Source organism: Malaclemys terrapin, chromosome 9 (assembly GCF_027887155.1).
Source record: "Malaclemys terrapin pileata isolate rMalTer1 chromosome 9, rMalTer1.hap1, whole genome shotgun sequence".
In the NCBI taxonomy this organism is placed as follows: Eukaryota; Metazoa; Chordata; order Testudines; family Emydidae; genus Malaclemys; species Malaclemys terrapin.
In genome coordinates, this window is record NC_071513.1 from 4,788,758 (window position 1) to 4,839,396 (window position 50,639).

Sequence of the window (50,639 nt, forward strand, 5' to 3'; positions counted from 1 at the left end):
TTGTCTGCACTAGGAAATAGAACCATTTCAGCTGTTGGGGTAGCTATCCATTCCTACGGTTCACTCGGTGGATATCCCTGCAGATAGTGTGTAGCCAGATACCATTCTTTCTATTCTTACTTGATTAAATGGAATCTAGGGGATGTTGCAGTTGAGTATACTACTGAGAGCAGAGAGTGCCAGAATAAGGGGATCCACTTTTTCCTCCCTCTCCGTTCTTGTGCTTTGTGGAACTTGGATGGGACAGCAATTTAAGGTTCCTGTTTCTAGCCCTGCAGGGCTCATTTTTAAGCTGTTACTAGTCCATAACTGGATCTCGCTCATGTTGGGCCTCTGGGATGGGGTAATTTTTGGGAAATCCACATTTGGGGAAGAAGGAGGAAACATTTATCTGGCAGATTAATTAAAAGAGAGCTGCTGAGGACAGAGTTTGGAGTGATGGAATAAGGAAATAGTTTAGCAGTCAGAGAGCATGTAAGGCAGGCAGAAATGTAAGAAAATATATTAATCACAGTTATAATTTATTATAACTTAATGTGAGATGTATGTATGCATGGTTGTGTCTGTGTATTGAGCAACTGAAAGGAGACATTTTTTCACACCATTTGAAGTTTTTTACTTGGTTAATTTTTAGTTAATACTGTACCTGTTTAACTTCAGTTTCTAATGAATATTTGAGAGAAAGGATGGCTTTGTTAAGGATTCAGTACTCCAACCCCGTCACTTAAGAGGCTAGAACTTACCTTTTTGAGAAACACCTGTCTCTCCCAAAATAGGGAGAAATGGACAGCCTGCTTATTTGTCACCTTTGACTTTCCAGCCTGTAGGACCAGTGCTGTTGAGGGTTATATCAGCATATATCCTATGCTCCAGGTACATAGCTCACACAAAACTACTGTTACGGGGGAGAGAAATCACACTAACTGCACTGCATTAATGCCACTGTACACAGAAGTGTTTTAGATCCCACTGACTGACTGCCGTTGTGTTGGCTGGTGGAATCATCTTGAGTTTTGAAGCCGCAGAACTTATGAAATATTGTGGTGTTTTGACAAGTTTCAGAGTAACAGCCGTGTTAGTCTGTATCCGCAAAAAGAAGAACATGCTCTAATAAATTTGTTAGTCTCTAAGGTGCCACAAGTACTCCTGTTCTTCTTTTTGTGGTGTTTTGGTGTACAGTGGAACCTCAGCGTTACAAACACCAGAGTTAGGAACTGACCAGTCAACCACACACCTCACTTGGAACAGGAAGTAGGCAATCAGGCAGCAGTAGAGACCCCCAAAAGAACACAGAATGGTAGTGTGTTAAACATAAACTACCAAAAAAATAAAGGGAAAGTGGCATTTTTCTTCTGCATAGTAAAGTTTCAAAGTTGTATTAAGTCAATGTTCAATTGTAAACTTTTGAAGGAGCCCTGTTTTGTTCAGAGTTAGGAACAGGTCAGAATTAGGAACAACCTCCATTCCCGAGGGGTTTGTAACTGACTGTTTTACCCGGTGGCAGGCTGATGTGCTGCTCTCTGCTGCGAAGTATCAGGGGGTAGCCGTGTTAGTCTGTATCTACAAAAACAACAAGGAGTCTGGTGGCACCTTAAAGACTAACAGATATTTAAGACTATCAGCTCTGTTAGTCTTTAAGGTGCCACCAGCCTCCTTGTTGGTCTCCGATGCGAGGCAAGTCTAGAAGAGTGGGGTGCCAAGGACAGGCGGTGGCTAGCTAGGAAACGGCGGGTGCTCTTTCTTCCTGGCCATTACTTAGCTACAGACAGTCCCACTCGGCAGGGGGGCTCCCGCGAGCCCTGGGAACACCTCCTCCGGCGTGATCCCGCCTGTGGGCCCCACCCAGGGCCCCTGACTCTGTCGCCTCGGGGGGCCCCTCTGCGCAGAGGGGGTCGGGGGAGCAGCAGGCCCCGGTGCACAGCCAGGCCCTGCGCCCCCTCCCCCACCCGCACGGCCTTCCCGGGCCTGCCCCGCCCCGCTGGCCCCGCCCCGGCGCCTGCGCCGAGCCCCGCTCGCCGCTCCGCTCGCCAGCCGGGCCCTGCGGACGGAGCCGGAGCCGGAGCCGGAGCCATGGCGCTGCGCGGCGGGGCTGAGCGCCGGCCCGGGCGGGGGCTGCTGCTGCTGCTGCTGGCGGCGGGGCTGGGCGCGGCGCGGGGGGAGGCCGCGGCCCGGCCCGTGGCGCTGGAGGAGGAGATCGTGTCCGAGAAGGCGGCGGAGGAGAGTCACCGGCAGGACAGCGCCAACCTCCTCATCTTCATCCTGCTGCTCACCCTCACCATCCTCACCATCTGGCTCTTCAAGCACCGCCGCGCGCGCTTCCTGCACGAGACCGGCCTGGCCATGATCTACGGTGAGGGGCGCCCGGCCCCGGCTGCTGCCTAGCAACCGGCCCGCAGCTCCTACCCCCTGAGCTGCCATCCAGCCCCCCCAATAACCAACCCCCAGCACCTACCCCCTGAGCTGCCATCCAGCCCCCCCAATAACCAACCCCCAGCACCTACCCCCTGAGCTGCCATCCAGCCCCCCCCAATAACCAACCCCCAGCTCCTACCCCCAGAGCTGCCATCCAGCCCCCCCCAATAACCAACCCCCAGCTCCTACCCCCAGAGCTGCCATCCAGCCCCCCCAATAACCAACCCCCAGCTCCTACCCCCTGAGCTGCCATCCAGCCCCCCCAATAACCAACCCCCAGCTCCTACCCCCTGAGCTGCCATCCAGCCCCCCCAATAACCAACCCCCAGCACCTACCCCCTGAGCTGCCATCCAGCCCCCCCAATAACCAACCCCCAGCACCTACCCCCTGAGCTGCCATCCAGCCCCCCCAATAACCAACCCCCAGCACCTACCCCCTGAGCTGCCATCCAGCACCCCCCAATAACCAACCCCCAGCTCCTACCCCCTGAGCTGCCATCCAGCCCCCCCAATAACCAACCCCCAGCTCCTACCCCCAGAGCTGCCATCCAGCCCCCCCAATAACCAACCCCCAGCACCTACCCCCTGAGCTGCCATCCAGCCCCCCCAATAACCAACCCCCAGCTCCTACCCCCAGAGCTGCCATCCAGCCCCCCCCAATAACCAACCCCCAGCTCCTACCCCCTGAGCTGCCATCCAGCCCCCCCAATAACCAACCCCCAGCTCCTACCCCCTGAGCTGCCATCCAGCCCCCCCAATAACCAACCCCCAGCTCCTACCCCCTGAGCTGCCATCCAGCCCCCCCCAATAACCAACCCCCAGCTCCTACCCCCTGAGCTGCCATCCAGCCCCCCCCAATAACCAACCCCCAGCTCCTACCCCCAGAGCTGCCATCCAGCCCCCCCCAATAACCAACCCCCAGCATCTACCCCCTGAGCTGCCATCCAGCCCCCCCAATAACCAACCCCCAGCATCTACCCCCTGAGCTGCCATCTAGCCCCCCCCAATAACCAACCCCCAGCATCTACCCCCTGAGCTGCCATCCAGCCCCCCTATCTAGCAACTAGCCCCCACCCAGCAACCAGTCCCCCTCATCTAGCCCCCCAATAACCAACCCCCAGCACCTACCCCCTGAGCTGCCATCCAGCCCCCCTATCTAGCAACTAGCCCCCACCCAGCAACCAGTCCCCCTCATCTAGCCCCCCAATAACCAACCCCCAGCATCTACCCCCTGAGCTGCCATCCAGCCCCCCCAATAACCAACCCCCAGCATCTACCCCCTGAGCTGCCATCTAGCCCCCCCCAATAACCAACCCCCAGCATCTACCCCCTGAGCTGCCATCCAGCCCCCCTATCTAGCAACTAGCCCCCACCCAGCAACCAGTCCCCCTCATCTAGCCCCCCCAATAACCAACCCCCAGCACCTACCCCCTGAGCTGCCATCCAGCACCCCCCAATAACCAACCCCCAGCACCTACCCCCTGAGCTGCCATCTAGCCCCCCCCAATAACCAACCCCCAGCACCTACCCCCTGAGCTGCCATCCAGCACCCCTATCTAGCCGCCACCCATCAACCAGCCCCCAGCCCCCCCATCTAGCCCCCCCAATAACCAATCCCCAGCTCCCACCCCCTGAGCTTCCATCCAGCACCTCTTATCTAGCAACCAGCCCCCAGCACCCCCATCTAGCCCCCACCCAGCACCCCCCATCTAGCCCGCACCCAGCAACCAGCCCCTAGCACCCCTCATCTAGCCCACAACCAACCCCCAGAACCCATCCCCAAGCTGTCACACGACTCTCAGCTGCCACCCAGCAACCAACCCCCAGCACCCATCTCTGAGCTGTCACACGACTCTCAGCTGCCACCCAGTAACCAGTTGATAGCAGCCATCCTCCAGGCACACTTCCTGCATGAGGCCTGCCTGACCATGTCTTCAGTGAGAGACTTCCCCCCTCCCCCCAGCCATCCAGACCCACCCACTGAACTGCCACACAACACCCAACACTTACCCACCCATCTGGCACCCACTGCTGGGGCATGTTGACTGCACAAGATCTGCCTGGCAACAATCTATAGTGAGATACCCTCCCCAGGACCCAACTGTCCTCTGAGCCACCCAGCAAACAGTCCCATCTCCCACCCACTGAGTCAGACCCATTCCTGTGCACACTGCCTGCATGAGACCAGCCAGGACATGAACCCCACCATGCACCCAGCACCCCTCATCTAGCACCCACCCACTTGCTGCATGGGACTGACCTGGTTGTTATCTACAATGATGTACTTTCTGCGTGAGACGGGACCATGATCTATCATGAGACTGAACAGGAAAATGCCCATCTGGGATCTCCCTCACTGAGCCACCAGCTTAGCACCCACTGCTGGGCACAATTTCTGCATAAGAAAGGTTTGACCATGAGGGGTTGAACTAACTCTAACCCAAGGATTCATGAAAGGCCTATATAATAGCAGAGGTGTGTCTTTAAAGGTTGCAAGAAAATGTATTTTAGCTAAGAGGTCTTGGGAATATTGAAAGTGGTCTTTTCAGATGAGGGCAGCCTGTTAAAAATGTTCCGGAGTGCAGGTGTCACTCTGTGACAACTGATGTCCCATGGTTCTGACTACTGAGTAAGGAAGGTGCAGTAGGCTAAGAGGATGACAGAGACTTGCTCAGATCCTAGGCTGTGTTCTTTGCCTGGGAGGTATGTGTATAGCATGTCACTTACTGGGTGTTAATAAGCCTTTTTGAAATAAGTAAATTATATATTGCATCATATCAAGACTAGAGATCTTACATCTAATGTCCAAAAGGGAGCACGCTGGAGTATTTATATAATTCCTGACCAACTGACGCTTGTTGAAAGAGGTTGCACGTAGAGGCCCTAATCCTGCAACTTGTTTCATGGAGGTGGACCTCAATGCGGCCCTGTGCAGAGCTGTGCCTGTAGAATCTCGGAGGTCATAGAGCTTGTCATCAATGAAAGTGTGAGTCTGTGGAGCCAAGATTTTACAAAAGTGATTAGTGATTCTAGGTGCCCAACTTGGGTCCTGACTGTCAGGAAGTGCTGAGCACTCTCCTGCTGAAAATTAGCTTCCTTTAAGGTTTCTCAAGTTGGGCACCCAAAATAACTAGTCACGTTTTCAAATCTTGGCCTGGGGCATCAGTGCTATTTCTAACACAGAACTGAACTGTACAAAGGGCAGGAGGACCGGAGTTCTTTACCACTGCCTTCACTACAACCTGTGATGCAGCTTGATGAGACCAGGGAAATCCTAGGTGGCAGTGGATTTGTTACAACATAAGAATGGCTCATCAGGCAATGAAATTCCAGGGTTCTAATCCTGGTTCTCTGGCTGGTTTATACTCAGACTGTAATCCAATCACAGCCTCTGTCAGTTTCCCCTTTTGTACTATGGAGATAATACTTACCATGGTAGGGGGAGTATTTGCACTGCACCCGGAAGACGTAAAGTACTCAGTTTGTTAAATAGTGTTGTTAAACCATTATCGTCCTCATCATTCTTCCCGCATATCAGATGCATGAGGCAGAAGTCACACAGCACCAGTCATCCCTATCCTAGACTCATTTTTCCATGTCTTTTATATTCCAGTGTAATAATGCTATTTCAGCTGTTATCAGATATGGAGCGTGCATCTCGGTTGGCTGCTCCATCTCTTGCCCTGGGATTGCCAAAGAAATGCTTGTTTAGGTAGCCTGTTACCGGGCCTTCTTAAAATATGTCCCAAATATGGCTCGCTCTTCTTTCGTCCTGCTTGTATTGTTGTAGATAGTTTTGCTGTGCTAGGACCTCTTCATTACTTATTCTATCAATCCATTTTACTTTCAATATTCTATGTGAACACCTACATTGAAAGCTGTTCAATTTGTTGTTAAATGCCATTGAAAGGAAACCAGTTAACGAGTAGCCTTGCAGAATGATTACCCCATAACAAATGGGTTGTCAAGAAGATACGATACAGTTAATCCCTTGTAAGTAACCAGAACTTAAATAATAGAAAGGAGGTCCTGTTCTGTGTGTGAGGTGATGTAGGAATTGACCTACATTGGGGGTTCAGAAATCCCAAATGCAGACAAATACTTGAAGTGGTGTTTTCAAAAGCACCTGAGGAATTCAGGAGCACAAATCCCATTGATTTAAGGATGGGTGCTTGGCAGTTTGAGGGACATGCTCCTAAATCTCTTGAGTCATTTTGGAAATCTGCCCCATAGTGTTTGTCTTTGAGCAGATGAAACTGTTCTAGTTCACCTGTTAAGAGCACTTACCATCCAGGTTGTAGTTCCAACAATGAAGCGATCAAGTGGGAAATAGGTATAATTATTTGAGGTGTGAGGTGGCCTGTATAGAAGCAGTTCTGTGCAGGAAAATATCCTTTGCAGCCCTTTATAATATAGTTGGATGGGTTCCAAAAAGGGTAATTTCTACAAAGATGTATAACATTCTCTCTCTGATCAGGTTATTTTTTTTTACTGGAGTGCTGCTAAGAACTGAACATTTCTAATCAATAACTGATTAGACTTTGTGATCTCTGCAAAGTATTAACTGTATTTTGGGGTTGTAATGGATAGGTAGGGTAAGGCCAGTGGGTTACAGGTGATTTAAACTGTGCCATTCCAAGCCTTGTCTAGATTAGGGTTAACTCATTTGTTCTTAACTCGAGTTTTATATCCCCATTAAAACTAATCTGATGGATTGCATCCATGTTCTATTCATACGCATGTATCTTGGATTTGTTCAGCCTCCTTGCGTTTACATTGTCCCAGCATTCAACCATGTTAGATGCAGTGATTTGTGGCAAGCATCCCCGAGTTCCTGGATCCAGCTGATTTTGAAGGGCTTTGTGGTAGAGCTTGTCTGTTTATGTGGGGATTGTGCATGGAAAAGTCACTTGAATGAAAATTCCCACACCATCCTTTCACCAGTTCCAGAAATCCCTGGGGCCAGAAGGCAGCACTCCATCTCTCTGTTGTCTGCTTGTTAGTTTCCTTCCCTGTGTGTTGCTTAGCTGTGTGTGAGCCTGGATTCCTGGGCTGAGCTATAGTGAGAGGTGATACCATACTGAGAATTGTCGTTAGCTGGAGGAAGTGAGTGATCTGAGGAAGGTGCTCTGTGTAGTTGCAGGTATTTCAGGACCTACGAGCTGACTGACGCAGTGGAGAGAGGGGAGATGGGCAGATAGAGGACCTTGTCATGCATTGTGTAGTGGCACTGGAGGACTGATTCGGATCAGCACTGGAATCTTGCCTTACTGTGGAGCTTCATGGGTATTAACATGATTGAGATGACATGACTGAAACCAGCAGTGGGATTGAGATGACATGATGAAATCAACACATTGAGGCGTTTAGAAGTATGGGCAGAGAGAGTTAGAATTGAGCTAGAAGGAACAGTCAGGTTATAACTTGACCACAAAGCTTAGCCCTTACTAAGTATATGTTTAGGATTGAAAAGTAGCCTCCAGTATTTAAAATTGTAGCTAGTATTAAATGTCTTTTATTTCAGTTTTCCTGTTGGTTGTTAGTTCTAATTGGCGTTGCATGATTAGGTGCTTGTGATTGAGTTCGTCAAGCTGGTAGCTATTGTACTGCAAACGTCCTCAGCAAAAACATTGTCCAAAAGTTGTGATTTTTATCCATTCAGCTTCTTGAGTGTTGGTGCCCTGTTTTCTCATTCATTTTAAAACCAAGGGAAGAAGGTTGTTTCCATCGATGTGCAAAAAATTGTGTAACCCACTGATGAGTATGTTACAGGACCCCCGATTCTCAGAGGATGAGAGTTGGTACAGCCCCAGCTAGAGAAACTTAGTTCTTTAGCTCAAGCTGTAGTAGTTCATGCTTTTATTTCTGGAGATCCGTGGTGTGTCAGCCAACATGGCAATTACAGAGTTTTTTCAGACTTCCTTTTGACTCCACTTGTCTCTTGAGGTTGTCTTCTTTGTGCTACCATTACCCCTTATCCCATCCCAGGGTTGTTCTCCCTTCGTTTCTAGAGGATGTCATGTAATTTGGATCCTAGACTAATCTGTACTGTGCTTTTTTTCCATCTTCACTTTCCTAAACTGAATTTAGAGACTCCGTAGCAGAATGAATGACACCAAATACATACTTTTTCAGTGGTTGCATAGGAGAAGCTGGACCATTCTCTGCCTCTATGGCTTTGGGGGAAATATTGGAAATTTGCCTCTTTTGAAGACTGATCACAAGTGAGGAATTAGGAAAAATGAAGGCTAATCTCTTGAAGTGCTGTAGAAGCTGTTTGGACCCTGGATTCTCAGCAACAGCTAGCTAAAAACTGCACAGAGTAAACTACTTAAGCTTCATCTTTGCCTGTAAGTCCTCAGACTCAGGTAACTTGGACTCAGGATTTCCGATCCATCGGGATTTGAGTTTGGGTACTGTAAAGCTGCTAACTAAGCCCAGAGGATGCCAGCACAGGTGTAGCATATGTTGGGTTGGATGGTATTTTGAAGAATTAGCTGATTCTGGGCTGAAAACCTATCCGCTGATTCCATTAGAAAGCACTGATATTTGATCTCTTTCAGCTGCGTCTCGTGCCAGTAAAACACAATGCTAGGGTTCAGCTTGTTCATATTTTCACTGTAAATGATAACACCTCTCTCTCTCTCTGTTTGTATCTCTCTCATAAATTGTGCTGGAGGCTAAAGTCTGCCTGCAATAAAAGACATAAGCATAGCAGTGAATTATTTCAGCACATTGGAAAATAGCATTTTGATGGTCTTTGTGCTTCACACAGATGTTTAAAACGAAGCTCTCCCAACCCAGGCATCACAAAATGTAAGATCATTAAAGCTGTGTTCATAGACAGCACATGATCTTAATTCTAAACCCTAGCTCAGAAATATTCAGAAACACCTAAAAAGCCTATGGGCCTCCACTGTTCGTTGGAAAGGTAAATGTGATGAAAACAGTTAGCTTTAGCATCTTGTTTCAAAATGATCCAATTAATCTACCATCCTCGCCTTTAAACGTTCCATGCCCTTGCTTCTCTGCATCAGCAGGCTCGCCACCATCAACCTCCAGGCCAGGTTCAGGGAGAGGTTTTTATAAGTGTTACCAAACTAAAACATTAAACCCTCTCCGATTGTGGCATCACCAGAGTGGAGCTCCAAGCCAGCAATCTTTGCCTGAGATTTTATACTATTCCCCAGCAGCGGTAAGAAGTAGTAACACATATACATGGTACAGAGAGTGAGAGCTGACTGTGTGGCTCGAAAGCTTGTCTCTTTCACCAGCAGGAGTTGGACCAATAAAAATTATTACTTCGCCCACTTTGTCGCTCTGAAGTTCATTGCCATCTAGGGATTTATCCCTGGCACTTCAAACTAATGCTATCTTGTAGCCACGAGATTTCTGTTGAGAGGGTCAGTTACACCTAAAACCAATGCAGGGCAGGCGAGATTTTGCCTAGGTGTGTCCCATGTTTCAGTATTCATCTTCAGCGTAACACTGGACCATTGTCAAAACAGATCTGGTTTGGGCATAGCAACATTGTCCCTCCCTAATAGGTAAGTCTGAATGACAAATCTGCATTTAGAAGTGAGGATGTGTCACCCAATGGGTCAGACCCAGGGTGCTTGAGCTCTCATTTTTGTGTGTGTATATTTTTTTTGCATACTATTTAGTGATTCTGTTTATAGTAAGGGTACTTATTTTTGTTCTTTAACATGCTGTCTTTCAGGCTCTTCACTCTGTTAACAAACACAAGATACAGTATCTTTAAGGCTTGGATGGTCTTCTTAGAAAACATTATAGGTTTATCCAGTGCTTTCCCTCACCTGCTTTCCATGGAACCGGAAATTTATTTGGCAGGATATTGCAAGGAGCAACAGGTGTTGAGGAATTTTAACTTAGAAGCCAGTATTGTTAAGGTGCCCCTAAATTGTTCAGATGTGCACAGAGTCATGTACAGATCTGTTTGAGTTGGTCTGAAAGCTGGACTGCAATGTGCAGAAAGGCACCTGTTAGCAAACCAACTTGATCAAATGAAGCACTGCTTTGCAAAGATTAAAAGATGTGGAGAAGCAATGAAGAAAGACGAGATCACTTAGAAATTCCTGTGGAAGGTCTTATCAAGTCCTACCAGCTTCGAAATGTTAAAAATGATCACTGAATGAACTGCCTGGGTTGTATTAAGGAGACTCAGACAAGGTTGACAGTTATTCTTACAGTTTCAAATATTCATGAGAGTCCTAAAATCATCTCTTTCCAAGAAAATACATCCATTGTGCATACCAAGAGGGGCTTAACATCCCATACATCAGTCCAGTCAGATTTCTCTTTGGGTACTAGCTGTCGTGTACACTTGAAAAATCTGGAGTAAGGCAAAAACCTAACAAGAACTTCTTTATTCTGGGATCAAGTATCAGAGGGGTAGCCGTGTTAGTCTGAATCTGTAAAAAGCAACAGAGGGTCCAGTGGCACCTTTAAGACTAACAGAAGTATTGGGAGCATAAGCTTTCGTGGGTAAGTCTTGCATCTGAAGAAGTGAGGTTCTTACCCACGAAAGCTTATGCTCCCAATACTTCTGTTAGTCTTAAAGGTGCCACAGGACCCTCTGTTGCTTTATTCTGGGAGCCCCTCTCGTTAATTCTCAGTCCCTTTGCTTTTGTGGCCTTTCAGTATAACTTTAATACTGGTGAGTTTGTGCAATGAGTAGCGCTTTAAGATTGTCCTTATGCCAATGAAAAAAGTTGAAGACTCTTGTGTTCTTTGAGTGTTACATAAAAGATGAGTGTTTTCTATATGAAAGGAATGCACAGCACTGTCCTTATTGTATGGCAAATGTATCCCCCCTGCCCCTATGAATCAGCTGAGTCAATCACAACTCATTAGCTGGCAGCAGTAATATACTAGGTGCTTTCTGATCAGCCGGTTTGCAGTATTGTGGTTTTAGTGCACCGGCCTGCAACTTGTATAGTGCCCTTTATTTGCAATACAGTTGACTGGCCAAGCAACAGGAGTCTTAAACTCAGCTCCACAGCATCCCTCTTCCTGATTTCCAGGTGCTACGCTGCACTAAACACCTTCCACGTTGGCAGGACTGATTTCCACCTAGGACTCTAGTAGTGATACTGCTCCTTTTTTATCAACCTGGAAGAGATCTTTTATCCTGGTTAGAAATCTTTCAATCCTCTAAAGCTGTTATGGTGCCCTAACACACTAATACGTATGTGTTCCTCAATTCTAAAAAGAATGCACAACCATCTCTGTGTATTTCCCCTCAGCAGTGCAAGTATTTTATTCTCTTCTTTTATATAAATGTTTATAGTTTGGGAAGGCGTCATGGGAAACGGGGCAGTTTCTGTGTGTGAAAGTTTCCAGTCAGTGGGATGTATATGGTTTATCTGCCCACATCTCAGGTGTGTTTCCTGGATGTAGTAGCTGCATCCTAGGAAATGCTAATTCTGTCCACCCTCAAGAAGCAGTGTGCTACCAATATGGGCATTCTGCAGGTCAGTATGCTAGGAAGAAGTTCTGATTTTTTTTTTTAAACAGGTTTGGGGTTTTACAGCTCTGAGAAGCTGGCGAGGAGCTAGTACAAATTCAGAGTTTATCTACCACATCTCTTGGTGGAATTTAGATGGTTAATATTTACAGATGTTGCATAGCTAACGTTGTGTCTTTATTTCCAGGTGTTCTGATGGGCGTCATCCTTCGATATGGAATTCACGTTCCCAGCGATGTTAATAATGTGACCTTAAGTTGCCAAGTGCAAACCAGTCCAGCTACTTTGTTAGTAAATGTTAGTGGGAAATATTATGAGTATACCCTGAAGGGGGAAATCAGCCCTCATGAACTTAATAACGTTCAAGATAACGAAATGCTGAGAAAGGTGAGCTGCTTAGCGTCTGGAAACTTTGCACGGCATAGCTCTTGGCAAATGTCCAAGACAGGATTTGTTAAATCGGGGGGAGGGATAGCTCAGTGGTTTGAGCATTGGCCTGCTAAACCCAGGGTTGTGAGTTCAATTCTTGAGGGGGCCACTTAGGGAGCCGGGGCAAAATTGGTCCTGCTAGTGAAGGCAGGGGGCTGGGCTGGGCTCAGCTCGATGACCTTTCAAGGTCCCTTCCAGTTCTATGAGCTAGATAGGAGTTTTGTTCTCAGCTGCAGCAGGGGCAGGATTGGGCCCAAACTGTAAACCAGAACAATAAATATATTCTTACTACAGTAGCTAATTATATTGTAAAAAGTACAAATTAAAGGATTGCATATCATATTAGTCTTGTAGCTTTCATGCCAAACTGTCTTGTCTGATTATATATAAAATATGCAGCATATTCTGATTACTGTGATTTATTTTGTCTCTTGAAATCTTAACTTCAACAGATTTTATTTTTTTTAAACAGGTGACTTTTGATCCTGAAGTGTTTTTCAATATCTTACTCCCTCCAATTATATTTTATGCAGGATACAGCTTAAAAAGGGTATGTCTCATTGCATTTCATTTTATTTGAAGGTCGTAGGTGTTTAAAATGCTTGTAGCTCTGGAGTACGGTAATACAGAACAAAGGTCAGCAGGCCTCATTTGTAGTGCACAGTCCTACGTTCTTAGGGTACGTCTATACTTACCTGCTGGTTTGGCGGCAAGCAATCGATCTTCTGGGATCGATTTATCATGTCTTGTCTAGACGCGATAAATCGATCCCGGAAGTGCTCGCTGTCGGCGCCGGTAATCCTGCTCCGCGAGAGGAGTAGGCGGAGTCGACGGGGGAGCCTGCCTGCCGCCTGTGGACCCGCGGTAAGGACCTTTAAGTTCAAACTAAGATACTTCAACTTCAGCTACGTTATTCACGTAGCTGAAGTTGCGTATCTTAGTTCGAACTGGGGGTTTAGTGGGGACCAGCCCCAAGTTATTTCTAGAGTGGTCATCACCAGAGTGACTAAGCACAAAGGTTCTCATGCCATCCTATACTGTGGTGTATGTATACAAAAAAAGGAGAAAAGCTTAAAAAATATAATTGTGACTTTTATAATCTTTGTCTGAAATCTCCAGGTTTTGTTCAAATTTGCACTCAGATGTGAGGCTGCTTGTCTGCCTGATCCCTTGTAAAATTTCTGTCTGTATCCCTCCCCAAAATACACAAGCATAAAGGATCAGGTATGGGAGTTCCCGTAAAAAAACAACGAAGACTGGGGACATGGAAACTATAGCCATGTCCGAGACTTGGGTCCAGTACGTGTTAGAATATTGTGTATGGGTCAGAGCTGTCTCTTGGGATCCCGAAGTTATTGAGGCAGTTGTTACCAAGGCTTACGAAAAGCAGAGGTAGGGGCACTCGGCTTTTGGCCTGGGTCACCGAGGAGAACATAAGCTTCCTCAGGAGTTCCCCAGGAGGCAGCTGTTACAAACCATTTACAAGCACTTTAATCAAATTAGGTCACGTGAAGCTTTTTTTGCAGGTTTGAAATGAGCGACAGGTTCCTTGTCCTATCCAAATCTATGAAGAGTTAATATGTAAGGAAGGAAACATGAGCCTGTTTGGCTCATGTAAAAGGAAACAATCCTTCCAGGCTTGGAAATCCCCCAGTCCTCAGCAGCAGCAATCTGCTAAACAAGCTTCTGAAAGCAAACAGTTTGTTCCTTAGTATTATTTATTAGTAGTAGTATTGTGGTAGCACCTAGGGGCCAGATCATGGATCAAGGCCCCACTTTGCTAGGTGCTGTACAAACACACTTTGATTGCCCCAAAGAATTTACAATCAAAGTATAAGACGAGATGCTGACAACACTTCCTTAATGTGTATGGTCTGAGGAGCGTACCAACAGTTTGAATACAAAGCATCCGTACAGCTGTAATGCAGTGTGTTTCTTCTCTTCTAGAGGCATTTCTTCAGAAACTTGGGGTCAATCCTAGCGTATGCCTTTCTTGGAACGGCTATCTCCTGTTTTGTGATAGGGTGAGTATTTGAAGTCCATCCACAGGTTTTGGCAATATGGAGGGTTTGTACTCTGGTTGCTAGCTTGTGCCAACACATCTGTGGTGCTGTTACCTATGCTGGCTAGATTAAAGGTAGTATGGAGATGCCTACCCATTCTGTAATCCTATCTTCACTTGCCGTATAGACATATCCTTAATGTGGAGTAAGATGGAGTGATATGATTTGAGCACAGGACTTAGAGCTAGAACTCCTGGGTTCTAATCCCAGCTCTGACAAGATACTCAACCTCCCCTTCTCAGTTTCTTTAAAGGAGGAATTAATACTATTTGCCTACCTTTCAGAGGTGTTGAAGATCAATTAGGGTCTCACAAATATCATACAGTATTTCTTGGTTTCTAGTTACTACTACAATAAATAGAATATTGATATAAAAATATTAAATTGGGTTTAAAAGGTTTCCAGAGATTTTCACAGGTCTTTAAATACCAGGTATTACTTGCGAGACTGGATCAGTGAAAGAATCGGTAGATATAAGTAACTAGTGAGGCACTGGTATGAAATATAGAGCGTCACACAAACTGCATAGTGGTTTAAAAAAAAAAAACCCTAAACACCTGAACTGTAATAGTGTCTAAACTGAAAACTTGGCCTAAGAGTAGCGGTTTCTACAAATGTCATTTTAGTGTTAGCAGTAAAAAAAATCTCCCAGAGGGATTAAGGGCTTTAGGAGTTGCTTCAGGAGAAGTATGGAACGCTGCTGTGCTGTGATCCATTCTTTTGGTCTGTGGTAGGGCACAGTGCTACTAGACTGGAGAAATGCAGCAGAAACGTAGAAGATGATGTAAACTTAAAAACCCCGAAGTTACCTATTTTAATTTTCTTTGCCTAAAAGATATGGAAGTACGTCGGGGTAGAAGGAGTTACTCTAAGTAACACACGATAAGGCAATTGAAGTAATCTGTAGATTTTTCCCTTCTTTCTTCTTTCCAGGAAGCCAACTATTTCATACCTTCCCTTTCCCCCACACATGCTGTGTTTGATCTAACCTGTGATTAGTGATGTGATGCCCTTTAGCTACTAGGATACAATATGTGCATACGTAACAGTAGCTGAAGCAAATTTGTGTTTGAAAATGTCCCTTACTATTGCAAGAGAGCAGGAGAATTACTGTGATGTGTTAAATTGGCAAGTTAATGGGGCTTGAGTTTGCTCCCGGATATTGTTGGTTATGCCGTGCTGTGATTCTATTTAGTATTATTCATCCATACAGACAAAGGGGAACTAATTCTTATTCTAAGTAGTAAAAATGTGAGAATTACATAGGATGTTCTCAAGAGGAGATTGTGGAAGATCAAAGCAACCTCAGCCTCCATATAGACTTGTCTTAAACAAATTGAGAGAAAAAGAGACATATTCCAAAGTCAGTGAAAGGTCATTACATTGACCAGTCATATAAAACATTGTGGAAATTAAACCACTTGTGAGATGGGGGAGGTGCGATGGTCTGTGTTACACATTCCACAAGCTGCTGACATATTTATCCTGTCAAACTGCGTGTATTAAGTAGCTTTATGCACGGAGTAGTTCAGATGTTAAATCCATTTGCTGCTAACCACATATACGGCACTGTGTATTGATTAAATGGGAGTTGAGGGCTCTTAGCGCTTTGCAGACTTGCCCCCATCTTTGATCACAGCCCAACCTGTCAAACTCTGCAGTTCTTGTTTAATATAAATATTAAATAAAATATTGTGTATTGAGGTAACTTTACGGGTTAAACTTGCAAATTCAAGCAAATTGCATTATTAAAACAATATTCACATGCTTTTCAAATATCCAGCCATGTCTCTGCTTATTCAACAGGTCGATCATGTACGGCTGCGTAGCACTGATGAAAGTAACTGGGCAACTTGGAGGAGATTTTTACTTTACAGACTGTCTGTTGTTTGGTGCCATAGTATCAGCTACTGACCCAGGTATATTGTGATCCTTGTTTCCCCTCTCATGTTACCAAAGTATTGTTCTGTTTTGGGTTGGGGGAAGAGAGATGTGTGGCTTATGGCGTCTTTCCCTGAGTTTTGAAGTTTAAGCAAATTATGACTCATTTTTAGGGGTAAAATTGATCTCCATCAAGAAAAATAATACTTGGATTATATATAAAGGCTGCCCCCTCCAAAGCCTTGTCCTCACATTAACGTCATTGGGAGGTAGGGTGACCAGATACCCCGATTTTAGAGGGACAGTCCCGATTTTTTGGACTTTTTCTTATATCGGCTCCTATTTACCCCCGTCCCGATTTTTCACATTTGCTGTCTGGTCACCCTATTGGGAGGCTGTCTGTCGATTTTACTGGGGTTTAGTTCAGGCCCACAGTGAGTGTGGCAGATGTAAGCCTCTAGCACCCTGTGCAAGCAATCAGCACTGCTCAAAGTGTGTGAATTCAGGGTGTTTTCGGGTATGTGCTAGACAATCTCTAGCCTCAAAGTTTTGCATGGATAGATTTTTTTTGGTCTTAATCTAAAATATGAACTGACTCTATCTAACCATAACAAGAACAATGGTGATTATTTTTAAAAATAAAATTTATTCCAGTCTGCTGAGCTCTTTGTAAATCTAAAGAGCTATACAAACGCTAAATGTTGTTATATTTGAATGCAACAAGGTTTTTTTGCTTGTTAACTGTCTTCATCACATTTGTACTCATCAGTATAATCTAATCTAAGAACACAGAGCAAAAATTTGCCTTTTTTTTTCTGGATGAGTAGAACTTGAATTTCTTCCATTGGTGCCTTACTTCGCAGCAAATTTGAGTAAATCCTTCAGGGGTCTGAGACACTGCAGCCTAGCTCTGCCTCCTAAGTTATAGCCATTCTTATGGTGTGTCTACATAGCATCTGGGTATGTCTACTCTGCGAAGTTGTCAACAAAACGTTTGTCTTTCACGGATACTTAAAAAGCCCCCCCTCCCGCGAAAGACAAAAGTTTTGCCGACGAAAGTAGCAGTGTGAACGTGGCTTCGTCCTGCCGACAAAGCGAACGCCGCTCGTGGGGCTGGAAGTATTGCCGACAAAGTACCAACAAAGAGCGTCGACACAGCCTTGTTGTTAAAAGCTGCGTGGTGTAAACAAGCCCTCAGTGCGGGTAGACAGACATGCATTGGCTCTGCTCTAGTGCTCTATGCTAAAAATTGCAATGTGGTCACTGCGGCACAGGTGGGCTTGCTCGGGCCAGCCACCTGATTATGTGCCCGGAGAGCAGGCGGAATTGCATTCAGGTGTGTAGCCTGTGGCATTGTGGCCATGCTGCTCTTTTTAGCAAGCCGGCTGGAGCTCGTGTCTACCTGTGCTGAGAAGCATCCTCCGAGATGCCACGCAGACATACCCGCGTAGATCTGTTTAAAAGCTGCTATTGACATCTTGTGTTGTACAGACTGGGCAGATTTTGTGTATGTGCAATGCCTGTGTCTTTTTCTCAATCTGGACAATAACATGAATGCCTATGGTTATTCTTGCTAGATGGAGTTTAACTCCTACCTCCTCATCTCACCCATCAATTACTTTCCATTTTAAAAAAATAAAATAAAAAAACCACCGCGGCATCCTAAAATAAAGGTCCAAAACATAACCTCTTAGCATAGAGTCACTGCCTTGTTTTGGATCGTTACTGTACGGTATCCTAGTATTATTCAATTTACTGTAAAAATTGTGCCTGTACACTTAATACAGTCAAGTGACACTGACAGTTACCCCTTAATAGAACATTTTAAAAGATGAACTCAAATCCTGTCCCGGCTTCTCCCAGTGTGTTTTGTGTTGTCCATTTGTTGAGACTGTTAATTCTTCTGGGCAGGAATTGTCTATTCTGTCTCTTCTGCAGCGCCAAGCACACCGTTAGTGCTTAACAAATGATTCTCTTTATGGCCCCTGTTCAGGAAAGCAGTTAAGTACATGCGTATGTCTCACTGACTTCAGTGGGACTTAAACACATGCTTAAAATGAAGTATCTGCATTAGCGGCTTTCTGCAATGGGCATGTTTTCTTGAATCGACCTGGTTTTGGTCATTGGGTCCTATGCGGCTTCAGCCTGAATAAAGTATTACGTGGATTTTAATCTCCTGTCAATCAATGAATGCCTTTGTTTGTGTGTAAATGGGTTAAAGCTCCTTAAATATGCATATCTGAGTTTCTTGCCTTTCATATGGTAATTGTTTTAAAAGGGTTTTTAGGGCAGTCACATTGCATTAGTCCAAGCCTATGTGAGAAATGCCTCCGTGTGACTTTGCATGACACAAGAGCAAGGACTGCAGTGTATTACATCTTGCTTATTCTAGACATTCTTACGGTTCCCATGAAACTGACCGTAAAACTTGGTTTATTTTCATTACCAACTCGGAGTCAAACAGTTGCAGAAACAATAGATCAAATTCCAATCTCCATTACACTGCTGTAAAACCAGAGTAACTGGAGGCGGAATTTGGCCCGTTGTTTTGTTGTTTCCAGATAACCCCAAAATTCTAACATGTACTGGCACTTTCCTTGATATTGGTTCATATTGATATTAACCAGCACTTCTAGGATCTTATGATAAAATCAAGACTACTCCGAGATTAAGATAGAATTAAAAAAGGCCTCCAATGGGGGATAACTCTGTGTTATACGGGGGCAGAAACAGATCTTCGTTCTGTATGTAAAAAACAACATAAACTGTAAAAAACACAAAGTTGAGTGGGCACAGGGAAGAGTAGCAAAGACTGCACGAAGCATTGCTACACTGAGAAGCAGACTAGTAAAATACGAAGGAAGGTAGAATTCTAGAAAGGCCAAGTTTGCTTTATATATATCTACATAAAAAAAGTAATGGCATCTTTTAAATGTCTCTCTATTTTTCTGTTTGTCAGTGACTGTTCTTGCCATATTCCATGAGCTTCAGGTTGATGTTGAGCTGTATGCCCTTCTCTTTGGTGAAAGCGTCCTCAACGATGCCGTTGCCATAGTCCTGTCTTCGTAAGTGTGTTCTGTTTTTTTAATTGTTGTGTATGTCACATGTGAGACACTAAAAATCACCTGGTCTTGCATCAGAGAAAATAGAAATATCAATATTTATAATAATCAGAATTCATTACTAATCCACCTAATACAATCCTCTGTATTAATCACCCTCGAATTAGCCTATCAATGAAAGACTGCTGCTGGGAATTGAAAACAACACTGAGGCCATAATTACAGCTATTACAGTGCATGTTTTCTTATTTATTTTTTTTTGCCTACTGAATGAGTCAATAGGAAATCTTAACACCCACCTGTAATGTGAAAAAGGAACAACACGTCTGCTCTTTTGCTGTGGCATCCTGCTAATGCTACTCACGGGTGAGATCACTCTCAAATAATTCTCCACCCACACACTTGCTTTTCCTCTAGTGGAAATACTTGGGAAAGCAGCTGCTTCCTTTCACCTTCCACATGCCATTGCATTGAGAAGAAGACTGTTGTTGCAACTGTAGTTAATATCTGGACTGAGAGCACCAGTGCCAGAAATTCAGTATCTCCTTAAATCAAGTGGATGCTTTCAAACTTTTCTGCATCTGTAACATATTTTTCCTGCATATTCATTGTATTTGTTATCATGAAAGTTTTGTTTTGAAATATATAGTATTTGTGATCATGGCAGATTCATTTATGGTTAAGATGAATGCAGAAAATAATTTAGATCTTCTGAAACATTTGAGAACCCAGACTGGTAATTGTCCACATTTTAATTACAATGTGTGGACCAGTCCTGCACCTCGTATCTGAGCAGTACTTACTAAATTGAATAGCCTATTGATGTCTCTTCGACTATTTGTATTAATCTCTTTTTGTTTTTATATTGGGTCCATCACCAGAGTATATAAGTGTTGCATGATCCACCCATATTTAAGATGTGTCCCAGCATAAAACTGAACATGAAGGGTGTGTGTTGCAAGGTTCTGGGTGAGAGTAGGTGAATATGTTGCACATCACAATGATGAAATTCAGGGCTGGTCTACACACCTACTTGCCTGTGTGAACCTAAATAAAGAAATCAATTGTAATTCATCCCTTTTGTTGCAAGTTCTGTATGTGGAGGCTCATATTTCAGATTATGAGCATCCTCTTCTGATTAAATTAAATCGAAATAAAACACTCTTATTCAGAAATCAGAGCATTCACTTGTACAACTTGTACAATAAAAATGGTGTGAGCTACAATCCATTGAGTTATTTTGGTGCAAGTTTGTGTGTAGCCCTCCCCTCGAAATGGGGAGGAGTGACAAAGGTCGAAGTGTTATCATGACCTAATACACATCCCTTTAGCAATGATGTCTAACAGATAGAAACATACTTTTTAAATATACCCTAGGTTTGTAAGTATAGAGTGCATTACTGTAACTAGTTGATTACATTGAAGACCTAAATATATAATCTACAAGGATTTCTCTTTATGTGGATTTGATGCATACCAATTGCTCAGAGCATACTGACCAGGCTTACCTACCTTTAGTAAGTTAGCTACAGAAATCTCTTCCTTGACACAGAAAAAAGAACTCATTTTTAAGTGTAACAGGAGAGTCAACTCAGTCTTGCTTGCAGTTGGAGATGATTACTGTGCTAGGAGTCCAAAGCTCTGATTTGTTGTCTCCCATTTACTGGGGTAGTTTTTGAATATTTAACAAAAAAAGGCAAGACTTTGGAGACTGCTTAGGTAAAATTCTGGAATTGTATGTAGGCTTAGATCCTGCCTGCCCCAGCATCTCCAGGACAGCTTTCCTCCTCTTAGGGTTTGTCTGTACTACAAGCGCTACACCTACAGCGCTGCAGTTGTGCTGCTTGTAGCATCTTGTGGATGCTTCCTACAGCGATGGAAGAGGTTTTCCCATTGCTTTACTTAATCCAGCTCTCTGAGGGGCAGTGGCTATACGTTGATGGAAGAATTCTTTAGTTGACTTAGCAGCTTCTACACTGCGGGGTTGGTTGGCTTAACTTTGTCACTCAGGAGTGTGAATTTTCCAGACCCATGAGTGATGTAGCTAAGTCAACCTAAATTTTAAGTGTAGTAAAACCATCTCCAATCTCCCCTCAGGGTTGAAAGGAGGGGAATGAGTTGAATAGTTAGCTGTGTTGTGGTGCATTTGCATTACCTACTTCTATTTCAGTCACGAAAGGTGCTTTGTAAATGCAAATTCTATTCTGCTCCCCCTTTCCTACTATAAAAAGGGGAAAACTGCATGCATAGTTGTTGGGTTTTTTTAAATATTTAAGTTTTTTGCTGCTGTTGCTTAGGAAAGAACTAAGAAAAGATTAACATTAGAATAGGGTGCTGCAGCATGCATTTAAAAAGCCTTAAATTGGATAGTTTACCGTTAAAATTCAATCTAGTAATAATGTGAATCTGTTGAAATGGTGGGTCAGGAGAAAACCACAAACTGCAGTTTAACTAAAGTTTTAATGTGGACAGAAGCTATGTGGGGCATTCAAATCGCCAAAGCCTCTGTTGTTATACTTGTTGCTAAAGCCTGAAGCTGTTTATCACCGTAGTATCTGAGCACCTTCCATAGAAAATCAATAGAGAAGTCCCTATTGGGCGTCTCTGGCACTTCTCCCTTTACGGGGCAGGTTTTGGAGTCTGGTGGGCTTTTGTGGGGTGGGGTTGGGAAGGCTTTAGGAATAAAAGTTGTGATTGAATTGTTGCTTATGGTGGAAAGGCTTTCTCAAAGAGAGAGGCTTTGCAGGGTTTCCTAAAGATGGTCAGAGTCTGGTTTTGCTTGATCTCCTCTGGAAGACTGTTCCATAGGCAGATCACCTGAGCATTGTGATCTGCATTGTCCCCAAGGAGCACGGCTATCACAGATTCATGGATCAAAACTTGGTCTTTGATGTAACTGGGGCTTGATCCACGAATTACTTTGAAAATTAGGACCAAGGACATAAACTGGCATCAGGAGCTGACCGGGAGCCAGTGGAGAGACTTGAGCACAGGCCTGGTGGGCTCACGGCAGCCTGAGCATGGAGAAGGGAGCAGCTGCAGTCTGTACCACCTGGATCCTGTGCATCGTCTTCATGTTCAGCTTCCAGTACCATGAACTGTAGTGATGCAGCCTGCAGAGGACACATGCGAGGGTCATTATGGCCAGGTTCTCATCTGGGAGGAAGGGGTGACGTTTCCTAGCAAGCTGCAGGTGAAACTGAGGCCACCTGACCATCCAAGCTTAGCGGGGAGTCACACAGGGCCTTGAGCCTTCACACCACTTTAACGAATGGGGCTGTGTGCCTTCAGTGGAAGGTGGTGACAATGTCTTGGCCGCCTCTTCAAAGCTTTTCTTCTTTTCAACCCGCATCACTTCGATCTCACCAGGGTTCAGTGTGAGCCACTTGGTCTTCGTCCAAGAGCCAGTTTCCTGTAGGCCTCCTGGCATTTTAGTAGTGGGGGTGGCTGTATCATTTGAGAATGAGAGAGAGAGTTGAGTGCCACCAGCATACTGTTGGTAGCTAAGCCCATGGCATCCCAGTGGTGTCATGGAGATGTTGAAGACAGGATGGATCCTGGCAGGTGAGGGCCTTTAGAGAGGAGGAGCAGTTACCATCATTACTCTCTGAGTGCTGGAAAAGAGCAACTTCTGCTGCTGCGTCATGTAGAGTGTTAGCAGTCCCTTATTGTCCACTGTGTCACAGGCTGCAGAGAAGGCCGTCAATGTGAGTCTGGAAATCTTACCTGTGTCCACAACTGTGAGGAAATCATCTTTTAATGCCACTAGAGCTGTGTCCTGGTGCAAACCCTTATTGTGAGCGGTCCAGGAGGTTGGCTGATATCACGCATTGTTGGAGTTTAGTGGTTTCTACTTTCTCAGTGATTATGCCCAGGAATGAGGGGTTGCAGATGTGACGGTAGTTAGGGAGATCTTCAGGGTCACGCATCGGCTACTTGAGGATTGGTGAACTATTGAATTTTTCAAGGAGTTTGGTTGGTGTGCTTCTCAGAAGGAGGCACTGACTGTTCCCATTCACTTTTACCAGCCAGGAGGAACATGGATCTTTCACAGTTGTGGCTCTAATATTTTTCAGGGCTTCTTGAGCTTTGGCATGGGTGATGGGACGCAAGGGTTCATTCTGGAGTCTGTCTTGGCTTGCGACATACAGAGTATCCTCTGGGGATTAGCTGTGCCAGGGTAGGATCGGAGGTTGCATTGAGCCATGTCCCAGTGGTATAAGCAAAGCCAGGTGTTTCATCCAAAAGGAGATCAGGGATGGTGCTGGTTTTCTTGATGACTGACCTTGCATTTGGCAGCAGGAGCTTCAAGTTATTTTTTTTCTCCTCCATTGAACAATGTTATTGATCAAGAATTTGGCTTTAGGTGCCTAGGATGTATCCTAGTGGGTGGTGTTCTAAGGAGTTGTTTCCTCAACCCAGTGACAGTGAGGGCTTGGGAAGGAGTGGGGTAATGGGGTTCGAGGCCCTTTCAGGGGCTGGTTTTCCATGTCTCCACATCCCTAGAGTCTGGCCGTGTTGTGCTGTAGTCCAGAAGATTTGCATTATGGTCCTTAAACAGGCACCATAGACAAAGGATGGTGGTGTACTGCTGGGTTGTGGTGGGAAGGGAGGCATTTTACCCTCTTCTTTGTCATCACCACTTCCCATTTCTGGACAAGCTGCTGTTGTGGGGAGGATATGGAGCTGAGAGGGTTTGGTGCCAGTAGGGGACTGGGTAGCCAACAAGGTGGAAACAAGCCCTTTCAATTCTCTAGATGCTGGGGGAGGGAGAGAGTGAGACACAGAATCAGACAACAAAATAAAAAAATCTAGTAAAATTGTGAAGATGTTTGTAAAGGCTCCCAGCTCAGCTTGTGGCCATCGCAGAGCCCCCATTCTGCTAGAGTAGATCTAACTCTGTATCAAACCTAATCTTGACCAATAATGAGGAGTTCACAGAACTGAAATTAGTGGTTGTTTAGGTGCACGTGGTCATGACTTGATTACGTTTGTTGTGTGTAAATAGAATAACATCCAAACCAGTAATATATGGTGCTATAAAGGGTCAAATCCACAAAGCTGAAAACAATTTGAGCCAAATCAGCTTGGAGAAAGAATTTAAGCAGAAAAATGTGAATGATAATTGGGAACTATTGAAGAATATTTTACTAGATGTCACAAGTGAGATAGAAAGTTAAAAAATCAGCCTGGCTTAGAGGGGAAGTGAAAGCTGCTATAAATATATATAAAACAATTGGTAAAAAAGGGGAAGTTGATTTAATGAATACAAATTAGAAACTAGGAATTGTAGAAAATTAATAAGGGAAGCAAGAGGACACAAGGTGAAATGTATGGCCAGCAGAATTAAGGACAATAAGGAGTTTAAGTATATTAGGAGGGAAAAGAATCCTATTAATAATATTGGTTCATTACTAGATGGAAATGGTAAAATTGTCAGTAATAATGCAGGAAAAAATATATATTCTACATTTGGTAAAAAGCCAGGTGATATATTCCTATCATACGATATTGATGAAATACTTTCCATTCCAACAGTAACTCAGGAGCAGCAGCCACTGAAGTTAGACATTTTAAAATCCTCCAGTTTGCATACCTTGCATCCAAGGGTTTTGAAAGAGCCGACGAGGAAGCTCTCAGACCATTAATACTCATTTTCAAACAGTCTTGGAGCACTGGGGAAGTTCCAAAGGACTAGAAGGCAGCTAATGTTGTGCCAATATTTAAAAAGGGTAAACAGGCTGACCTGGGTAATTACAGGCCTGTCAGCCTGATATTGATCCCAGGCAAAATAATGGAATGGCTGCTATGGGACTTGATTAATAAAGAATTAAAGGGGAGGGTAATATTGAATGCCAGTCAACATAGGTTTATGGGTTTTATCTTTTTTTGATGGGAGCGTAAGTTTGGTTGCTAAAGGTAATAGTGTTGACGTAATATACATAGACTTCTGCATGGCATTTGACTTGGGACTGCATAACATTTTGATTCAGGAACTAGAACACATCAACACACCACCCATTAATGGATTAAAAGCTGGCTAACTGATGGGGCTCAAAGTGTAATTGTAAAGGGAAAATCATACCAAGCAGTTGTGTCTGTAGTGGGGTTCCGCAGGGATCAGTTCTTGGCCATGCTCCATTTAGCATTCCAATGACCTGGAAGAAGACATAAAATCACTACTGGTAAAGTTTGCAGGTAACACAAAGGTCGGGAGGTGGTAAATAATGAAGAGGGCAGGTCATTGATACAGAGCGATCTGGGTGTAAGCAAACAATACATGTTTCAATATAGCCAAATGTAAGGTCATATATCTAGGAACAAAGAATGCAGGCCATGCTTACAGAATGAAACACACTATCCTGGGAAGCAGTGGCTCTGAAAAAGATTTGGGTGTCGTGGGGGATAATCAGCTGAACACGAGCTCCCAGTGTGATGCTGTGACTAAAGAGGCTAACGCAGTCCTTGGATGCATAAACAGGGAACATTGAGTAGAAGGAGAGAAGTTATATTCTCTATTTGTTTGGTACTGGTGCGATCACTGCTGGAATACTGGGTCCAGTTGTGTTCCCAAATCGAGAGGGATGTTCAAAAATTGGAGAGGACTCAGAGAAGACCCATGAGAATGATTAAAGGATTGGAGAACACTTTACAGCGAGAGACTTACAGAACTCAGCCTGCTTAGCTTGTGAAAGAGAAGGTTAAGGAGTGACTTGATCAGTCTATAAGTAACTACAAGGGGAACAAAATTTTGGTAATTGAGGGCTCTTCAGTCTAGTAGACAAACAAGATCCAGTGGCTGGAAGCTGAAACTAGACAAATTCAGACTAGAAATGAGCAAATTTTTAACAGTGAAAGAAATTAACCACTGGCACAACTTAGCAGGAGTGGTGGTGGATTCTCCAACTCTGGATGTTTTTTTGAAAAGCTCTGCTTTAGTCCTACCACAGCTATGGGATTTGAAGCAGGAATTAATTCAGGAAAGTCCTATGACCAATGTTATGCATGAGGTCAGACTAGATACAATCTGGCCTTAAAATCTATGCCTTCAGAGACAGCAAACGACAATAGGAATAGTATATTTGACTTGTATGTGCCCATGTCCGTGTTGTCTGGACATCATAGATAGCTGCAGCATCCTGTTAACTTAAATGTCACACAGTGGGCATCACAAACAGCCCTTCTCAATGTACTCCTCCCATGCCGCCAGACAACTGTAAATGAACTAGCAATTGTGCACAGCTTAGTGTCCAAAAAGGTGTCTTGCGCCAGGATGCGAGGGTCACTAAATTTGGGGTATTGCATATCATCAGGAGGAGCAAGTTTCACAGTTGGGGAGCCTCCCTGGAAACGTCTCATGGCCAGTGAGAACATCTGGGCTTGTTGGTAAATGGGCCTTGGCTGTTCCCAGGCATCATGCTGCTCTTTAGGGAGATAGGGTCCAAGAGAAGGTGAGTCACATGGGGCACTATAGTTTGAGCCAGCATAGTTCACAGAGCACAGGTGTAATATGCTCTCACTACCCACTCTGGGAAACAGGTGGGCTGCTACATTCTGGACTATGCTGAACATGGGCTTTAAGGGTAGCCCCAAGTAGAGCATATTTTAGCAGAGCGGCATGGAAATGGCAAAGGCATGGATGACCGTGGTGAGGGGTCAGTATCCTCATGGAATGGCTCCTGCCTCCTGGCTACCTGCGGGTGACCAACAGTAGAATAAACCTCCTCAAAACCCAATAGTATAGGTGGCTCCAAAAGTACAGAGAGAGCTTGATTTGGTTCCTCGAGCTGGTGCGATGTGTGCTGAGAAGTCAGGTGCAGTCGCAGCGTGGCTTCAGCACGCTACTTGAAGTCCCCTTTTTGCCTTTCATCCCATGTTTCTCCATCTTTTCGAGATCGTCATCAGTAGAAGCCAGGGCAACAGCCAGTAGATTAGCATGCAGCTCCACACACCTTTCTTCCTTCCAAACTAAGGAGTGTTCATTTCTTCCAGTTCAATCGTAGCATACCAGCCGGCGGGCGACAACAGCCACACGTTCGATGTCACAGCAATGTTTAAGTCCATTGGCATCTTCCTTGGGATATTCAGTGGCTCTTTTGCAATGGGAGCTGCTACTGGAGTGGTCACAGCTTTAATATCCTTTTCATTGGTATTTCAGAAAGCGTATTCCATGCTATTAGAATGTGTTTCATCTAATCATAAGCGTTTATGATTTTCTGTTCTAGTTTAATGAAAGCTACTAAAGTTGTGGGATCAGAGGGAAGCCGTGTAATGTTACCCATTGTACAGAACATGGTCTGATTTCCTTGCAGTGCACAGTTTCTTTCTGCATCACAAACATTATATCATTGGGACAGTTAATATAGACCACTTCATTTTATTTGAAGGCGATTTCAGATACTACCCATTGTTCATAAGTTGCAGCTTAGTTTATCTAAGTCCTGCACTTGTTAGATAGCTCTACAAAAGGTATATTGGGAGTTAAATTCAGTGTGACTTCTTGTGTGAGTCAGGCAAGCAGGATCTGGCCTGATATATATACAGTAACTCCTCACTTGAAGTCGTCCTGGTTAACGTTGCGTTGCTGATCAGTTAGGGAAGATGCTCGTTTAAAGTTGCGCAATGCTCCCTTATAACGTTGTTTGGCAGCCGCCTGCTTTGTCCACTGCTTGCAGGAAGAGCAGCCCGTTGGAACTAGCTGGTGGGGGATTGGAACCAGGGTGGACCAGCAGCCCTCTATCAGCTCCCCACGCCCCTAAAATTCACTTTGACAGAAGAGCATGCTTAATTTTGCTTATTCTGATTTCTCTGCATACACAGTACTTCAGCACTCAAAATAACATTTGTCCCTTTAGACTAAAAATAATCAGTTGTGCAATACTGTACATATATAGTCTTTTGTCTGATGAAAAACATTTCCCTGGAGCCTAACACCCCCCCCCCCCATTTACATTAATTCTTATGGGGAAATTGGATTCGCTTAACATCATTTTGCTTAAAGTTGCATTTTTCAGGAACATAACTACAGTGTTAAGCGAGGAGTTACTCTGTACCTGGCACAATCAACATTTTAAAGGGAAGATAAATACTTCTGTAGTGATTTTAGGTACACCTGAAATATGAATGCCCATGTATATTACCAAATTGGGGACAGTAATTCATCAAGAAAGTTTTCTGTAATTCTTTAAATCAAAAGTTTACATTACATCTCAATTCTTGGATTATGTGAAGTTAATTGCCATAGGACTGATCCAACAGTTATTAAAGTCAATAAATATACTCCCACCCTAACTCAGTGTAAAAAAAAAAAAAAAAAAAAGGGCTTATCACCATGTCCTTACTCTGCCTCTGTCCTGCTGTTAGTATGGGCTCTCTCTGCCTCTCACCTTGCTGTTTGCAGGAAATTTGTCTTGATAGGTTTGGGCTCTACCATAATATAAATGTCTGATACTCAGAAAATAAGTTATAGCGTGAGTCTTCCTGTTTATTTGTTGTATGTAGTGTAGCTACAATCTGCTGTGTTAATATATTGTCCTTAACAGTCTGCAACGTCACCAAGTTTACCAAACTCCGTGAGTTCCCCTTGCTGGAAACTGGTTTGTTTTTCTTGATGTCTTGGAGCACATTCTTGCTGGCTGAAGCATGTGGTTTCACAGGTAAGATACAGCGTGTTAGCTGCTGCAAATGGGTAGGAGAGCTAGGGATTCGTATAGCTGAGAGACACATTAACACATATGTGTTGAACTACTAAATGGCTTCCCTATGCTCAAATGTATTTATTGCAGCCAATAATCTCACTCAGCATCAAGTAACTTACATTACAACACAAAACGTATCATGTAGCCTAAAGGGAAAAAAATCTAGTGATTCACTTCCCCTCACCCCCCCACCAACTGCCCCAAATTTAAATTGTGTACATTTCATGAGTCTCTTGGGAGAGAAGACTAGAAGAAAGGAATGCAAAAGTTATAATTATTTCAATATTTTAGTGTTGCATAAAAATCAGGAAATATAAATAAGTAACTCTTGTTTCCCATTTTACGTACAAAAGTTTGACTGTGGCGTTCTGATCCCCAGGTGTGGTTGCAGTATTGTTCTGTGGAATCACCCAGGCCCATTATACCTATAACAACTTGTCTACAGAGTCTCAGCATAGAACTAAACAGGTAAGAACTGTTCAACCTCTGTGAATATCAAATTCACTTTTCTCTCTCCTTTGCAAGAGCTAGTTGGGTTTTCTGAATATGCCTGGCTTTTATTAAAAATCACTTTTGTGGACATATTTTACAGGCAGGAGAGCACCTTTGTCTTATTGCAAGATAACTAACTACGTTTATTTTTTCTTTAGTTGTTTGAGCTTCTGAATTTCTTGGCAGAAAATTTCATCTTCTCCTACATGGGACTCACATTGTTCACCTTCCAGAATCACGACTTCAACCCTACTTTTATAGTGGGAGCCTTTGTATCCTTTGGAGCAACCTAGTTTAGTGGGCATTTCAGGCAGGAGTAGGTCAGGGTGTAGTAGGGAGCATTTGATGCACAGTAACATGGTTTACACAGCCAGTTGGTGCATAGTGCGTGAGTGTGCTGTAGATATACACCGCAGCTTACTGCACACTACCTGTCTGTATAGACAAGCCCTTATGCATTTTTGTCTCGGTTGATGATTTTTATAGATGTCAATTTCTGCTTTTGCCAAGCTTTTATGTCTGTTACTTGAGTCCATGTCAGTGGATATTATAACCACCTCAGCCTGAAACTCTGCATTGAATTGTAAATGTGCTGTTGAGGAACTAAGGGTTCTCACGTGTTCCTGTGGTACTAAATAAAACTGTAGTGGTTTTGCAAGATGGAACGCTTCCTGTAGAAAAAGCCATTTACATCCGACGTTCTCTGTTGATCAGGATCGACTGTTAAGTTTGGCTAATATCTGAAAAATTCCTCTCAAATCAGCAGCATGAAAGCGTGAGCTGGTGCCTACAAATAATGCACTAAAGGCTTTGCTGTTCTGCATGTGCTTGTGCTAATGCAGACCGGGGGCTTGTCCTCAGACAAATAAAAGGGAATCTGGATGTCTCAGAACAAAGAGTGAGGGTTGTGAGGCGTTCAGTTTGGGATTGTTGGGAAACCAGGACAGCCTTGTAAAATTGTCTTCTCCCGTTTGCCTGGGTTGAGTCACTTGCTTTGGATGGATGAGTAAAATATCATGAGCTTTTTCTTTGTCAGGATTGGAGAAGAGATATTGTGGCGGGTGTGGTAAATGGTCGTGATTTTTTGCAAGGTTGTGCCAAGTGCCAAGGGGATGGAGAGCAAAGAAGTCCTGCCTGGGGAAATAGACAAGAGGAGTATATTGCGCTTCTGCAGTGGAAACTGGCTTAGGGAATGGGGACGTTCATGAGCACTATGATGAAAATGTATCTCATGCAATTCATGACATTCGGGAAAGAAAATAAAAGCGGGAATGGTTTTTGCATGTTATTGTAGGCAGAACTGGAACCTGGCTACAAGGTTATTGTTACCGTGGGGGGCGTCAGTATTAAAAGGTACAGTTTAAAAGGGAAAGGCAAAAATGTGAAGGGGTTGGATCTCCAAGGCTGTGAAAACGGTGTGAGAATATTCCCTGCTGGCTGGACTCTTACAGCTTTCATTTCACAGGATAATCTGTAGGGACTGGCCCTTCCCTAGAGCATGTGTCCTTCAAACTCCAGCAAAGTTTGGAAATCTGGTACCCTTGGGAGAGTGACTTGAGCAGAAGGATGGACGTAGTCGGGATACCTTGAACTCCAGAACGGTCCCTGAGGTTGATAAAGTTGCTGTAAACTGTTGCTAGTTGACACATATGCAGCTAATAGTTTTTGAGGTTGAACAAGAGCTGGAGGGGAGGGTATGGAATGGAGAACTAGTGATTTTTTTTTTTCTTTTTCCTCTTCCCTGCTATGTAATTTGCACTGTATTCTTTGTCTCATTTCTTTTGTTTATACTGGTCTCTTTATGAAGATCTTGAACTGCAGTCCTGGATTCTGCTTAGATAAGATTGTAGTTTGCCCCGAACCAGGATATCGGAGCACCTGAAGCAGGGTTACTATCCATTAATTGCAATGGACGGGACACTTTTCAAGTTTCTTAAGAATCCTGGTATACAGTAGAAATTGACTTTGAATGCAGATGTAGGGTATATTGGGAAATGAACTGAAGAAAAAATGTCCTTAACGTGTGTACAAATGTAGCTTGCCATCTTCCTGGGAAGAGCTGCTAATATTTATCCCCTGTCCTTTTTACTTAATCTGGGGAGAAGAAACAAGATTGGAACAAATCTCCAGCACATGATGATGTTTGCCGGTACGTTACCCCAGTCCCTGTGTCTCTTCCCTGCCACTCCCTCTCATGAATGCACGAGTAACCACCCTGTGTCAACAGCCTGAAACATTCTTCCTCCAACTTTAAACTCAGCTGGGCTATGTGTGAAACCAGGGCCGCACGTCAGATATCCACATCCTAACTAGTTAATATAAATGTATCAGTTTTGAGTACAGTTCTTCTCTGACATACAAAATGGCGTAGTGCTTAAGGGGCCAGGATACATTCTCAGCTCTGCCATGATCAGCTGTGACCTCGGGCAAAACACTTGACCTCTCACTGCTTGTTTTCCTCATCTTTAAAATGGGGATTGTAATGCCAGCTTCACTCAACTCATCAGGGCACTTTGAGCTCTCCAGTGGCAGGTGCTCTGGAAATGCAAAGGATGATGAGAACTTGATTGCAGCCAAGAGTAACCTGGCAGGCAGAATGGGTGCGGTTAGTCTAGGGAGAGGATTGTAGGATGCCAAGGGTACACATCTTAGATTAAATAAGCCCCTGTTTGGGGCTTATAGAAACTTGGAGATGGACAGTGGGAACCAGCATGGGCTGCAGATTTCATGAGGCTACTGGAGTTCACCACTTTGCCTTTCCTCTCAGGATTGCGAGGCGCCATGGCTTTTGCCTTGGCTATTCGAGACACTGCCACTTACGCTAGACAGATGATGTTCAGCACAACACTCCTCATTGTGTTTTTCACCGTCTGGGTTTTTGGCGGTGGCACTACAGCCATGTTATCTTGCTTGCATATCAGGTGAGTGAGCCCTTTGTCCCCCATCCTTTCTTTTCCTAGAATGCAGTGATCCCCCTGGAATCCGGTGCAGTATTGTAGCAGGACTCAGTATTATTTGGTTCCTTCCAAGGTGCAAGTCTCTGTGATTTCCCCACTCTGGAATCTCACAATTGGGTCTTAAAACTGAAACAGTTGTCATTTCTAATCGCCTTATCCCATTATGGCAGTCTGACATCTGTTTCCATGGAGGCAGCCACCTTCAGCGGTGTACTTTAAGCTGTCTGAGACTCAGCAGTAAGTGCTGCTTAAGCATTGGGGTCCTATAGCCCGTAGGAGTTTTTCACAGGTGTGGATGATGGGGAGATCAAAGAAACTCATCTCCTTTTGTTCCTCTCTACCACTGTTCTCCCAAACATGCAGAGCACGCTTCACCCTTCCCTTCCAGTGCTCCTCTGCTGAGTCCCACCCCTTGTGAGAGCAAAAAACAGACGAGGTACATTGGACAACTTTTTCTAGCATCATATTCATAGTTATTGGCACCCCCACGTAGTCCTGTGTGTTGTAACCATGGCCTCCGAATGCATTTACTTTTACTTATGCAGCGCTGTTAGCACACTTGTGGGGAGAGAGGGCTGGATTTTGAATATTGCGAGTGAGGTGCGTGAGCATGCTCTGGAACCATGCTCAGTACAGGCACATCAGACCACTTTCCTCACACAGCGCTGGCAGTTCAGGAAAACATTTAAGTACATGGCACACCTATATAGTCGTCAGTGGGACTTAAGCATGTGCTTAAAATTAAGCAGGTGATTTAAGTGCTGTTCTGAATAGGAACATCGATGGACGTCAACCTTGAGCTGCCACGATTGGTGCTAATCCAGGCCTGGGGGCGTGGCTGAACAGTGTGTGCAAACTGGAAATTCTGAGACAGGCTTGTGCTGCGTATCAATATTTGTCCATTATGGGCAATCTCTCCCATGTGAGTGGAGCCAAATCTGACCCTACCCCTCTGATAAGAAAAGCTGATGAATGTACTTAACCTGCTATGAATCCAAACCTAAAAGAGAGCTCCTCTAAAGACTGTCACGCATGGCTGTGGGTTTGTTTGTGTTCGTGCTAACCATTTCCTTGTGTTCTCCTCCACAGGGTCGGTGTGGATTCGGATCAAGAACACTTGGTAAATATTGTTCCTTAACTGCTTCCACATGAACCTTTATCTAGGGACTTGCACCACATGTCTGGTGGCAGAAGGTTACATAGAACCATGTGAGTGGTTTACGTGTACATCCAAGTGCTCTTTCTCTCTTCCACTCCAGCCCTGGGGTAGGTGGAGGCTTTTAGTTCCATTAGGTGAAAATATGAAAGAAGGGACACGTCTAAGATAACTAAACCCGAAAGAAGGTAGTGGGAAAAGCATCACAACACTCTGTATATTGTCACTTCCATCTGTTCCCTGGTACAGTCCCTCTCTCCCTTGCTGTAAAAAAGCTTTTCTAAACATAAGCATTGGAGCCAAAAAACCTCTACACATTTTATTTTGAATTTCAAGACATGCTATATATAGAGTGCCCTAAAGTTGGAGTGTGACTGGGTTTTAAGACCAGAACCCTAATTTTCCTGCTACTGAGGTGTTTGATCTTTAATAATACTTAAACCCTTCCTCTTCTTTATTCCAACATGTAACACTTTACAGCAGTTTCCTTTGATGATACCTTCTTTTCTGTGTCTGCCGTGCTATTCTTACCCCTCGGGTTGTCACACACTATTGTTTGTTCACACCTCTGTTGCCTTACTGCATTTGTTTATTTTGTAAAACAGGAAATACTTACAGCTCTAAGATGAAGACTCATGCAATGCCCCATCAGAATTATTAAAGTGGGTGTGACACCTGCACTGTTAGGGCCTGAGCTGCTCTGTATTTGGAGTTCTCACTGAAATCACTGGGGTTCTGCTTGCGAGGATCCCATGCACAACACCTGCAGGGGGGTATTCTGCTCTCTGTGATTACTAAGATACCGTTAGGAGGAGCCCAGACCCATCAGTCTGCAAGCCAAACTTCTATGAAATATTTGATTGAAGAAAAATATTGTTGTTCAAATGGCAAAAACAGTGAATCCATGTGAAGCATCTGCATATAAAAATCTCTTCTTTAAGAAATGATGTCATTTGAGTAGCAAACACTGCAGTGGATCAGACATTTTCTTTGTTCAGCTTCTTGATTTTTCAAAAGTAGCACACTGCACTGGTGGGCATTAAAAAACATAGCTTCTGCCCCAACAAGTTGGCTCTGTTATAGGGACAAATAACATTAGACAAGGGAAGTCATAGAATATCAGCGTTGGAAGGGACCTCAGGAGGTCATCTAGTCCAACCTCCTGCTCAAAGCAGGACCAATCCCCAGACAGATTTTTGCCCCAAACCCCTAAATGGCCCCCTCAAGGATTGAACTCTCAATCCTGGGTTTAGCAGGCCAATGCTCAAACCACTGAGCTAAGCTATCCCACCCCCACTTCCACTTCTACTTCTACTTCTATTGGGCATGATGTGTAATTCCACTTTAAACTGTCGCAGGAGTGAGGGTTTGCGCTGGAAAGGTGGTAGAAGGAAGTGGTTTCTGAGGTTGAGCCGTACTAACATTTCTATTGCAAAGATTTTTTGGCTGGTCACATGGTACCAGCTGCACCTTCTTATTTCTGCTTGCTATACTGTGTTAAAAGAAGCTTCAGATGAAATACCTCACTAGTATTAATTGCCATGTAAGCAATTGCTGAAGGCACCATAAGGATGTTACACTATTGCCAAAAGAAGAAGATGTGTGTGTTAGCACCTTAATTCATTATTCTCTATGAAAAAGCTGGAGAACCCCTCTTCCTCGACTTACACATATCATCAGAACAATGGGGTTTCATGCCGATCCTGTTCCTAGAGAAAGAGAATTGCATTGTGCAGTCATCGTTTAACTTATGACTCTTGTTGCAGGGTGTCCCGGAAAGTGAAAGGAGGAGTACAAAAGCGGAAAGTGCCTGGCTGTTCAGGCTGTGGTACAACTTCGATCACAAGTATCCTTAATGGAAATAAGAACACATAAGAGCCCAAAATCTGGCCCATCTGAGTAACCCTGTTAACTCAGCACATGCTTTGACCCCTGGGAGCGGAGTAGCCAGCGTTAACTGATCCATTGTTCTTCTTTACTTCTTATAATGTCTGCACCTGTGAGAATTTATCCAACTCTTACCACCCACGGTTTTATATGACTGGCTCGGCTCAAAGCCAGGCTCACAATAAGGATCACGATATGGAATTATTTAAGTTCCGTGTGTGTGTGGTTCTTGTGGCAAGAGTCCAGTAATAAGTTCTGAGGCTTTTCTCAGCCCTTTCCTGTCCTGTGAAAACATTCTGAATTTTTGCTGTGCCTGTCTCATTTGTCCTAATGCATTGCAATGAATTAATAGTGAAGTGATTTGCCAGGCTCTTACGAAAGGTGCTGTCTGCTGGAAAAGTGGTGGTGTTGCCCTTTCTAGAAAAGGGTGTTTAACTGGGACTGTGGTCTGGTATGTTCATTACGCTCGTTTCCCCTTTCATTTGGTTGCAATCGTGTTTCCTTGTGTCTTTCATTTGGATGCTCCCAAATATCTAGATTTCCTTTACAATTTATGTTTGGAACTGGTTGCTGTATTTTAGTTGAAGCACCATAGTCCTTGTAAAATGCTCTGTATTCTTTAATGCAGGCAGTGGGAAGAAGGGTTTTTTAAATAAAGAGGCGACATAAGCCTCTCGGAACCAAAATGGTTTCAACATTGAGCTTGTTCTGCTGAGCATTAGCAGGTCTCTGTGCTGCCTGTGCCAATAGCAGCTGCAGCGTTTTGTCGGGGGGAAAACCACTGACTAGCATGTAGGAGGGAAGTGAATGCATCATGCAGGGGCAAACAGCTGGGCGCACGCTCCAGCATGTGGATGCGGAACTAGATTTGGAATCCGGTCATGGTTTGAGTCTCTTCAACGCTTTTGCTAACCCAGTGATGGGATTTTCCAAAGTAACTTAGAAGCACAAGTCCCACTAAAAGTCATTGGAACTTATGCTCCTTCAGTCACAAGGGCACATCTTCATTAGGAAAAAAAGATGTGTTCTTACCTGACGTTAGCTAATGTGCAGGAACTGGCTCGAGAGGAAATCCTAGTGAAGTCAGGGCGGTTCGTAGTTCGCACATGAGTTAGGAGGCTGAGGTAAAGACTGGGAGAGCCCAGGGTTTGCCTTGGCCTGCTAACTTGTGTGCAAACTGCTAACCACCTTGTCTTCACTACTTTACCTCTTGTTAGTTCCATGCAGTAGCTAACACGAGAGAAGAATGCCCCTCCTTTCCTAGAGAAGACAATGCCTTAGGCACTCTTGAAAATCCCACCCAAAACCTTTGCTGTTTGCCCTTAAACACAGCCAGAAAATAGAAGATGAAGTGACATTTCGCCCTGAGACAGTCTGCCGGAGACGCTTGCCAAAGAACAGCGATAGTATGCACACAGCAAATAGCAGAATCAGCAGCCACGCAAAGGGTCTGGCATAGACTTGACCGACTTACCTCTGTTGCTTGATGCGGTGCTCTCAGCAGGGCTGCTTGATGCTGTGTTCTTTCTTGGCTCCCTAATCAACAGAAATGTTTAAATTTTGTGCCCTGTCTCAGCTTCGTATTTCTGCCCCATGGCATTGTGTGCTTTGATTTATAAATACAGCCTTGCTCCGTCTCTGCCTTAACACACCCCACAGCTATCTGAAGCCTCTGCTAACGCACAGTGGCCCTCCTCTCACAACGACACTGCCTAGTTGCTGCGGACCTGTTGCCAGATGCTTGACGAGTCCTCAGGCTTATGAAGTAAGTCTAGTACTAGTCTGCCAAATGTGTTCTTTCTACCCCAGTGTTGTGTGCATCGGATGTATTTATCTTTCTGTCCACTTTCTGGAGGATGTACGCTGATTCCTTAAGTCCAGTGTTTTGGGTTTTTTCATCTGTTATCTAAAGTTATAGAATATAGTAAAAGTATTCATCAGCTTTTTCACTTCAACAGTGTCTTGCCAACACATGGGTCACTGTTGGGAACTATCTTAAGACTCCTGCTCCGTGAAACAGCTGATGCTGGGAGCTTTATGGAAAGTCAGATGCTTAGTCTGGCAGATGAAGTACCTTCTTTGTGCATTTTGCCTTCACAGCTGAAAATAATTGGTCACAAAGTGACCGTGGCCTTGGAGGTGGTTGTGTCTTCCATACCACGCGGTGATCATGACATTTACCACAGTGGATGGATTGAATTAGAAACCAGAAAATAGCCAGTCAGGGTCAAACTGTTCATAGAATCTTGACACCAGCAGTTCTTAGTACCCATAATGCATCTGGTCATTTGTGAACTGTTGTACATGAGAGCCTCTTATGATGGACTCTGTCCCTACCAAGAGTTTAGTGAGAAGTGACAGCTCAGAAGAAACATTGACATGAAAGCCCTTCTTGTCCTCACTCGGTTAAGCTAATACCTTATGCCTGTGCCTTTGGATTGAGGAAGTCTTTGAGGGCACAACTTTGTGGTCAGAGATGTGAAGGAGAATCCATCACTGGATACTGCTTCTCGTCTGTTGTTGGTTGTTCTCAGACTTTGGCACCAATTCTAGCTGTATGTATAAGAAACCGATAAGCAAATAAAGTCTTGATTCTGTTTATCATTCAGAATCAAGAGCAGCTGAAGGATGATGATTCTGACCTTATTTTGAATGACGGAGACATCAGTTTGACATACGGGGATTCTACTGTGAACGCAGATTCTATCACCTCCGGTGGCACGTCGAGGAGGATTGTGGGAAACAGTTCTGAAGATGCTTTGGATCGGGAGTTGGCATTTGGGGACCATGAACTTGTAATACGGGGAACACGCCTGGTCCTTCCCATGGATGATTCCGAGCCTCCGTCGAGTTTGGTAGATAGTGCGAGACATGGCCCAGCGTAAGATTGACGTTGCTCGATTTAATTGACAATAATATCTGCATATGTGATCACGAAGAAATATGTACTACCTAAAATCTAATGCATGTCTCAGAATGTCTAAGCTGTATAAATATTATTTATATGGTGTCAGAAGAATATAAATATTCTCTACAAGATGGCTTGTGACGAGCAAGCTGCAGTTTCTTGAGTTGAAAACCATGCTGACTGCACTGTGTAGAAAGAAACTAGTTTTTAGCATAATAATCTTTTGCACATGGTGGACTTCTTTTCAAGTGGTGTGATGTATGGCCTTAGGTCCCAGCTAGGTAGGGAAAGTGGCTGATTTCTCTGCAGAATTCAGCTTGACACAGACCGAAATGACAAATGAAATGTTGCCTTTGCTTTGCCCTACCTAGAGTTGTTAGGGAGGTGTCAGCTAAAGATGTAAATTGCTTATTAGTCACATGATGACTGTTTTGGTCTCTCATATCTCTGATTGTCAAATACTCACATTATAATATTGGCAAAATCTCTGCTCAAAGATTGGCCAGATGGTCTAGCAGCCAGCCATACTCTGCACTGCTGTATTTGAATCTGAGCTGGGGTCCCCATTTATCCAGGCCAGGAGGAGCTGTAAGGCATCATTGACTCAGAATGCTTTGCTCCTGGGAAGGAAAGGGAACATTACGCTCGGAAGTGACTCGCCCACTCTACTAAGCCACTGTTTAGATAATGGGGAATCAGCAGAAGCCATTCTCAGCCTTCCTCCAGTCCAGGGTGGGTCACCATGATGTATGACTTTTCAGATTGGGGCCCAGAGCGTCAGTTTGTGTTTTGCTGTAGTATTTGAGGGAAAGAATTGATCACACACAAGCTGCATCAGGCTTACTGCACAGGCTTTGTAGTTGGTGAGTTTGCATTTCAGGTGTGGCTTAAACAGCTTTTCTAGAGATAAACACATTTTTAACAGGTGATTGAGTTCTGAATTTTGGGAAGGGGCCATGTCTCATGCGATTGAAGCTCTTTTACTAATTAGTCATTGAGGAAACTAAATAAATGTACAAGTCTACTGCAGTTCCATGCTATACCACGGAGTCACACCTATCCAAACAGGAAGTGTAAAGGTTGTAGATTGAAACTGTACATGCAGATTTCTTAAGAGGTATTTAGAAAATGAGGTGGTACTGAAAGGGAGTCGTCCGTACTCCTGTCTAGTTGAAATTGTTGCACTTTGTTTGATACACTGCATGCTAAGGAGTTACTATAATCTCCTCCCTGATTCATTGTCATGTCTCTTACTGTTTATAATAAATGTTTGTGAGTTTCCATGTTTTTACATTTTTCCAAGGAAGAGCACAGAACAATTTGCTATTTCACATTAGAGTACTGGGATTTATTCTTCAATGATGGGAATGGCTAAAGGTGCAGTGAAAATTTACGAAGCTGAGAACTCTTATTTCTTGCTTTCTCCAAGAAAAAAGTTCCAGCCTAGAACTTAACTGCGTATAATTTTAATTTATTTTTAGCCACACAATCAGCCAGTCCTTTCACAGTCACAAATACACACACTACTGATTTCAGAGTTAGCACTGACTCACTCTGTTAAAACAAGAACGCACTTCCTCAAGGTAGCGCGGGACCTGATCCTAAGAGATGTCTGAGCACTCCCAGTTCCAAGTGACTTTGCTTGGAATTGAGAGTACTCTACACCTCTCAGATCAGGACCTGAGACCTCATTACAGTTTTCTTGGGATGTTTACCCCCCACCACTGTTGTGGAGTGGGACATTCATGCAAAGGGGAGGAGAAACAAGGAAATATTTAGACTTTGACTGAGTGTATATTTATAGTTCAGAAAATAAAATTACCTTTTTTCATTTTCTCAGGTCTAAATAACATTGCCTTAAAATTACCGAAATGGAACTAATATTTTGCAGTTAAAATATCCCCAAGAATTTTTTTTTCCTTTTCAAGCAAAATGTACAGGTTTTTTCTGTAGGACTCCTCTAGAACTCTGTACATTCTGCGTTTACATTTTAGGAAATAAGAATCTTCATTGCACCCAGTAAATGGCAGTTTTAGCTGTTAACATACCCATTTGTTGTTTAGTGCTAGCCGGTTTGTTCCCTGCTATGCAGGGTTTCCATGCAGTGTGAATTTTATATTATGTCTGTATCTTAACTTCATGTGTTTAAAAAAAAAAAGAAAAGAAAAAAAAGTGAATGTGTTGATTTTTGGCTGCCGCACCATTATACAGCAAATATTTTTTTATTTTGCCTTTTTAAAAAGAGGTAGGTTAAATAACTACCTCCTATTTTTTCCTCTGTAAGCTGGGTGCCTGTGAATTCAATTTACAAAGATCCATGCTGATCCCATAGAATGTGGAAAACGCAGCTATTGTTGTTCAGATATGCCTCTGATAAGAGCGCATCATCTGATGTCTTCAGTTACTAGCTATTCAAAGCAATTTGAGATTGCTTCCCAATCTCTCCTCGGGCGGATCCACTGCTGTCAGAGCACTGGAGACCCCCAGCTTTGCCCACTTAGTAGTTTCAGTGGGGAAATACCCAATCACTCCGATCCCAGTCAGAATTCCTATAAAGGTACGTCTAGACTGCGGCTTCGAGGGTGCTTCCCAATGCAGGTAGACAAATGCACTAGCTCTGCTCAAGCTAACACGCTAAAATAGCAGTGTGGCTGTGATGGCTCCAGCTAGCTATCCCCGTCCAATTCTGCCCGACCCTTCAGTACTACCAGTTTGTGCCGGTGCAGCCACGCTACTATTTGTGGCGAGCTAGCATGTGTCTGTCTACCTGCGTGGGGAAGCACCCTCCCAGATGCTGCGTAGACATTCCTAAGCGACAATTCCTGAAACTTGTTTGCAGTGTCGTTATAGCTGTGTTGGTCCCGCTTATATGAGAGAGAGAGACAGTGGGTTAGGTAATATCTTTGATTGGACTAACTTCTCTTGGTGAAAGAGACAAGCTTTTGAGGCTACACAGGTCTCAAGAAGAGCTCCGCGTAAGCTCAGAAGCTTTTTTTTTCCACTAACAGAAGCTGGTCCAATCAAAGATATTACCTCACCCACTTTGCATTGAGTGTGCTGAAGTGTCCCTAGCAGCTAGGGCCTCATCTGGTACTTATTGGAAGCAGTGGCAAAAGCCTCACTGGTTTTGTCTAGCCTAGGACGAAAGGTGTGGTGTTAGAATGTGTTTGCACGCAGCCTTTATGTTTGGAATTGGTCGAGTTCAAAACTAGGCAATGCTCAACTTTTAAAACATGTTAGTAAGAAGGCGTTAGCTAATATACGCTACTGTCGCCCCTGAAATCCTACCCTAGACAAGGCCTTTGATTTTGGAGTTAGGGCCTGCATGCATTGCCTCTATAGCCTAAAACCCTGTGAGAAATCAAGACTCACCTGGCAATTCCAGGTATCATCACAAGGCCGGAATTAACTCCTATTAATTAACTGTTGTTAATGTGTTTCTCTCTCCAACTTTAATACATTAGCTACAATATTTGAATTGCCAACACATTACTACAGTCCTAGGCTTTTGATGTCAATTAACATTTTAATTGATTATTGAAGTACTTTAGAGAAATATTCTAGTGTGTATATTTTTGTGTGGTCAGAAATTATATTGTGCGTTAAACATAATATAAGGACTGCTTTAAAAATAAAAACGGAATGAGTGAATCAATCAAAGCTGAGATTCAAGAGTGAGTTTATAGAAACAGCTCAAACAAACAGTAAACTATTTCCTTTATCCTGTTGTAGTGGAGAATACAGAGGTCTTGATCTTCAGTGGTGTTGAGAACCTACAGTTTCCACTTACTGCAAAGGAAATGGTGAATGCTTAGCACCCCTGGCATTCAAGCCTGTAGATCTTTTGCCAAATATGTAAAACAGCCCCAGATACACAATTTTACAATGCTTTTATAAAGATTTAGAGATGTCACCCCTTGGGAATCCTCTCATCTGTAAATTGAATTGACTTGGGTTTTGCACATGAAAAAGCACTGTTGATCAAGTTTTGATTTCTTCTAGTATTGTTGAATTGTCCAGTAATGGCATTAACTTCAGTAGTTGTGGTGTTTGTGCAGTTGGCTTGTGATAGTTGATGATCATTATTGCACCTTTTGTTTACGCTGACTAAATTTTTTACTGTTGCATTGTACTGTGAAAGAAGGATCCTAGGCCTATAAAAAGTTCTTTTTTTCTTGAATAAGTCTGTAGTGTTTCTTTAATTCACAGGGAAATAAAAACCTATAACACATGTAACAGAGACATGACATTTTTGCATTGTTAAAAGAATTTTTCACAGCCATGTGATAAATGGATAAGTGATCAGCCACTGCTGCAAATCACTGACATTGCATAGCGTGTGGTTTCTTCCAATTAGAACTATTTTATTTGGAGCAGTAGGTTGGAATGTTAAAAGATGTTCACGACTTGACTGTCCCAACATCAATACAACTTTGGAGTGTGGAAGGTAAGCAGGGTGGGAAATGGCTGGTGATATTATTGCTTGTAATTCTTGCAGTAGCATCTTGGTCCACGACCAGGGCCCTTTGTGTTAGGTGCTGCACAAACCCAGAACAAAAAGACCATCTTTGCCTGGAAGAGTTGACAATCTTTGTCTAAGATCAGAGGCAGTAGGTGAATACCACAGACAACACAAGGGAACAATGGGACAATACTGGTCATATGGTAAGTGGCCATTGTAACACTCAGAAACAGCTGGAAGTTGTAGTGGGGTTGTCATTAGGTAGTATCTCTGTAGACTGCCCTGAATCAATCAGGGTCCTACCGTATAGTTAGGGGTCATGGTGCTGCTGGAGGTGTTGCTGTAGGAGACAACATAAAACAAAGGGGCTGACCACCTGTGGGTTCTGAAGACCCCACTCAGATGTTAGCCCCTGGATCCTGGTTGAATTCTAATTACATTCTGCTCACCCAGATTTGCCCCTTGCACCTGCATTTTGATACCACGCTCCTCTCTCACTTCGTGTCCTACCTGGTTTTGTGGAGCCATGTGCTGTTGGAGCAGCCATCGTGTTCCCCAGCTGAGGTGGCTTGGGCTTGGGTGAAGTGGTTCCTGTTTTCTGTTTAAGGCCTCAGAGGTCCTTCAGCATGACAGATGTTATGGAAATTTCAGAGATGTAATTTGGGGGTTGTTCTCATTCCCAAAGTGAGATGAGCACCTAACTGGAGTTTTTAGTGGCTGAAAATCCCTTATTCTCTGTAGCCCTGTGCCATTCATAAATCTTCATTGACCGCCTATTGCTAAATTTGCATGCAGTGTGATGAGGCGTCCACCCCACACTGGCAGAGAAGGGGTTAAAAGCAGCCTAGACAGGCTGTGCAGGGAGCAGCCAATAGGAGAGGGGCTGTGAAGAACAGCCAATCAGGGCCTAGCAGGTCCATATAAAAGGGAGCTTCAGGACAGAGTATTTCCGTTACTGCAAGGAGCCCAAGGGAGAGGACTGGGTTCCTAGAGGGCTGCAGGAGGGTAGCACCTCAGACAAGGCAGCTGCTATCAGGGACCATGGGAGCTAGAGAGCACTCCTGGCTGGCTGCTAGGACTTGCAGGCTCAAGGCCCTGGGAAGAGGGTGAAGAAGGTGCTGGGGCTGTGGGGAAGTGGCCCAGGGAATTTGAAGCAGCACTGGTGAGAAGTTAAGGAGAAGCAGCGTGAGGGTGATAGCTACAGGGTCCCTAGGCCAAGACCCGGAGTAGTGGGTGTGCCCAGGTTCCCCCCCCCCACTCGCCACTGGCTACACTTTAGAACTGAGATGAACACGAACAGTGACATGGCCAGAAGGCTGAGTCAGGAAGAGGACGCTGCAGTACTTGCACTGAGGTGGGTCTGCAGGTGCAGCCAATGAGGGGCGAGGTACCACCAGAAGAGGGCACACCGGCTAGCAGAGCTAATCCCTGTGAAGGCCAGCAGGAGGTGCCGAAGTGGTGAGTGAACCCTGTGGCATCCAGAAATACACTGGCTGTTTTTCATGTACCCACAGTCCAGAGAACAACATTGTCGCAGGCCATCAATAGTGAAAAATTCCTCCCCTTCCTTCCCTCTGCCATAGCTGGGGATTTTTATTCTGCAGGCATGTGGAAGGACATTGCCCAATATCTTGGGGAGGATACGACTTTACTGGTGTTCAGTAGGTTGCATAACTGACCCATCTTTTGAAATAGGACATTACAATACATTTGCACCAACTCATCTGTGGTGCATAGTGGTAGTAATACATTGGAGTTCTGTTGCATCTTCCATCCCCAGATCTCCAGGTGTATTTAAAACAACCTGCACAATACCCCTGTGCGGGAGGTATTCTCCCCATTTTGCAGATGGGAAGACTGAGGCTCAGGGGCACTGCAAGTGGGTGGCCAAACTTGGGGTTGAACCCATGACTGAAAACTCTCAGGCTTTTGTTTTAACCATAAGCCCATGATTATTCCTTCCTGCACATGTCCTGGAAAAGCAGTTCATGAACCCCTTCTCTACAGGTTTATATGAAGCATTCTCTGTCAGAGATATACAGGGCTGACTAATCCAACCCAGTAGCACACTATCTCACTTCCTGTAAAGATATTAAAGCGGTTCTGTTGTGTAGGCAAAACAACGGACCTGTTATCTTCTTAAATAACTCGACTCTTCCGTAAAACTAACCCATGGGGACTGAGGAAGGTAAATGAATCTGTGTATCGTTGTTCATGTGTAAAAATATACGACTTAGTCCGGCGACGTCTTCTGTTTAAACTGTGGCTGTACGATATTCTAACAGCGCAGAGGCAATGGAAACTACATAGCTTTCATCCTTTTCCCCGTTCGTGGCTAGAGCCCTGCGCTCAGCAAAGGAGACGTCTGATTTGTATTTTCTGAAGCCTTGTTGATTCTCCTCTGTGGTGGTGAGTCACCAGCCGCTGCAGCTGACTCTGCCAAAGCACTGACTGCAGCCTGCAAGCAGCCTAGAATGGGTCTCTCAGGCCCCAGAGACAAGAACTGCTTGCCCAAAGTCACATTTTGCCTTTCGAGCAGCCTGGAAATCTTCAAGCAAGTTCCTTTTCTCAGCAGAAATGTGTACAGCTGAATAGTGAGCATACATTCAGCCGCTCAGTTTGATTTGCTAACCTAACAAGGAAAACAGGTTACAAATGTTAACATCGCTATTTATTACATGTACATTTGTTCAAGTTATTTAGAGGGGCATTAAACTCAGATGAAAAAAACAAAAGTCTGTATTCAAAGAGAAAGATACATGCAGATTTACTTCATGCCTGTAACCTTTATATAGCATATCGGTGCTCCCATATCTAGTGTCATTATATAAGGGATTGGCTTGTTAATAGTTTTATAATGTGCATAAAATAACTACGTGTCAGGGTATAACAGGTACAGAGAGGGACAGTCACAAGGAAATAACCATATGCATCCTCCCACTGATCTGCTAAGGTTGTTAATAATGCTTTCATAATAGAAAACAAGATACTCTGGCTTTCAAAGTGTGCAGTCACATTTTGAGAGTTCAAATGTTTACTTAAGTGTAAACCATAAGGAAAGAGATTTTAATCCAGGAGTCTGATTGACAGTAAAGACTGGTGGTGGTTGCCTTAGAAAATAGACATGAAAAGAGCATAAAATAACGAATGGTCTAGAGAAGATAGATCAGGAACTCCTGTTCTACTTATCTCATAATGCAAGCAAGAGGAAACTTGCAATGAAATGAAATGGTCACAAATTCAAAACTGATGCAAGAATTTTTAGCACAGCGTATAATTACCTGTGGAACTCACTGCCACAGGATGTTATTGAGGCCAAAAATGTAAGAAGATTCAAAAAAGGATTGATCATTTATACTGATAGCATTAACTCAATATTCTTGCTAACACAGTCAGGAAGAGATCTTAAATCATTTTAGAGATTAGGAGGAGACGTAAAGGTGGAGGCAGATTATCCCATATCTGTCTGTGGCAGGGTTCTTGCACCTTTCTCTGAAGCATTCCTGTGGTGGGAAGAACACCTCAGCAGCCCAACATTGTGGCATTTAATTTCAGAAAGGGGAACTATGCAAAAATGAGAAGGTTAGTTAGAAATTAAAAGGTACAGTGACTAGAGTGAAATCCCCGCAAGCTGCATGGACACTTTTCCAAGACACCATAATATAGGCCCAACTTAAATGTATACCCCAAATTAAAAAACACAGTAAACGAACTAAAAAAGAGCCACCGTGGTTTAACAACCATGTAAAAGAAGAAGTGAGAGATTAAAAAGGCATCTTTTAAAAAGTGAAAGTCAAATCCTACTGAGGTAAATAGAAAGGAGCATAAACACTGCCAAATTAAGTGTAAAAATGTAATAAGAAAAGCCAAAAAGGAGTTTGAAGAACAGCTAGCCAAAAACTCAAAAGGTAATAACAAAATGTTTTTTAAGTACATCAGAAGCAGAAAGCCTGCTAAACAACCAGTGGGGCCCCTGGACGATCGAGATAAAAAAGGAGCACTTAAAGATGATAAAATCATTGCAGAGAAACTAAATGAATTATTTGCTTCAGTCTTCACAGCTGAGGATTTTAGGGAGATTCCCAAACCTGAGCCATCCTTTGTAAGTGACAAATCTGAGGAATTGTCACAGATTGAAGTGTCACTAGAGGAGGTTTTGGAATTAATTGATAAACTTCACAGTAACAAGTCACGGGACCAGATGGCATTCACCCAAGAGTTCTGAAAGAACTCAAATGTGAAATTGCGGAACTATTAACTATGGTTTGTAACCTGTCCTTTAAATCAGCTTCTGTACCCAATGACTGGAAGTTAGCTAATGTAACACCAATATTTAAAAAGGGCTCTAGAGGTGATCCCGGCAATTACAGACCGGTAAGTCTAATGTCAGTACCGGGCAAATTAGTTGAAACAATAATAAAGAATAAAATTGTCAGATACATAGAAGAACATAAATTGTTGGGCAAAAGTCAACGTGGTTTCTGTAAAGGGAAATCATGTCTTACTAATCTAGTAGAGTTCTTTGAAGGGGTCAAAAAACATGTGGACAAGGGGGATCCAGTGGACATAGTGTACTTAGATTTCCAGAAAGCCTTTGACAAGGTCCCTCACCAAAGGCTCTTACGTAAATTAAGTTGTCATGGGATAAGAGGAAAGATCCTTTCATAGACTGAGAACTGGTTAAAAGACAGGGAAACACAGGGTAGGAATAAATGGTAAATTTTCAGAATGGAGAGGAGTAACTAGTGGTGTTCCCCAAGGGTCAGTCCTAGGACCAATCCTATTCAACTTATTCATAAATGATCTGGAGAAAGGGGTAAACAGTGAGGTGGCAAACTTTGCAGAAGATACTAAATTGCTGAAGATAGTTAAGACCAAAGCAGACTGTGAAGAACTTGAAAAAGATCTCACAAAACTAAGTGATTGGGCAACAAAATGGCAAATGAAATTTAATGTGGATAAATGTAAAGTAATGCACATTGGAAAAAAATAACCCCAACTATATGTGCAATATGATGGGGGCTAATTTAGCTACAACTAATCAGGAAAGAGATCTTGGCGTCATGGTGGATATTTCTCTGAAGACGTCCACGCAGTGTGCAGCGGGAGTCAAAAAAGCAAACAAATTGTTAGGAATCATTAAAAAAGGGATAGAGAATAAGACGGAGAATAACTTATTGCCCTTATATAAATTCATTGTATGCCCACATCTTGAATACTGAGTACAGATGTGGTCTCCTAATCTCAAAAAAGATATACTGGCACTAGAAAAGGTTCAGAGAAGGGCAACTAAAATTATTAGGGGTTTGGAACGGGTCCCATATGAGGAGAGATTAAAGAGGCTAGGACTTTTCAGCTTGGAAAAGAGGAGACTAAGTGGGGATATGATAGAGGTCTATAAAATCATGTGTGGAGAAAGTGAATAAGGAAAAGTTATTTACTTGTTCCCAAAATATAAGAACTAGGGGCCACCAAATGAAATTAATGGGCAGCAGCTTTAAAACAAATAAAAGGAAGTTCCTCTTCACACAGCGCACAGTCAACCTGTGGAACTCCTTCCCTGAGGAGGTTGTGAAGGCTAGGACTATAACAGGGTTTAAAAGAGAACTGGATAAATTCATGGAGGTTAAGTCCATTAATGGCTATTAGCCAGGAATGGTGTCCCTACCCTCTGTTTGTCAGAGGGTGGAGATGGATAGCAGGAGAGAGATCACTTGATCATTACCTGTTAAGTCCACTCCCTCTGGGGCACCTGGGATTGGCCACTGTCGGTAGACAGGATACCGGGCTAGATGGACCTTTGGTCTGACCAGTATGGCCATTCTTATGTTCTTTTGTTCATCTGGTGCTGACGCTACTGGAGGCTAGATTGAACACAGGGATGATTCAGTCTGGCAGAAAATAACATATTGCCTTTATATAAATTCATGGAACGCTCACATCTTGAATACTGCGTGCAGATGTGGTTGCCACATCTCAAAAAAGATATATTGGAATTGGAAAAGGTTAAGAAAAGGGCAACAAAAATTATTAGGGGTATGGAACGGCTTCTGTATGAGGAGAGATTAATAAGACTGGGACTTTTTGGCTTGGAAAAAAGACATCTATGATAGAGGTCTATAAAATCATGACTGGTGTGGAGAAAGTAAATAAAGAAGTGGTATTTACTCCTCGAAACACAAGAACTAGGGGTCATCAAATGAAATTAATAGGCAGCAGGTTTAAAACAAAAGGAAGTATTTATTCACACAACACACAGTCAACCCATGGAACTCCTTGCCAGAGGATGTTCTGAAGGCCAAGACTTCAACCCATGGAACTCCTTGCCAGAGGATGTTCTGAAGGCCAAGACTATAACAGGGTTCAAAAAAGAATTAGATAAATTCATGGAGGATAGGTCCATCAATGGCTATTAGCCAGGTTGGGCAGGGATGGTGTCCCTAGCCTCTCTTTGCCAGAAGCTAAGAATGAGTGACATGGGATAGATCACTTGATGATTACCAGTTCTGTTCATTCCCTCTGGGGCACCTGCCATTGGCCATTGTCAGAAGATAGGATACTGGGCTAGATGGACCTTTGGTCTGACCCAGTATGGCCATTCTTATGTTCTTACGGCAGTTCCTATATTACTGTTTCCAGTTGGTACAACTGAGGGTCACTTACCCCTTCCTGCTTGGCTTTCTCTATATGTCATTCAGGAATCTTCTCTGCAGCTCCTGCCTCCCATGATACTCACGAATATCCTCAGAGCCCAGCTCAGAGGCAGGTGTGGGAGGATCACTTTGAACCCAGCGGTTGAAGTACTCGGGATGTGGGAAATCGAGGTTCAACTCCACCCCCTTTACCTGAGGGTTGGATGGGATTTTGAACAAGGGTCTTCCACCTTCCAGGAGAGTGCTCTAACCACAGAACCAGGTGATAGTCTGAACTGAAGTGAACAAGGTATTGGAGCTGTAGCTGGAACAATACACTCTGATGGTGGTTACTCCTCTCTTAACTCCCAGCTCCTGAACAGGCCCTAAATCGTGCCAGAGCACTCTGGTGACATAAACTACAAGTGCCAAGCAATGTGATCTATGTCACCCTGGGAGATTGCAGTCTCACGGCCACAATTCCGACCCAGTTTCCCTCCTTGTGTCCCCTTATCTGTACCTGGGAACTCTCTTGAATACTGTGTTGCCCGTATCTCCAGCCATCAAATCAGATTGACAAACAACCAACTGGAGGGACACCTGTTTTTTTTCTATTGTGCCTAACAATTTGTTTTGAATGACAGTTTTTCTAATCACAAAAGCCATGTGTTTGACTCCAGGGCGTTTCGTGTCCGTTTTATAAGTGGCTAGTGGGGATGTTTGTAACTAACGTAAATCCTTGATTCTGGTCTATTTCCTGTTGCCACATTCCACGTCCCCTGCACCAGCCGTATGCTCAAAATCTGTAGATACCTTGAGTGACTTTAGTTTTAGTGAGCCAGTGACCAGCTGCCATCACCGAGGGCTTGGGAAGATTTACCGAGGAGGCACTTTGTACAAGCCTCTGGGTCTCCTTAGCAAAGCCACAGACAGCAAGCAAAGTTTTTTTCCTGATTCCCTCCATTTGTTGGAAAGTGGGATTATTCTCTTGTCATGACTCTGAGCCAACTATAACTCTTACGTCGGTGCTAAGGAGGCAGAAAGGTACACTGACACCATAGCCATGGCAACAGCCTGTTCAGGGAGATAGAAATAGGACTTGACATGCAGCAC

At 43.8% G+C, this 50,639-nt stretch overlaps 1 protein-coding gene across 1 annotated transcript; it reads left to right on the forward strand.

Moving 5' to 3' along the window:
- Window positions 1–2,055: 2,055 nt before the first annotated feature.
- Window positions 2,056–42,668, forward strand: SLC9A6 (solute carrier family 9 member A6). Its single transcript, XM_054040924.1, has 16 exons — window positions 2,056–2,350; window positions 12,087–12,286; window positions 12,801–12,878; window positions 14,276–14,352; window positions 16,198–16,310; window positions 19,232–19,337; window positions 27,327–27,468; window positions 28,885–28,990; window positions 29,412–29,500; window positions 29,683–29,796; window positions 31,562–31,673; window positions 32,292–32,445; window positions 33,571–33,601; window positions 35,404–35,483; window positions 37,184–37,289; window positions 38,134–42,668. Exons 1-16 carry the CDS (start codon window positions 2,071–2,073, stop codon window positions 38,407–38,409), a joined length of 2,064 nt encoding a protein of 687 aa, XP_053896899.1. The 5' UTR covers window positions 2,056–2,070; the 3' UTR covers window positions 38,410–42,668.
- Window positions 42,669–50,639: the final 7,971 nt, after the last annotated feature.

Coding starts and splice junctions, on each gene's coding strand:
- SLC9A6 (XM_054040924.1), top strand. CDS start 2,071: ATGGCGCTGCGCGGCGGGGCTGAGCGCCGGCCCGGGCGGGGGCTGCTG. Junction 12,287..12,800: donor ATAACGAAATGCTGAGAAAG/GTGAGCTGCTTA, acceptor TTTTTTAAACAG/GTGACTTTTGATCCTGAAGT. Junction 29,501..29,682: donor CTCAGCATAGAACTAAACAG/GTAAGAACTGTT, acceptor TTTTTTCTTTAG/TTGTTTGAGCTTCTGAATTT.